This window comes from Crocodylus porosus, unplaced genomic scaffold (assembly GCF_001723895.1).
Source record: "Crocodylus porosus isolate Cpor-Errol unplaced genomic scaffold, CroPor_comp1, whole genome shotgun sequence".
Taxonomy (NCBI): Eukaryota; Metazoa; Chordata; order Crocodylia; family Crocodylidae; genus Crocodylus; species Crocodylus porosus.
Genome location: NW_017728949.1, coordinates 72,782,838 through 72,848,517, shown reverse-complemented (window position 1 = coordinate 72,848,517; position 65,680 = coordinate 72,782,838). Strand labels below are relative to the sequence as shown.

Sequence of the window (65,680 nt, the reverse complement as noted above, 5' to 3'; positions counted from 1 at the left end):
CCAGCTGACTTCCTGCCCTTTGGGCAGGGGGCTGGACTCGATGATCTCCCGAGGTCCCTTCCAGCCCTAATGTCTATGAAATCTATATCTTTAAGCTGCCTAAAGAGTGCTTAAAGCTACTTTATGCTAGTTGTTGTAATGTGGGGACAATCCAGAGCTTAAGAGCATCCTGAGCCAACTAAAATTAAGCGTGTAACAAGGCCCTACTTCTTTTTAGTTAGTTACAAAACAATGATCCAAGTAAACATATATAACAAAAAAGGAAAAGCTTCGATTTACAACTTACTTCAATATTAGCATATGACTAATATTCTATTGGCAGTACATAGTATTTTGATTACTTGATCCAGCATATATGTCTTTAATTGTTGTTTCCTTCCTGTTGCCAAATTATTTCCCCTGCATAAAGAACATGGTTACCTTAAATAAACCCTCAAAAATGCGCAGATCAGGGAAGCAGTAGGGTGTTTTCTCTTTTCAAATAGCACTTATACTCTGACTGAAATTCAGAGCGACCACACAAAGCCTTTTGCACCTGGCTAAGATTAACTACTGATGACTGGGCCACTAGGATTACAATACATCATGGGAAAAAATAAGTATAGTTTAATATAGTCAGTTCCCCAGAAATTTAGGCAATAATTTTCTATTATAGTTGTGTTAATATGAAACTACACTTCATTCTATTCAAAGACCAAACCTAAAAAAGAAACTAGGCAAGCAGCATCCTCTCAATTCCAGCAGTCTTTCCCTTATATGGCTGTGCCACCAAGTTTGTCATCCTGTACTGGAGAATGTACAGTCTATTAGAGCCTTTTTCAGTACTATAACATCACAGATTACTGATTCCACAGATCTTCCACAGATTGATTCCACTTCATTTACTTTCAGCCTCAGGGCAGAAGCTTCCTTGATGCATATTCTGTACTCATTCCTCTCTCAGAACTTCCATTGACATCAATGGAAGCTCTGCATACAACACATGTGACAGAGATCCTTACTGCGCATCAGAGAGCCACAGTGAGGATCAGAGAAAAGATCTTTGCCCTTACCTTGAATACCAGCTGAGAGAATGGGTACCACACTTAACAAAGAAGTGCCCTAAAGGCATCACTGTTAACAGATTGAACATAAAAGTAAGTACTGCAAAGTAAGAGACACTTCCCAATACATTTTTATGGTATTGCTACATGCGGGGTGAATCTACACGAGATGCTAACTGTGTAGTAGCCTAATAACACTGGGCAGTAGCATGCTGGGTAAAACCCGTGCTAATGAGCTACTGTGCAACAGCATTAGGCTATTGCACAGTTAGGGTCTGTCGAAACCTGTGTGCCAGAGCTACTACGCAGTACACCTGTTACTGTGAATTGATTTAGTACTTGGTTGTCCAAGTACTAAATTTAATGCACAGTAACTATGGTATATTCATGAACATGTAGATGCACCCACTGAGTCAAGGAAGTTTTATTTATCCATTAAAATAAATCTAATAATGACCTCAAGCAGACATAGTAAGTAAAGATGTTTCTTTAAAACTGACTTAAGATTAATGTCCTTTCATTGTGGCTTTCTAATAACAGATGGCAGGTCCCATTAACCTGTACACATAAATATTTATAATGGTGTACTGAATGAAATGGGCTGAAAGGAAGAAATTATAGGATTTCTTTGGCCTATTTTAGTAAACTCATTCCATAAGCATCTTGAATTTTAACGTTTTCCAAGTGGAATTTAGTCATATTCCACTTGGAGGCACTCTTATACTATCTTAGCCTGAAATTTATGTTATAAACTTTTCCTGCAATGAAACAGTCATTTTCATTTCTTTTTTGCTCCTAATAATCACTTGGGGATGGGTAATTAACACTGGTTTGGGTAGTTAAACTTTGACATTATTCATATTTATTACCTTGTAATTTTGTCTGGGGTAAACAGTCCCCTATACTTTCAATAAACCTGACTTAATTCCTTTGTGGAAGGGATAAAACATTGTCTAGAATACAACGCTTCTTTCAAGGAAGTGGGTTAGAATGGACTGCAAGCTACAGAACAATACCGCATTTTTCACATTAGAAATGTATGGTGTTTCATCACCATCACTTGAGATTTTAAATTATTCATCTTATAATTATATTTTCTCTCTCTCTCACACACACATACATATACACACACACACATACACACACGTGTGTGTGCATGTGTGTTAAATTGAAGATAATTATCTTCAGGAAGCAGAGGCAAGTATTTATATTTTATCTGAATACATCATTTCTGAATCTTGATTATATGGTTAGATATAAAACTTTTGCAATATGCCTCATTGTATTTGGAGTAGTGAATTTCTCACATATATGAGAAACTCCTACAATTATTCTCAGCCTAAGAGAAAGATAACGTTCTGAAGACGTTTTGTGTACTAGAAAGAACTTTTGAGTATGTGCTGCATTTCTTAGTACTACAAACTGTTAATAGTTCAGAAAAAAAAATGTAGTTAGAGAAAATAAAAACATTTGACACTGCATGAAAGAAAATATAAAGACCTGGACTATGGAGCTACCTCAAGTAAAGGGCAAAAAGTAATTTGAGTTGTGCTAGAAGCAGAAAAGGAACTGAACTATGACACAGAGGGCGAATCCACATGTGCACTTAAGACGCATGAATAAACTCTGGAGCTTATTACCCCGGAGTTCATTGCTCCCGGCCATGCTGTTTGAATATGTGCCCAGGAGTGATAGATTCTGGAGTTTAATCATGAGCAGTACATTGAGCTGGGTTGGAGCAGGCAGGGGGCCAGGGAGGCCAGCCTACCAGCCTGGGGTGCTCCCCATAGCTCAGTGTGCTGCAGAGGGGTTGGCTGGAGGGCAATAATGGATCAGTGTGGGGCTAATTGGCCGTCAGCCCCCAAAGTGAAGCACCTTTGTGCCTCAGCCAGCAGGACAGTACTTGTGCTTACAAGGATAGTACTTTACAAGTGTTTACAAGTACTGTCTTGCTGCAGAGTAAATTACTTTACTCCAGCTTAATAGAGGCACATATGTAGGCGCACAATATTTACTGCACAGCTAATTACTGAGCTGCACAGTAAACGTCTTGTGTAGACATACCCAGAGATTCACAATTTGATCTACACTTCCATTTTATTCCACGGATGAAATCAGCTGTACTAACTATATTCTTTATGCTGGGTCTATTGTGGTGCTGAGTACGTGTGAGGGCAGAACCAAGTCCTACCTGTGCCTACTCCATGATGGTCCAGTGCAACACAAACAGGTCTGTGTTTTGTTACCAAGTGAAATGCTTAAATTCAACTGTGCCTGGACCAGGAAGCAGAAGAGTTGGAAGGCATCATTGGAACCAGTCCTTATGGCTAGGGACAGACATTACACATAAACTGGGGTAAGTGATCAGAAACTGGTTTAAACCTGCAAAAGAACAGATGTTCAATGCACATAAGCCAGTTTGAAAATGTCTGAAACTGGTTTGAGGTGAACCTGGTTGAATGTAGTATCAGACTTACCTGATTTGGGCCAAACCTGTTTATGCAATGTCTGCCCCAGACCTATGATTCAGTTTCTGTGGATTTGTCAAGTCACCATCTTGGTCTGGCCCAGGAGACAACTGTCAAAGCTGACTACACTCCTGTTGACTGCTAAGGACAGGATAGAAAAGATGCATACAGTCTTGGAGAAGTCCAAGTCCAGTCTTCCAAAGAGGACGCTGAGGGCAGCAAAAAGCAACTGCAGCCAGGAGCAATCAAAGAAGGCATGGAAGAGTGTCCTCTACCTCCTCCTTACACAGAGGGACAGAAGACCCCACAATGGCAATTTCTCCATTTTTATGGAGACCATTGTAGATCACTTGACTCCCCTTTATTCATGTTTGCAGATCCAATACATGCATGACTGATACAAAGAAATCAACGTGTACAACTAACTGGGGACCACAGGGGACCATGGCTGAGCTCAAAATAAATAAGAAAGAGAAGAAAGAAATTGCTAGAAAGGAGTATTTGGTTCTTTTATGCTGTTTCTTAATGTATATACCCATGTATCTTTTAGCAGAAGGAGATCTTAAAGATTTTAATCAGAGCTATGTTGCTAGTTCCTGCTATGTTTCCTCTGCATTAGTGGCCTGAAGAAAACCCTATGTGCTTTTCAACAGAGGACTCTTCACAGAGTGTAGGAAACGTAGATAGAGATCTTGTGCACCGCTGCGTACTAAATGATGGGAGAGAAGCCTCCCTCCCACATGAAGTCAAAGGTTATTATGGAAGCTAGTGGGGATGAGTGACATCCTGAAGTGGAAGACAACTGAAAGTCATGTCAGTGAGAGGAAAAGAGAAAAAAGGGCAGGGAAAAGAAAGAAAAAAGGGAACAAAAGTCCAGAAGATCTTGTTGGATAAAGGGAGAGGTATAAACCAATATTTACACAAGTCCTTAATTTAGTTTTTGCACACTCCCTCATAATGGAATACACAAAAACCAAGCACTTATGTCTCTCTTCTTTCATTCTTTCTCCCTGTTTTCCTGACTCTCTTCCCACATACCTCTTTTCTTCTTTTCTCTCCCTTTTACCTTATATCACTTATCTTCCCTTCTCCCTCACATTTATCTGTTGCCTCTACTTATCCCTCTCTCTCTTCCTCTCACTTCTCTGTTTTTCTTCTTCCTACCTCCTCTCATCCACACTCCCCTTCAAACATGCATGACTGATACAAGGAAATCAATTTGTACAACTAACTGGGGACCACAGGACGTCCTATTTCCAAGGGGCAGGATTTCATATTGCTCATGTTCAGTACAGAGGAGTCTTCTGTTACTACCACTTATGCCCATTCAAACCAAGCAGGGCTAATTAGTGAATGGCAGCATGACCCAGAGGGTTTTTATGTGAACAAAGGTGGCTAGTTTCCCAGATCTCTCGATTTTTCTTGCCTATTAACAGCATTTTACACACAAAGGATAAGAAGAATGTCAGCTAAGATGAGCATGCATAGCACACTTAAGTGACAGTGACTGAGCTAAATGAATGGAAGCAGAGACTACAAATGTTGCTTTAAATGTGGTGTTTGCTCTATATTAGCCTTAATGAACTATGTATACATGAATTTAAAACATTATTCCTCCACTCGTGTCAGTTCAATTAGATCTGGCCCTGTGACAATGTTTAACTTAGGAATGTTCCAAAGTCAAAATCCCAACAGTAATTGGAAAATGGGGCCATTAAGCACTGGCACTAAGTGCATATGCATATGCTTTGTAAGCCCTACCACTATTTCATTTTACATTAATAATTCGTGCGACTTCAGCAAGAGTTGGCATATAGATAGCACACAAGAAGTTAATTCTGATTGGCCAACCTCTCTGTTTGATCATATAAACAATGCATATTAAAGCTAAATGTTGCTTTTTAAATATTACTTCACCCACTCACAGGTCACCAAGTGAATTATGCTTGTGGTTTTACACACAAACTGGTGTGTGATGTTAATTTGACAAGCCAACTGGTAGAATCCTTAAAACACTTTCCTGTTAAAGTGACTAAACAGAGTTGAAACTGCATTAGGGCATCAATCAAGCAAGCCATCTGTTCTAACAGGGTTTTTTGTGCTTTCCAAATCTGAGGATATTAAGCCTTTCTGAATGAGATGCTGACTATTTTTATAAAATACTGACAAGAATCAGTATACAAGAAGCTATCTACTGAAGGGTTCTTAGAGATGATAATTGGCAGTAGTCAATCAACAAGTCTTTACTGTTCTGAATGATTATCATTTAGTATGATGGGTGTCTTTATTAATTCGGCACTGAATAAACTTTTCTAATATTTACAGTTTGGGACACACTTTAAATCTGGTAGAGCTAAGTGCAAGGTGTTATTTGACAGAACAAGTCACAACTATTCTCTAAGTAAATAAACAATCTATATGGATTTATTGTCTTTTTCCATCGTGACATCCCAAAGACATTGTTCCCTTTGATCTTGAATGACTCACCCTATTACCACCACAATTATCAGTTTTGTCAATAGATACCTAATGCTTCCATACAAGTCAGGATGATTCATAATCCTGTTTCAGTGCCTGGAAAGCTACCCAGAAGTATGCTGATGATCATCCATTCTGGTCCTTCCTGCTTCCTACAATACCCAACAACACTGAAAGGAAAGGAAATATGGCTAACACTCACCACTTAATTTTCCAAGCAAAAATATGGGTGATGCAGGTTTCCATACAGAGAGATACAAATACATGATCAATTCAATGTTTAAGTGTTGAAACAACTTCCACATGTTGTTTTAGTCAGTAGTCATGATGCATTTCCTGTTGCCAATGCCAGACAGGAAAGGTGGATTGTTTCCTGCTAGAGGGATAAGACGTGTAAGTGTATTGCAAGCCGAAATATGGTCTAGAATGTAAAAACATAGTATAACAACAGACTTGTATTTGTTTAGAAATGAAAGCTTGAAAGCTAGAAATGATATTTTTCAAGTATCATTGATTTCACTGTCCTCCAAGTGGACCCAAGAAAGTCATTCAACTTTCACCCCCAAAAACAAAATACATCTCACGTTCACATTTAAACTCAACTACCTAAGGTACAGGGAGATCTCCTGGCTCTTTTTAAATGTAGGTCTATTGAGTAATGGCATTACATGCTTGTGTCAACCTGTGACTTGCCCCCTGACATTTCAGACGCTTATCTTCTGTATTTAAATGCTTTCAATTTTATTTGAAGCTTGACACATTAAATTATGTTTCACCATGGTAATCATACCAAAGTACTTTAAAAGCAATGCACACACAAAACAGGTCTTACTGTTAAAATGCAGCCACCTTTCAGGTAGAGGACTACAGGCAAAATGGCCAACTTCTTCGCAACACACACTGTGAAAAGAGAACATCTGGACCAAAGTTAAGCGGAGGAAAAAGTGCCTTAGACTATTCAATGTCTCTACATAAGCAGGAAGGACCTTAATATGTATTTTTTTATATAAAATCCTAGAGGTAGAAATGCAGAACTAGACATTACATCATTTTTGTATAACAATTAAAATACAGTCAATTTTGTACAACACAGTTATCATTCATAAAAGCAATCTTTTTGAAGCTGAGGCTGCTCTAGGAGTTCTCAGAAGGGCTGTTCAACAGTCTGTGGTGATAGAACAGACCTTCATTCAGTGAAAACCTGCTGACAGCTAGGAGCTGAATGCTGCATTTTCTTGTACCCTTAAGATAACACAATTGCTGGGATGCAGTAACGTCTTATGCAGTTTATAAGCTAGTGATCAATCACTGATTGACAATTCTAATTAGCAGCTCTGCTATGTACAACATTATAGCATTTTATAGCAACTGTTGTGCCTATTAAATCTCCACTGCCATCCTATACAAAATAAAGAGTATTTTATAGATCATTGACACCCAACGTTGTCAATTATATTTGTTTATACTGAAGGTCTTTACTGGTATGGATGAACCATTTTTGATATCTGCATTAATTGCTCAGATGTCTACGTGTTATTATCTCCCAAGACCTAGGCATTTCTGCTCTAAAAAGCTGGTGGTATTTGAGATATAATTCTAACAATAAGAAAACAATAGTCCAACACTTGTTTTCCAGAATAGTGTGTTTTAGGTGTATGGGTTTGGATGATTCAAGTTGAGATCCCCCCTCCCCAACAGATTCATAATGGAATACAGTAGTCATAAGAAAAGTGATGTGTGTTTCAAAATACCGTTCTCTGTTACAAAATTACGGTGACATGTCATGTTTTCCTTGAATAAAAACACGCTAAAAATTGAAGTTCATTTGCAATTTATAGGACATATCCAGAACAGGTTTTTCTTAGTTTTAATTGCTTCCCAAAACCCCAGCCACATACTATATAATTATCACACAGTAATAATCCCTTAGCATCTACACTGAATATTTTAATGTTGAATTGAGGCACGTCAGAAAACACAATATAAAAATACAAGGAATAACAAGATTTCTTTTTCAGTTCCTGGGTTCCTCAGATGTATTGAGTTGGTTTTTCTTTTCTTTTTCTATTCATTTTTTTTCTGATGTTTCTCTTAGAAAAACTAGGCTTTCCATCATACAGAAGGTGATAAATTACTGAGAAAAAACAGTATCTTTGCTTGTCATGTATGTGGGTTGTACCAGAGATCTGGCTTCCCTGGTGCTCTCAAAGCAAAAGACAGCAAATGAAACAGAATTATACATTTTTGCAGAAATCCCAGAACAGCAGTTTATGTTTAAATGTTGCTTTAAACATACTGTAAATTAACCAGTATACACTCTCAAAACTAAATTTAAAAATGAATGATCAGCAAAATATGTTGTAATAGCACAAAAATATAAACCTTGTAGAGTACAGAGAAGGTTGATGGTCTCTTCACTTGAAATATTAGAGATCAGTAGAGAGAATGCAAAGCACAGCAGGGCAGTTACAACTCAGTGCGATTCATCTTTTAAATGATACTTTTTTTAATTTTAAGAAGTATTTGTCATATCAAGTGCTCCATAGGTCCATGAAGACTCTTTGATTTCTCTCCCTCAGGATTTTTTAGCTGAAGCATAGAGTCCCCATAGCAAAGGGCTTTCTGTTGTAATTATAAATACAATGTTCAAGATCTAAGATTAAGTTAGGTTGGCAACTGACACCCTTAAACTTGAAATCCCCACTTATATTAACTTTACTAGATCAAACAATACTAGCAGCTTTATAAGGAGGAAGTTCTTTATTTTATTTAGAAGAGAAGAAACCTGAAGATGTGCTGGGCTTTGACTTGGGAAATTAGTCAGGATGCAATTTTTTTTTTCCAGCCCAATGAGAAGTGCTTTCATCCTGTAACATCAATAAAAGCAAACATGACAAATCAGATGGAGCCTCTGCATGACAATCCTCTTCTGGATCACAGGAATCTTCTAGGAGTTAAATCCTTTGAGATATTCTTTAGCTGTAGTTGTCTTCTCCTCGGGGTCATTCTCTCTCTGCTTCCATGACATCTCCCACTTTTCTGCCTGGGACTCTGTTGCATTCAGCTGCCAGGCCTGTGCTTTCTGTGCTGCTAGATGCTCTGCATATCTTCTGCTAACTAGACAGGTCTCTCCTTCTCGCCTGCAAACTCTTTTCTTGTTTGTTACTTTGACAGATTTCCTTTCCTGTCTCTCATTTATCAGCTATTCTGCCCTTCACCTTCCACTCCTATTCCTTGTTGCCAGAGCCTACTTTCATTCAGCAACAATTCCCCTTACTATTCACTCACACCCAGGTGACACACTACTTTCATCTGAGGTATCTACATAATATCAGCTACCACCTTCCCAGTCACTAAAGGCAAGCAGTGGGGTGCACTATCAAGTCAAGTCTTAAAGCTTTCTAATTTCAAACAAGTCTTGGCATGACAGGGAAACACCTCATGTAGTGCTGACCACATTCAGATAACCGTATTAATGAATGAGAGCATCTTTTTCAACCTTACAACTAATACTCTTTTCTGAAGAAGTAAAAAAAAAAACCCACCAGCCTACATCAATAGGTCCATTATAGTCACTCTAATTTTAGTAGTAAAAAAGAGTTTGAAGTATGTTTAACTAGCACAATTCTATAAACACTTTGAATTTGGCTCTGTGTTTTAATCAGAAAAAAGAGAGACCAGTGATTGCCAGATACCAGTGTTGCCCAAATCAAGGTTAAATGCCCTGTCTAATCAGAGTTGTGTATTTAAATACAATGTGGCTCTGTATTAAATAGTCTCTACTTGTTTGCCTCTCAGTTAATATCAGTGAGGGATCCATGCACAGGTTATAAAATTGAGATCTGGAGTACAGATTGGAGAACCAATATTTGTCCCAGCTTCACAATGGTCAATTTTCCATGGGTTTCACGACCTGGAAAAGGAGAGCTCCATAATGTATTTTAGAAAAGTGTCATTGCCCTGGGACAGTAATATTGGATTATGATTATTTCTCAGAGTAAAGCCTAATCAGAAGGCAAATTAATTCCACTTCTAGCAAATTATTATAATTCTGAGAGGAACTTTGCAATTTGGATAGGTTTTTTACACCAAAAGGTTCTCTGATACTCTACAAGTCAGTCGTGTAAATACTGAGGCCTCATTTTGAGCCCAAAATAATACGACTTAAATGAATATAGAACATAGGGATGTTTTCCTAGTGACATCCTTTTTCCCCCTTATTTAATGTCTTGAAACTTGAGTCTAAATAAAGAAGCTAAAACAGTTGATCCTATAAAATATGAAGCCAAGCAATAATCATGCACTGTGTCTCATGCTGTCACAAATTTCTGATTTTGTACTTTGTTGCTTTATCCCATGTTTTTCATACTGCTGTCATTTATTTTCTTAATATAAATCAAAGGTCACTTATCTAGGAATCCTGCTACTTAAGTTAATTGTCAAATAGAGTAGTAATTCAGTACATAATGAGGTTACATTTATTTTGATCTGAAATATACTATTCAATGCCATTTCTGTTTTTCACAACTTAGACTTACTGTTAACTAATAATCCTAAAGTAGCTCTTATTGTAATTCCTCTGAAAAGACCATATTCTCAAAGAGATAAGGAGTTTATACTATTCAGCCACCAGGTGCCCACACAAAAGACCAACTTTCAAAATGATATCTACTCCAGTGTGATATAATGGTAAACCCTTAGTTAACATGTTTCATTTGTCCAGGTCATTACACTTTACAGAGGAATGGAAGGACCATATTCCCAGGTAGGATACAGAGACACAGAAACAAAGTGATATGCCTGACAACACTTAGGAAGTCAGTGAAGAGGCAGCAACATAGATCTGACTCCTAATCTAGATCCCTCTTGGCCCACTTTCTGGCCTTTTAGTCCCCATTAAAATTTGTGATTGAGAGAGACTGCTTGTAGGTGTGAGGCTTGCTTTGACTAGGAGTCAGGAGGGAGAGCTGTAGATCCAGTGAATTCTCAGCTCCAATGAGGTTATGACCTGGGACCCTGGTTTTCTCTGAAAAAAAAAAAATCCCCAGTTTTCAGGTTAAAAAAAGTAATCCCAAATCCACATTCTTCTGTTATTAAAATGAAACACCAGTAATACATAGATATCTCTGTATATCTCTATCTCTATATGTAGTTGGGTTTCATTTTGATCAGGCAAAATGGGTAGGGGTATTCTGGGTTACCTTTTTAACCTGAAAATTGGGGATTTTTTTTTCCTTTTAATCAGAGAAAATCAGATTCCCTGATCATAACCTACTTTCATTGGTGCAAATTGTAACTACAGTAAGCTGCTCTCCTTCTGAGGTCATTTGATAGCTGATTGGTTATAAGGATGACAGATGTATGATTGGAACTGCTCCTGGCCAATTGATTGGACACTCAAGTGATTAGCAGTTGTGGTAGGACAAGAGGTAAAAGGAGCTGGCATCCATGGGCCTGGTTTTTGTATGTGTTAGGTTCACCTGATGTGTGTTTGTGGGATATAATTGCAGGGACAGGTGTCTGAGGTATGGTGGGAGATTGCCTGCCAGCGCGATGTGATTGAAAGTTGGGGTACAAGTCTGCTGGGTTGTTTGTTGGATCAATAAAGACTTTGAGGATGGAGCCTTTGGAACAGCAAGTGCCTGCCACCTGGAGGAGCGCAGGTCGGAGCCATTCTGCTCTCCGGGTATTTGTGTTACTCAGACCGCTTGTATTGCAGAGTCTGTAGACTCCATGTATACATGGTAATAACTTGTTAACCTGTCAAATTCATGTGTTCATTTTTGCCATGTATATTACAATATATACTTGTTATCTAACTTTACTTAAGTCTCCATCTGGGGGGTGTGTGTGTGTGTGGGGGGGGGTGCGTGCACACGCGCAATTTCAAAATGCTTAGCAGAGTCACGCAGTAGACTAATACAAGGAATTATGGCTCCATATGTCCACCTTTCTCTGGCTGGGATTCTTAGATTGGTTTATTAAATTAAGAAAATCTTGGCCCTCTTCAATTCTTATCTACCAGGACATCCTCTCTCACTGTAATGTTTTAAAAAAGTAATTACCATAACAATAAATAGCACATATGTCAGACTGAAATCCTGCCTAATTCTTCTACTAGCTTGAAACACAAACAAGAGTTGACCTGCATCACCTACTCTGAACTAAGACCAGCTAGCAGAATGCATCTCCCTCATAGAACATGATAGCTCAAGTCAATGCCCATAGATAAAAGCTTTTCCCATAAACTCTTAATTAAGTAAATCAAAGGCAGATTTTAAATTGATGAAGGCTATAAAGTAGGTTGTTTTTTAATCTTGGCATAATTGCCTTCTATTACCCTATGTTATTGGTAATAAGCAGTCACAATAAAAGCTTCATGAATACCATCTTCCTCCTCAATATTCTGTGCTGGCTAGGGGATACAGAACGTATTAACTATGGGGCTGATCCAGCCTACCTCACGGATAATGCCTGTTTCGATGGTGCTACTGGGGAGTAAAATCCTTAAACTGTACCTGGCATGTACAAAGAAAGCGCCCTAGCACCCTCTGTTCCAGGCACCCAGATAGTTCTCCTAGTTACTACATAGACTGGAGTCATGGACTCAACTCCTGTCATCTGCTTTTGGACATTTCTTGCACTACAGCAGGCACTAGAAAGGTTACTTACTCCCATTGGAGAGTACTAACCCCATAGTCTTAACTGGCCCCTGTACAGGGGTGCAAGAAATCAGGCTTCCTTTCATTCACCTACATATTCTATGACCCAATGTAGACTTCAATATGGGGAGAACCATGAGCCCAGCTATTATCTAGGCTGGATGCTTTGTAGCTCTACAGGACACACAGAAATCCTTCTCCTGCCTGCAAGGACTGAAATGCACCAAGCTACTTTGCAAGTCTACACTCATTTCATAGCAGAACTGAAACGGCTGCATTCTCAGAGCAGCTGCTGGAGCTAGAGGGCCAGCATTTGTCCTTGAATGTATTTTTGCTCTACCTGTTTCTGTAGTTTTATAAGGAAAAAAGGTAAGCAGGTAAACAGATTAGGATTTATCCTGTATTAAGGATAACAGGACAACATGGGACCCATTTGTTTCTTATTAGTTTACACATAATATGGACTGGCTTATCTCATTGTTGTTAATTTGGGAGTTTATTATGAACAGAGCTGACTCATCTATTGCTGAACTGCTGGAAAAGTCTGTTCTATCATTTTCCTGATATTTTGAGGAATAATATTATTTTAAATGATTTATTCCATAGCAATAAGAACATTTGCTTGGTCAATTTCAATAGAAATAAAGTAGTTAGTAACTGAAGCTTCTGGTACCATCAAATAGCGGGGGGGAGGAAGGGAGGGGGAAAAGAGAAAAAGCCAGATCAAATATTTTTTTGAGAATACAAGCTTCAATTTTTCAGTCTACTTTGTTACAAATTGCCAAAAAAAATTCATTTTAAAATGACCTAGAAACCAAACTAGGTGCAGAATTTAGGTGCAATCTGTGCTTTTGGATCTAAACAGGGTCCCTCCATGTACTTGGTAAAATTTAAAAAGTGTTGGTTTTGATCTATTAAACCTTAAATGGTCTGGGACCTAATTATCTAAGACACAGGCTCCCACTATGGTAAACTGCTCCAGCTGAAGTATTTGATCTGGCATATCTTGCACATAAGAAACTGGGCTGCTAGAAAGCATTCTCCATGAAGGTTCTTTAGCTTTGGAATGTCCTACTTATCACAGAATCATAAAAATTAAGGGATGGAAGGGACCTCAAGTTGAGGAGCTAAGTTAAGGAGAATTGTCAGGGAGGCACTGAGGTCCCAGAGGGGAGGAGAGCCAGGTGTCCAAGAAGAGTGGTTGCTCCTTAAGGAGACGATCCTCCAAGCCCAAAGGGAGATAATCTCAACAAGGGGAGCAGGAGGGTGCAAAAGCCCCCATGGCTCACCAGAAGCATCCAGGAATGTCTTCTAGCTAAAAGGGAGGCGTACGCCCAATGGAAGGGAGGGGCCATCAACCAGGGAGGACTATACTGCGGTTGCTTGTGGGTGCAGGGGGGCAGTCAGGAAGGCCAAGGCAGAGCTGGAACTGGGACTAGCTACCCAGATCAAGGACAACAAGAAGTCCTTTTTAAATACATAGAGGGCAAAAAGAAGGTAATGTGGGGCCCCTGCAAGACACGCTAGGAAATCTGGTCGTCAAACCAGATGACAAAGCTAACCTATTTAACAACTCCTTTGCTTCCATTTTCCTGAGCAGCGACTGGATCAGCCCCCTCCCCCCGGGCACCCATCAGGGGAGGCGCACCTAGGCCAAGGGTCAGGGAGGATCTAGTCAGGGAACTTCTGGAGGGACTGGATGTATTTAAATCAGCTGGTCCTAATGATCTCCTGTTACAACCTAGTCAGAAGGGACCAGCAGGCATTGGGGGAGTCCCTGTTCCCCCAAGCATCACCAGGAGTGACTACAAATAATGGTCACAAGTTGGCAGAGGGTAAATTCAGATTAGACATCAGGAGGCACTACTTCACTGTCAGGGCGGCTGGGTTCTGGAACCAACTTCCAAGTGAAGTGGTGCTGGCTCCTACCCTGGGGGGGTTTTAAGACAAGGCTAGACAAACACCTTGCTGGGGTTGTTTAACCCCAGTACTCTTTCCTGCCATGGCAGGGGGTTGGACTTGATGATCTGCTCAGGTCCCTTCCAACCCTACCAACAATGAAACTATGGAAACATCAAGTCCAACCCCCCTCGTTCTGGGCAGGAATACTGCTGACATCAAACAATCCCAGCAAGGTGTCTGTCTAATCTCCTCTTGAAGACTTCCAAAGTTGGGGACTAAGCCACCCCCTTGGGAAGTCTATTCCAGATTCTGATCACCCTTGCCATAAATAATTTCTTCCTTATATCCAACCTGAAACCAACCTCTAACAGTTTAAGGCCAACACTCCTTATCCTCCCCTGGGATGCCCTAGTAAAGTTTTTTCTCCCAGCTCCTGAAATTCACTAGGCCTGTGCGAAGTAGCTAGTATTCCCTTCAGATTTGGATTTCACCAATTCAGGGGACAGTGATTTGATTCAGTGATTCAAATCAGTGTCCTGAATCGATTCGGCCAAATCTGATTCGGAGATTCAGCCACCCCAAATCAGCCAGATCTCCTAGTCGAACAGACCCCATCCCCCACCCACTCTCCCAGCCCCTTCGATGGCTGCCCCACCCAGCCCCAGCATCCTGGCACTTAAACAACAACAAAAAAGCCCCGCCCTCATTGGCTCCTGCCAGGCAAGGGTGGGAGGGGCGATCCCTGCTCTGCCATGAGCCCCCAGAGGCCCTGATGGCTGCCACAGCAGCCGGTGAGCGTGGGCCTTTTTTAAGTGCCAGGACACTGGGGCCAGGAGGGGTAGCCATTGACAGGGCTGGGAGACTGGGCAGGGGTAGGAGGAGCAGGCAGAGGATGGGGCCTGGTGGGAGTCCCCCCATGGTCCCCTCTGCCCTCCTCCAGCCCCCTCACCCTCTACTCACCGGCACAGAGCCTGGTTCCAGCTCCCTGTGTCAGCAAGGAGGGACTGCTTGAATCTCTGTATTGATTTGAAGGCTTCGAATCAATTTGGACCTTTTTATTGGTCTTCCAATTCAATTCAGATTTGGAGATTCAACCACTGAACTGGGCTGAATCTCCTCTGAATTGCATCAGCAACCAAAGCTTTGCACAGCCCTAATATTCACCCCTGACATACTTATAGATGGCCATTAAGTCTCCCCCTCAGTCTTCTCTTCCCCAGGCTGAACAGTCCCAGATTCCTTAGTCTTTCCTCATAAAGTTTGTCCTCCAGGCCCTTAATCATTCTTGTGGCCCTTCTCTCGACACTTCAAGATTCTCCACATCTTTTTTGAAGTTCAGTGCCCAAAACTGGACACAGTAATCCAGCTGGAGTCTCACCAACTCTGAGTAGAAAGGAAGCATCACTTCCTTAGCCCTGCTCACAATGCATCAGCTAATGTATTCTAATATGCTATTAGCTCTGTTGACTACAGTGTCACACTGGTGGCTCATATTCATCCTGTGATCAACCATAAATTTGAGGTCTTTTTCAGCCATTGTGCTAGCCAGGATATCTCCTATATTCATGTCGCACATTACTTCTCCCCAGATGAAGTACTCTGCATTTATCCTTAATCAACTGCATTCAGTTTCACTCTGCCCACCTTTCCAGCTTGTCTAGGTCCACTTGGATCTGCATCCTATCCCCTAGCATGACGGCTTTTCTCCATAACTTAGTATCACCTGCAAACTTGGCAGCATGTTTTCTACATCTCCATCTAAATCATTGAGAAATATCTTGAACAGCACAGGACCCAAGAAGCAGGGACACCATTGCTACCTCCTGCCAAGACAATACAGACCGGTCCACTAATACTGTCTGGGCTCAACCCTTTCGCCAGATCCCAACCCACCCAACTGTGAACTCTGTCAGCCCACAATATGCTATTGTAATGAATTAAGGAAAGTAAAGGGGCCTACTTCAAGTGAAAATGGGTATAAGAGGGCTCTTTTTACTTAGCTTCTCTTTTGACCTGCAGTTACACATGAGGATTTGTAAGTTAGACTAATAGACTTCATAGAAAACCTTTTCCTGCATTCTAAGTCAAACCAAATTTTAGTAATTTTAACATTGAGTAAATTCCTATAGAATGTCTCACTCCTTTGGACAGAGGAGTACCCAAAAGGTTTTGGGTTTTTTTTCAGTGTTTAGGTCAAATGATCACTTTTTATATTAATCATTTCTGCTCTTAGCTGAAACACTGAAGGAAGAACAGGGAAATTTTACTTCTACAGCTGCATTGCATTGCAGACATTTTCTATGCACCACAATAAACCTGTGAAAGATGGAGTTTAGTGGAAATACCAGAGAGGAAAAAATTCCGTCATAAAAATTCAGATCCGGTATTGAAACCCCAAGGGTTCAGATAAAAATGCAAAATTTTGAAGGGTTCTTTGGAAGTTTGTTACGCATCTACATAGTTGCTATTTGACAAGGATCTAAAAAACACTATATTTCTTCAAATAAATCTCACAACACCTCTTTGAGATGCTCCTACATTCAGTTTACAAATCAGGACATTGAGGCACAAAGAAAGGATTAGGGCTATTAAATTCCTTCTCTTGACATTTACAATGGGATTTTAGGTATCTGAATTATAGTAACTGTCCAAACACAGAAATGGGAACCTTAAACTAGTCAGCCATGTTTGGAAACAAAACATTTCACTTGCATATCTGGGAAACATCCTAAATTGTAGAAAACTGGTATAGCCCCATGGGCTGCATTAGCACTTGACTGATTTATGTCAAATGATGATCTGGACCACTAAAGAAATCCATCCGTCACTGACACACCACCCTGATCTTTCTCTCTGTATTGTTCTTCAACATGGTGTTATTGATAACTCCAAAAGCTATAAAAAAAAGATTTGTTTTAAGCTGGAAAGCATCAAGAGAAGGGAAGCATCAAGGGAAGGGCCTGGGATCCTAGACGTCACATTCATTTCCTACAGGATGGGGTGCACATACAATTACATTTTACCTTGAGATTTGCTGGTTTCAGTGTTTCTTGTCTGTTGCTACAAGACAAAAAATATATTTCTATAATTTGTTGTTAAAATACAGTAAGCTGGCAAACAAGTATTACATGTAAAAACTGTGCTGGTGTTAAAAGGGAGGGGAAAAAAGGTGTGCTGCCAAGGTATAAGTATTTTTGTAATTTTCCACATCAGGAGATTCTCCAAGCAAAACTTTCCATCTGATGTGACTGTTTCTATATAATGACAGCCCATTTTGCATTTTGTATCTCTTTAAAGTTTGGTTGTGCTACCTCCACCTCATTGCTTGCCACCCAGGCTGCTTCTCTCCCTAATGTGTGCTGAAGATGTTCCACACATACCGTACAACTCCAGCACTTGCTCTGCTGCATGCACAGTGAATCTGTTACCGTTTGCACTGCTTCTATCCCCTGCAATAAATTTTAATCAGATACTTTGTACCCAGTTGTACTCTTGACTGAAACCATCCAAAGTACTGTTGTTGCTAAGGAAACCACTTCCTTGTTATCTTCGTTCAGCACGTCTGCCTCATTTTCTTGCTGCCTCTCTCTCTCCATCCCCCCCCACCTCTTCTTCTCTCTGCCTCTGAGGGGCATCTTTATATCATTGCATTATAGAAGCAACGAACCATTTCCCCCCTCTTAAAGTGCAAACGGTCATTTGAAATGTGTAAGTAGTAGCTACAACTACAACTCTGGGCATTTATGCTCAACATATCCTTTCATGGGGATACTGAGTGCACACGTCCATATGCAACAAGAGTCAGAGCCCGGTGGGGTCTGATTGCTGAAGGGGTGCTTTAAACTCCCCCGTCAAAAAGGGGGAAATTGACTCCAGGCTCCCTTTGAACTCGACTTAAGAAGAATGGATGTGGGAGAAGAACAGACACAGAAGAGGGATTGTGTGTTTGAATACTATTTTTCTAAATATAAAAGCTCCAAGCTGCTTTGCTCTTCCCCTCAAAACACCACACACCAGCCATGTCAGCCCCACTGCAGGATTACTTGTTTACCTCTTTCAGAAAGAAAGGCAGTCCCCTGAGCCATTTGACCACAAAATTGATTTCTGAACCTCTGCTTCCTACTGTCTCCTAATGTTTAAAGTTATGCAGTCGACAAGCAGACCGCAAGCGAAGCCTGCATTTAGAGTTACGCTTCCAAGGCTGCGATTAGTATATGCACAGATTTGAATCCCCCTTCCATGTGCATTTAATAATTAACAGTGATGTGTGTTGGATTTGACATGCACCCCTGGCTGCCATTGTGAAGACAAAGGATGTAAACATGAGTTGGAGTTAATTGTCTGGGAGGGAGTCAGTGAGAAAAAGGGCACAAGGGTATAGGGGTCCTTATATTTTTTAATGACTATAGCAGCCACCAAAACAGTAAATGATGAAAAGAAGCTGCAATCAGTCTTACTCTCTTAGTTCTGATAAATGTTCTTTGGTTGATCTTAGGGTGAAAAAAAATGCATGCAATACATCTAGCTGCTGGGTGACATTGTCCCTTTAAACTTTTGTTACTCTCTGTAATTTTGAATTCTTAGCTCTCTCTCAATTCACTACCCTTTCCCTCACCTCTTTTTCATGTAGACTCATTTCATATGCACATTTTATGAGATAGTTCTAGAATGAAGAAAAAAAATCACCAGTGAAAAGAAGGTAACCTGTAATGTTAGAGTCTCCACAATGCTTACGTTTTGCCAAACTGGGCATCATCGCCATTAGTATTGAGTGTAAGGATCCTGCTGGTTCTGTTGCAGTTGTCCTATTGACTTTCTCTGGATGAATAAGTCACTGTCAAGAGTGCCACTAAATATCCACTTTAGAAAAGCACTTTTACCCATAAAGAGCATATTTTCCCTTCCTTGTCAGTCACAGCCAAGCACTGAAAAGCAAAATAAAAAAGGCAATCTGTGGAGACATATATAATTATAAGTAAATACTTTGTAGGTGTTAATTACTAATGTTCTTTTACCTGTGCTTGGTATAGTGATTCAAAAACACTTCTAAATAAAATTATGTGGGTAGTGTTATACCAACTTACTATTACTTTTCAAGAGTAGCTGCAAAAAATAAGCCAAATACTTTTCTTACATTATATTTCACATATGTAAATACCAGTAAAATGAGCTCTAAATGCTGGTAAAGATTTCCTTGTTACTAAGAAGCTAAGATGTTAACCCAGAAACAAAATCATTTCAACCTGTTTGTACTTACTCTCGGTCAGGGTGGGAAAGGTCCCTGCATGCAAAGTATCTGTAAAAATTCAGATTGAGTATTCAAAACTTTAATTAATTACCTGAAAATGATTGTCTGTAGATGAACTGCCTCATCAGTATTCAATATCCATGCCAGAAGATGAAGGTGAAGGGGAAAAAAATCCTGCAAACACAAGACAGCAGAGGAGTTAGAAAAAAAGTAAAGGTTGTCTTTTTAGTGGACCTGTGTAAGCATCTGAGCATATGCTCATCGGAGTCTTAAGCCTTAATTCTGTAGTTGCCAGATAACAAACAACCACCAGATTCCTTAAACTGTTAGTATTCAAAGCTACTTAGCTTCCTCAATCTGGGGGTACATTTTCAACTGAAATTAATGGAAATTGTCTATCCAAAGCAGATATGGAATAAAATAGCCTTAAACAAGACTGCATTTGTACTAATAACTCCTTACTTACAGGAAATTCCTTCTGAAAATTTGAGCATTTTTGTTTGGACACACAAATCATAATATAACATTTTTTTCCCCCTGTGCAGCTGAGCATGACTTCAGAATCAAGTTTCCAATGCTAATGCTGATTAACACAATTAGCACAGGATTGCTCTATAAATATTCTGCAATTATTGCTTAAAATGTTCCATTTTAGTGAACATTCTTATCAATAAGCTTGTTTGCCACAAAACGTACAGAAAAAAAAAGGTGAAGCGAAAGGAGGGCAGAACACAAACCATTCATATGAAATAAGCAAAAGAAATGTTACAGTAATAATATGACAATATTAATTCATCTCTTGAAATGGTATTAAACAATGCATTTCTTTGGCACTTTATGACCCATCCACTAGAAATGCTGGTAGAGGACATATAATTAGAAAATTATAAACATACAATTTCTGCTTCTGTTGACCTGATAACTAGGGTCATGATGCTCTCAAGCGACTGGTTCAAGTGATTATAAAACTTTATAAGTCACTTTCTTTCACATCAAGAAACAGAAGTCTATAGTTTTCCGTGCTCCCAGCCAAGAGATGTGGGTTTTTGAATAAATAAGGAACCATGATTCAAGCCTGGCCTGATATCATATTTTGGGAAGAGGAATTTTTTTTGGAAACCAGTACAGGAATTCCTTTTACATTCTGAAACAGGTTGTAATTATAGTGCAAATAAAGGCTTTTTACAGAACATACGAATATGTGTTTAGATGCTTATACAGAGAAACCACAAGTGTGCAGATATTCAGGTGTCTTCTCCCCAAAGTAAAAATGGCTGCTCCAGGCAGGGGAAAGTTCCAACAACAAACCATAACCTAGGAACAATCAGGGTTAAGTCACTCCCAAGGAGTTTCTTGTGGGAGAGTGAATGTGTATACATGCTGTGGCTTCCCTCCAAAGAGTACAGTCTTCCAGCATCCCTCCCCACACATCCAGTCCCAGGGAGACAGTTTGTTGCTCGCCAAACTCTGCACCCCTTTACAATCCACACATTGTGCTGCAGGGCAACAGGATGATGGGCAGTCTGGGTTAGCCAATCAGGGTTGCCCTACGTATTACCATAATTTATCACCACACAGACTAAAGGAGACCTTCCCCCTCCCCTCCTTCTCCTGCAGCTGCACAGTGTCAGCACAGCAAACACTCTGCTCTTCAGGGCCTCAGCACTTGAATGTCCATACATGCAGCTCTGGGTAAGTTTCTCTACCAGGAGAACTCTCCCAGAATATACGAGTAGACTGGAGACTGACTGGATAAGCAGCACTGCAGAAAAGGATCTGTGGGTTATGGTGGCCAATAAGCTGACTATGAGCCAACAGTGTGCCCTTGTTGTTGTTACTGAAGAAGCCTATGGCAAACTAGGGACCAGTAGTAGTAGCATTGCCTAGCAGATGGAGGGAAGTGATTCTTCCCCTCTACTCAGCACTGGTGAGACCACATCTGGAGTTCTGTGTCCAGTTTTAGGCCCCCCACTACAGGAAAAGATGTGGACAAATTAGAGTGAGTCCAGCAGAGGGCAACAAAATGGTTAGGGGGCTGGGGCACGTGACTCCTAAAAATGAGGCTGTGGGAACTGGGTTTATTTAGTCTGGAAAAGAGAAGACAGAGGAAATTTACTAGCAGCCTTCAACTACCTGAAGGGGAGTTCCAAAGAGGATGAAGCTAGACTGTTTTCAGTGGTGGCAGGTGACTGAACAAGGAGCAGTGGTCTCAAGTTGCAGCAAGGGAAGTTTAGGTTACATATTAGGAAAAACTCTATTACTGGGAGGGTAATAAAATGCTAGGACAAGCTACCCAGAGAGGCTGTGGAACCTCTATCTTTGGTGGTTTTAGACAAAGCCTTGGCTGGGATGATCTAGTTGGGGATGGTCCTGCTTTGAGCAGGGGAATGGACTAGGTGACTTTGAGGTCCCTTCCAACTCTAATTTTCTATGAATATATGAATGTGTATTTGCATTTTAAAATAATAATAGTTATACGATTATTCAGTTATTCAGCCAATTTATGATGCCATAAAGTGGCAAAATAGTCCCAAATATACCCCACAAAATATGTGGAACATCTTTGTGGCTCTTTTGTATGCCGCCATAAATGGCATCTGTAGCACCCCCATGCCTGTGCGGACAATTAGCATTTGATTGCCAGCATGGAAACGGGGACAGGGGTTGGCATCAGGACTGAAACAGCCCTGTTCCTGATGCCAAAAATGTGCTGCCAGAAAAGCAGGTTTCAAGTCTCCCTGGTAGGGAGTGACAAGGGGCTCCAGCCACTGGGAACCTGGCAGCTCCTGAGCCTGGAAACCTTTGCAGCCTTGACCTGAAGTTCCCTGCAGGGTCTGCAAGGCACAGCACTTCAGAATACTGAGTTGCAGAGAGATGAGATACACCTTCAGTTTTTAGATATCCCAGAGGACAAGGACCCCAGAACAAGAGAAGCTTCCTGACCCGAGGATCCCAGTGCTCTCTAACTTCTAAAGACTACACATGCATCTGGACTATCCTTGGGTTGGGCTAACAGTTAGCTGATTGTTAGCTGAGTCTTGAACCAGACCATACACAGATCCAGAAGGGGTAGAGTGGTGTGGGGCACCCTCTCCTTTTGGACTGTGCTGTAGAAGTCACAACAGAGACTTTTTTTTTAAAGTCCCCAAATCAGGTATGAAACCAGTCACGCTCCCCTTCCTGCTCATAGCACCCCTTCACTTCCTCTCCATCATGAGCAGCACACCCCCTCTCCTCCCATTTGCCTCCTACCCAATTTTCCTTTGCTACTGACCCTGGGACAAGGCCTCCAAAGTCACTCATGCCTGCTCCAGTTATGAACAGTGGCAGCAGCAGTGACAGTGGGTAGTGTGGGTGGCTTCCCTGCAGTATTCCCTGCCTGCCTGGGAGCAAGCACAGAATGGACAAATTCACCCACTGTCACTGTCCTCTGCTGAGTCTGCCTGCAGTGGCTCTGGAGCCCTTCCCCAACCCTCCCAAATCATTTTACAGGCTCAGAAGGGTTGAGGGGAAAGGGGTTTCAAAGGCCCTGAATCCACACCTGCAGCATTGGTTCTACATCCATACACATTTATTCATAATACCATGAGACTGTTGGAGCTGTCTGGAGAACCCAGAAAGTGGGACACAGCTGCCCTCTCTCCAAGTTTCACGATTAGGCTGCAGATAGCTCAGCAGTGGCATGACCAGGATTGGAGAAATTTCATGCCCCATTGCCAAGACCATGCCTCCTGCCATGCAATGTATGACAATGCAATGTTTGGGGTGGGGCATAACATTTCTCTGATCCCAGCTGCATCATTGTTTTAACATGGGCCTTAGTCATAACAGAGTTCCCTTTCCTTCCTGTGAAGGAAGGAGACATATTTGTTCCTCCACCAGCTGCTTGGAGGAACAAACTGATGAACAAAACGTTCTCAATTTTTGACCCATTTTGACACTACCCAACATAACCTGGCTTAATTACAGCCTCCAAGAAATCAGCTCGTAGAGAATTCACATGTTTTAAACAGTTTCTGGATTCTCAAATACATTGATCTATGCTGGCAATCCGAAGGAACCCCAGAATCCTAAAGATGACAATGGTTTATGCTCTGGCATAATATATCTTTCAACACAAGTCAAATAACAAAATTAGGCCAGTTTTCCATTTTTCTAAAGAAGAGAGAGAAAGGAAAAAGGAAGCCAAGAGCTTTTTTCCCTTTATCTAGACTCACCACATTCTCACTATGATCAGACAATGTGAACATACGACTTTTTGGAAGAAAACAACCTGATTGTCACTAAAGAAGTTCCAGTTCTTTAAACTGTAACTAATCCTTCTTTTCCATTAATTAATTATTAGCAACACATTTTTAAATAAAAGGGGTCTTTAAGCCTACAACATTCTTGTGGAAAGTATGTTGGTAGAAACAACATAGGACTTTTTTAGAGGACTCAGTAAATTGTTGGAAGATTCTTGTTTTAAAGATGTTGGAGGTCATTCTGTTCCATTTTGTCAGAAGGGGAGCAAAGCATAAATAATTCTGTCAATGACCTATAACTTCAAGGTCAAAGATTTTACAGATGTATTATGAATTTCTTGACTATAATTCGCTTGAATTTTAGTTTTAAAAAGGAAAAAAAAATAAGTTTTATACATTTGTACATTTAAAATCTCTCTCTTTTCCCAACATTTCTCAGCTTGTGGTATACAAATCGTCTTTGTGGTATATAGGGATGTTTGGAGGCTATTAAATGGAATAAAGACTGTTAACATTAATTGGGTTGCATTGGAAAGTCTTTTTTATGGATGTGAATCCAATGGAAATAATAAAAGCCTATCCTTTTGAGTTATTCTAAATGGAAAGAAATACATTAAATATATATGATTCCTGGAATCTGTAAACTGTCTGCAATAATTAATATTTCAGAAGCCCATGAAAATAAATTGGAGGTAAGGAGCTACAAATGTAGCTTGGAATTCCAAATGTCTGATCCAAAACTATACAAGGTCAGGGATGGAATTAACTTCTTCTCTTTAAGAGTCTCAGTGGTTGTTAAAAAGTTATATAACCATAACAAAAATTGGACTGGCGTCTGAAAGGAAAACTCAAGGAGAATTACTTACCTAGATGGTCAATACCACTCTAAAGGTTCGAGAACTTTTGCAACTTCTTCCTGAAGGTCAGTTCATGCGGTATCGGGCACTGTGTTCCAAGTTCCTGAGATTTAGTAACAAGGAACACAACTATACACTTTCCTGATTATGAATGCTGTTACATGACTGGACATGCAGGAGTAAGTAAACTTTCAAAACCCTTGTTCCAGTACATACTGGGGTCATGTCAAAACTAGAGGAAGAATCCTTAGGGACAGTTGTTTAGTTGCTTCCAAGTCCAAAACATTACACAGAGCAGTTTCTGTTCAGCAAGAAGGGTTTTGTTTGCATTTTGTTTATTTTGAAAAAAATATATAGTTCTCTACTGGTTGTGCACACCGAGATAACAACATTGATTGAAAGTCCATACCATGCTACTAAAATGGGCACTGGGAAAAGAACATGTTAAATCATTAAAAAATAAAAACAACAAAAAAAGACATTGTATCTCCTTAGTCACTAAAGGCATTGGTCCACAATTTTAAAGGGGAAAAAAAAAGAGTTAAAGGAGTTATAAGTTATAAATCCTAAATATTACACAATGTGCGTTTATTAGTCATTCATTTTCTACCCCAACCTCTCCCCAAAAAAGGGCAGAGGGTGGCTTACAATAAACAATAATACAATAAACAATAATAAAAAAAAAACCCCTGAAATATTTCAAAAACTATTATGTGGTATGCTAAAGGCCTGTACAAAAAGAAAGGTTTTATAAAAGCCATCCAGGCTTGGACTCTGGAGGACCTCTCAAGGGGGAGGATATTCCCTGAGGATAGTCACTGAGCAGTGACAGTGAAGTAACTTCATATTGCAAACTTGGCATACAGAGGGTATACAGAGGGTACATGCAGGTAGTTGTTCTTAGCTGACCTTAGGATCACAGTGGAGCATAAGAGAGGAGGCTATTCCTCAAGTATGTAGGCCCCAGGACATTTAGGGCTTTAGCGCCAACTTGGTATGTGATTGTCTTAAGGCAGTGAAGATTTGCATCTTCTAGGTTAAATTATATAGATATAATAATATATAATTTAACCTAGAAGATGCAAATCTTCACTGCCTTAAGCTACTGAAAGCCTTTACAGACTCTAAAACACTGGAGTAATGTACTCCCCATGATCCACTTCAAACAGAAGGCAGGACTACCATGTTCTGCAGTAACTGCAGCTTACGTTCCTCCAGGACAGCCACAGAGCACACTGCAGTAGTCTAGCCTGAGTTTATAAAACATGGATGACGCTAGCTAGACCCAAATCCGAGGAAAAAAGGTTGAAGCTCTCACCAACTGGAATTGGTGAAAAAGTTGCGTCAAGCCTGCCAACTGAAAATCCATGTGCAGCAAATGATCCAGGAGCACCCCAAGAATACTGACTTGAGTGAAAAGGAGCCTGAACCCCAACAATAATAGGTGCCCAAGTCTTGAGGTCTGCCAACCAACCTGTCTTATCTGGATTCAGTTTTAGCTGGTTCACCTGCATCTGCACCCAGAAGTGGATCCAGGATTTACAAAATGGGTATGTAGGAGCAGCAACAGGTTATCCTGGGGTAGTTGCACCCGCCGCCCCACCTCCATCCCAGACTCCTGCCTCCAGCAGGGTGGATAGATCACACCAAGAGAGCAGCAGCTGGAGACTCTAAGCCCCCTAAGTAGATAAGGAGTCACCCCCTCCCCTGTTTATAGGCACATCCCCTCCCTACTGACTACTGCCTCTGTCCCAAGGGTGAGAGGAGCTCTGGAGCTGCTCCAGCCATGCAGCATGCAGGCTGAGCTCAGCTCAAGACAGGGGAAGCACCAGCAGATGGATGGGTTCCCTCTCTCCATGCTGGCTCTTAGGGTGGCAGGGAACAGTCATGGGGACCAGGCAGGGAGCAGGACCTCATTCACTGCTGCTGTCCCAGATTGAACCCAGTCCCTGTGCAGCTTAGCTGGAGCAGGAGAGGAGCTCCCCTTGACCTCAGGACAGCAGGGAAAAGTGGCAGCCGCAGGCAGGGAAGGGGAGAATAGGAGGGGACATGTGTCTGAGCATGGAGGGGTAGAGAGGGGGTAATTTTGCTTTCTTCTGGGACTTAAAGTTCTAGGCTCCTTCTCTCGATGTCATCAGAAGCAGGGATGCAGCCACAGTACTGCTCCTCTTCTGCATCCTTATCTGCTTACATCTAATCCCCAACTTCAGCCAGGCACTGGGTAAGGACCAAGAATGGAGGCAAAGACAAAGACAGAGTTGGGCATCATCAGCAAACTGATGGCAACTCGCTCCAAATCTCCAATGGCTTCAGATATACATTCATGAGGAGGGGCAACAAAATAGATCCCAGAGTGACTCCACAGGAAAGGTGCTGAAGAGATGAACGTTCACCCATCACTCCATGGGACCTCCATGCAGAATGAATTAAAAGCAGTCCTACAAATAGCCATGTCATGCACACACCTAATGATGCTACAGACTCTAAATTAAAGGCCACTGAAAAATCTAATAGGATCAACAGGGTACAATTTTCCTTGTTGATATCTAAGTGAATATCATCAAGGCATGAGCACTGTCTCTGTATAATACACAAGATGAAAACCAGATTGACAGGGTCCAGGAATCCGACAGCATCCAGATGCATCTGGAGTTGTGGGATGACCACCCATACAAAGGCCTTCCTCAAAAAGGAAAGTATGGAGATAGGGTGATAGTTGGCTTGGAAGTCAGCATCTCAATATGTGGTTTTGAGGAGGGGCCAGATAATTGCAGACTTAACATCAAGTGCCCTGCTTTAACCAAAAGTGGCCTTATTCCCCCCTGCCTAGCTTTTGCAGGTCTAGTTCACAATTGGACACTCACATCCCTCCAAGCACATCCTCTGCTGTGGTTGGTGACAACAACTGGAAATGGTCCATGTAGACTGGACAAGACTCAGACTCTTCAGTCCTAAAATCAGACTCTGCATCTTCCCCAGGCTGTGATGAATGTAAGCAATTTTGTCTGCAAAGCAGGTGGCAAGCTCATCACAGTGGTCTGTGGATGATTCAGTTTCTAGGCAGAGACAACCCAGATTAACTAGGCTGTTCACTACCCAGAATTGTTCTGCATTTTCCAGATGCATGGCACTGGAGAAAAAAGTGCTTCTCTACTGCCACAACATAGTACTTTAAAAAAGATCTGTGTTGTAATCAGGTTGTCAGGAATGGATCTGCAGTTGGGCTGAAAACATTTACCTAGTAACCATGAATAGTAGGGGGGAAAAAAAGCAATGTTTTGTTCAATTTACAAATGAGATAAAATGGTAAACTCTTCAGAAGACCAGACATGGACAAGAGCAGAAACAGCCAAGGCAGCGACGAGTGCCCTGGACAGGGAGAGCTGGAGCCAGCCTTCTCCCAGGGATCCTCTAGACCCAAACTTTGTAGGCAAGTCACTGAAAATGCTCTGAGGCTACAGGAACCCTCTCCTATGCCACCTGACTTTGGAAAAAATCTGCAGAGAGGAGTCAACCAGAAACTAAAATTGCTGTTGCAGTTCTTTTTAGACATTTTGAGAACATTTTACAGGTTTGGCTGGATTCTGTTTCAGAGCTCACTTCCCGTTTGTTCCATCCTGCCCCGTCTTTCCTTCCTCTCCCTTGGTCTCTTTACCTTCATTACCATCTCCTATCCTCTCCTGTTTTGTTGCCTCACACCTCTCCCTGTCTTTCTTTCTCCGTTTTACTTTCCCTGTCTGAAGTAGCTTCCCCAAAACCTTAGAACTGACATGCTGTTGTTTGCCAACACTTGTCCACTCTGCCTGTAAGTTCATCCTGTCCATTTAGATGCTTGGGTCCTCAAGGCAAGAATCAACTATTCCTTTTTATGCTGCACCTGCCAGGATGATGCCTCATACTCAGTTGACCATTAGGTACTACTGTTATAACCATGATTTATAGCAATAAAGAACTATTGCCATGGCAGCAAAAGACAGAAGCAACTTTGTCTGAGTACTTAATGGAAAACCTAGAAATGTTGAAGCTTAGGTTGAAATGTTCCTGTATGTTATTAAGCTTGCTGTCACACATTACAGTGAATTTCTTCACTGTGTTGAAGAAACTGCTGGAAAAGGCATTGTTTCTTGAATCAGTATAAAATACTTTCTAAAAAAAGGTACACACCCACACACAACATCCCAAATTCCATTTGCAGATACCTAACTTGTAGGTCTGTTTCTCAAATACTCCCGGACTATTATCTTGACATAGGTAGTCTGATTTCTGCAGCAAAGCAATCATAAAATGTTGGGAGAAGGCTGAATGGATTTGGTTTGACACAATATGGCAAGGACAAATAGTCTATTCCTCAAGGACAAATATAACTACTACTTAACAACACAGTTTTGCTTTCATACCCATTTACAACTACACAGAGCAAAAAAAAAAAAAAAAAAATCACCAAACCCCAATAAGTGAGAAAAATTAGATGGAAGAAGGGACATATTCACAATATAAATTCTGTGACTGCAGCAGAATAAGAGCCGTGAGAATTTGGAGAGAGAGAGAGAAAGAGACACATGCATCTTCCTACTGGATTCCAACCCAGAAAAATTACAGAATATTATATGTTGTTGTTTACACCACCATAGGAATAACTTTATTCAGGTGAGTCCCTACTGGGATTATTTACCTGATCTAAAAGTTGCTACTGTATCTAAAGGGCTCAATCCTCCAATCATTTAACAGCAGTTGCAAAAATTGAAATATATATTATTATGAGGTTCATAGCTTCAACAAAAAAGCTAAAGATGAAAGTACTTCTCCTGTCTCTGCTTGCATTTAGCACAGACGTAGGTTTCAACAGCTCTTTACTCAAAGCCCACTTGGCTTGTCATACTCATTTTGTTTATTAAAAAACTAACAAGGAACATTAAACAGCTTCCTCTTTCATTTTTTTTTCTATGAGAAAATTATAGTTAGAAGCAGCCTACTAGTGAATGAGTATTGAAATATATGGCTATGCTCCATGCAGGTGCTACAGAAAAAGATGCTTTTAGCATCAAATGATAAAAGCTGTGTAGTTTTATGTTTCATTAGCTTCTACCAATGAGCTAGCCAGCAGGGCCTGAGGACAATGGAGGGAGGGTAGTGCCTGAGGGCAATGGGAGGTTCCTTTGTACATTAGAAAAGAAAATATACGGTAAACCTTTCATAGTTTGATATCTGAGAGGAATGGACTCTTGCCCTCCCCCTCCTTCTTCCCCCTAACCTTTAGAGAAGTGATGAAAAATCAGGACTGCTACCAGTACCCTGCCAAATTATTCAGGGTTGAAACCATTTCCATTTGCAATTTAAAAGCCAGTTCTACTCCCTTTGTTCACTGCTCCAACTCTCCGCTGCTGGCAAGGCCATAAGTAAAAGCAAGTGAAAAAAACATAAGCCATATTTATCCAATATTAAAAGCATCAAATACATTGTATTTGCACCTACCTGTATTTCATCAGAACTGGTTAGAAGGGCACTGGAACCATCATGCTTCATAGAAATTTGGTAGCAGCTTAATAGCCCTTGTACCAGATCATTTCCCATCCGATCCACATAGGCAAGTGCCTTATGCACACACCTCTCCCCCTTTCCCATATAAAAGTGAGTGGGGACAATAGCATTTGCTGCAGCCCCATTCCCCATTATGCGAGATCCAAACAGCATTTCATTAGGCTAGGGTCTTTGGAAGGGAAAAATACTAAGCTGGACACTGAGCTTGGCCAAGTATAAACGTCACCCTCCTAAGAAACAGTTTCTCAAGCAAAGACAGCCTATAGCATATTGGCTCTGGTGCAATGGCTCTTCTCTTCTTACAGATCCCAAATATCTTTAGTATGTACTCACACTTATCTGTGGGGGTTACATGGGTAGAAGTTCCCAGTAGCACAGATTCAATTGAGGAGCACTGTAAAGTAGAAGAACTACTGGTCCCAGAGCCACTGTGGATGCACGTGCTTTTGCACATACTCCATGGTCACGCCAGCGAGGGCCACATGGGCCACACCAAGGCAAGCCACATGACTCCAGGCCATGTGCCATGCAGGTGTCCTTGCTTCTGCCACGCATCAGCACAGGTACCTCTGTCTGCCTGCCTCCACCCACCCACCCCACTCTGTACCATGCACCCAGACTTACCCCTTCTGCTCCCTGCACCCCACCCCACACTACCCTGCCCCCTGAAAGAGGGAGGGGCAGCCTGGAGCCACTAACTGCTGTTGTAGCCTGAGTGATAAAGAACGTGACCGCTAAGTAGAAAGTCAGGGACCACAGTTGAATCTTGCAGGCCACATGCAACCCATGGACTGCCAGTTGGACAACCCAAAGTATTTATACAGATCCCTGAGGATCTTCTACATTTGCAGATGGACTTCTTGATATGCTCTGTGGACCAAGGGGGGTAAGCTTTCTTATTCCAGGAGATCTTTGTGGATATTTCCTCCTTCAGAGCCTCCACCCCAGGAGTTTTAGCATGAGGCAGATGTATTATTATTATTTTAATAGAACAACAAAATAAAAAGTGAACATGGAAAAGCAAGCCCCTTAGGTCAAAGAGCTTTACTCACTCATTTCAAGCAAAATGCAATGGCATGTGGAGCAGCAACAAATCAATAAGAAGTAGGAGAGGAAAGTGGGGTGAGACATCAATAAGACAACGGTACTCAATAAGGCTAGGACACAGAGAGATGAAAGGATGCATTCCCCCCCCTAAAATGAGATAAGTGGATTTAATAAATGAAGAGAAGACTAACTGGCAGATTTGTTGTAGGTGTTACAGAAGTGGTGAGGGATTTTAAAGAGGAGAACAGGTAGCTAAGCCTAGAGTAAAGAGTTGATACCTATTGCTGTGCAGAAAGACAAAAACAAACGAACCCCCCCCCCCCCAAAATGCAGATGCAGAGAATAGAAGTGCTTTAAATTTGAGCTGATGCATTGGCTCTGGATTTTCAGCACTGCTTCATTTGTTGCCCCCAATGGATTGCCATTCTAAATTTACTTTAGATTATGCTGTGCTGGGAGATCCTTCTCTTGGGATCATTAGGCAGCTCTCAATTTAGTTTTCCAATAAAAATCTGAAAGTTACAATTTAGTGGCACAGCTGCAGTTATTGAAATAATTTTGCCTCTGTTGGTTAAGGGCTGTAAGGGTGGGTGGAAGGTGAAGGGGGGAGGGAGAAGGAGCGGAGAAAAGGTCAGAGATGCAGGTAAGGAGAAGGACAAAAGGAAGGACTACGAGGTTCACATCACCAGAAGACGCCAAGGCAAGGAGAGGTAGAGGATATTAGCAAGGACTACAAAAGGTTTTACTCTTATTTCACTGAATTCATATTTCACACTTTGTAACAAGGTAGAAAATGTGGTTCCTTTCAGAGAGAGAGAGAGAGAGGATGCTATTCATCTTCTATTCCATACACTGTATTGCACCACTTGCACTTCCCTTCTAACCTGCCACAGAAAAAATGAAATATACAGCTAATATAAATGTGTGTAAGATGCAGATGCAGCAATGGACACTGGTATGTAGAAGAGACAGGTAACTGAAAAATCCTTTCTTGCCGTGTTGATTTTTTAGAGAATGTAGACAGAGCCTGAGCTATACTAAGCATTACAGTTTGCAATGCTTGCTGAGCTAAGTAGACAGACAATTTATCTTACCTGTAAATACCTATTGTCACCGAATAACAGTGTAAATGGCATTTCTCCTATGGCTATGATCAGTCTCTAAATTGATGGCTCTTTGCTTACATCATACACTAATAGGCATATGCAGCCAATGAAACTAGATGGAGTCTAATGTCCCATGAGCATCTGGCTGTCTCACTAGTAGATTGTAGTTCCCATCTTCCTTGGCTTTACTTCTTCAGTTTAGTTGGAAGCAGTGTAAATAAGGACTTTAACACTGCATTTCCGATACAGTTAGGATCTGAAGACAGAAGGTAACTGGAGTAAAAATGATCACAAAATGACTGAGTTCCTGGGATAAAATGGTTGAATTGACTGAGTTCAACATAGCGAATTGTTGAGTAGGGTTCCTAGGATCAAATTCTAAAGGAAAAGCTGTGGGAGAGCAAGTAGTTACTCAAAGACAGTATATTAGACTGACAAAATATCCTGGGGCAAAAGAATAGCAGTAGTATACAAAGAACCCAATATGGAACACTTTGATGAAGTGAAAAAAAAATCAAATAAGCATTGTACAAAAAAGTGGAAACGAAACACACAGATGAGTATAAAGAGAATAGCACAAAGAAGTAGGCAGGAAAAGAAAGGTAGAAAAGCTATGATCTGGAATTAATTACTGCTAGCAAGGGACATACAAAGCAACAAGAAAAAGTTCTGTACAGATAGTAGTAGGAAGATAAAGGAAATTATAAGAAGAAAACAGGAAATGGATGACAGAGAAGACTAAGTTCATCAATGCCTCCCTTGCTTCAATCATCATACACAGGCGAAGGTGACTAGTGACAAGACACTTAATTTTAAGCAATTAACGTTAGGGAGAGACATTTGCACAGAAGAACAGGGTAAGAACAGGTTAAAGAATATTTAGTTGCATTAGAGGTATTCAAGTTGGCAGAGTTTGATGAAATTCATCCTATAGTACTTAAGGAATTAGCTGAAGCAATCTCTGAACCATTAGCAATTATCTTTGAGAACTCACAGAGGACACAGGTGGTCCCAGTGGAATGGAGAAGGGCAAATATTGTACCCATCTTTAAGAAGCAGAAGACAAGGACCTGGAAAATTAAAACTCAGTTAGACTAACTTTGATATACAGAAAGATACTGGTACAAATTATTAAATAATACTTATACAAATACCTATAGAACAAATAGGTGATTAAAAGGCCAATACGGATTTGTCAAGAAAAATGTTGTGTCAAAACAATCCAATTTCCTTATGTGAGAGGGTAAATAGCCTATCAAATGAGGCAGAATAGGAAGACTTGATATATATTTACTGCTGGTGTTGCAGAAGCGGTGAGGGATTTTTGACTTTCACATGATGCCTTTAAAAGCATATGGGCTACGTGAAACCACCATAAGGTGATTTCACAACTGGGTGAAAAATTCTTATGTATACAGTTTCAAATCTGATAGTAAATTGGGACGTTTATGGTGTGGTGCTGCAGGGGTCTCTTCTACCACCCAAGTTGTTGATAAAAATACTGAATAGAACTGGATGCCAAACAGACAGGACACTTCAAAAACTGCAGATGACACCGCACTGGGTAGGCATTACCAGGACATTGAAAGACAGGATGAGGATCAGAATTTAAAGGGATCCTGGAGAAAACAAACAAAAGAAGTACTATATCTGCAAGATTAAAGTCAAAGAAATGTATGATGTAGGAATGCCCAAAGGGGAAAGAACTGCTTAAACATTACTATGTAGAAAAGGACTTGTATGTTCTAGTGTACCGCAGACTCTACGTGGGTCAGTAATATGGTTCTGTTCCAATGGGAGGGGGAAGGAGGGGAAGATCCAACAATAAAGGCAAATCTCATTCTGGGTTTTACAAATGGGAATGTCATAGCTGAGGATACAGGAAGTAATTATTCCTCTCTAGTGGACATTGCTGAGATTTAATTGAGGTTTTGGCTTCACACGTTAAGAAAGACAAATGTCAAGAAATTGGAGAGAGCACAGAGGAGAGCAAAAAGAATTATGAGAGTTTTGGAAAACATGAACTGGAGGAAGGATTGAAAAACTTGCCTCTATCATGTGTATAAAAGAGGAGGGACATGATAAACTGTCTTCTAACACGTATCAAGTAGTTGTATATAACACGTATCAAGTAGTTAGAGGGCAGTCATCAATTGTTCCCCAGACTAACTGGAAGCGTGAAGGGTTAGGAATCCCTTTCAGTGGAAAGTAAGAATAAACCTGATATTTATCTGTGAAAGCTTATCCTGCAGGATGCTTCTCCTGTCTCAGAGAACGAGACAAAAAAAAGTAGATTACTTCTTAAAGCCCTTTTCTCCCTTACATTTCTAAGGAGTTTTCTTGTAAATCACTGTCTAGGTGTCATGATTTGAAGACAGCACCTGTTCTATCCAACTCTGTCACTATAGTTATTGGTACAAATACTGTGTCTGCTTCCAAATTTCGGTTTGTGAAAAAATTTCAGATTTGTTTCCATACTATTGTAATTGAACACTCTTCTCCATCTGTCTCACTGATAATACATTTTATGTACAATGGATAGGAAGTGGACATCATCCAAAATATTAATATTTCAGGAATATTTTAAATTAGGGAGTTTCCTGTAGGAAACACTTTACTTGGAAAAAAAAAGAAGAAAAAAATGGGGGGGGGGAGGGGGTTGCATGTCATGGCCCTAATTCCTGAAGCTAATATTCCTTATTTACTTGAATTTAAGATGACCTCCCAATAATTTTTATCTATGGAAAATTTATAATTTGTGTAGGTTTTTCATGGATAAAATCCAATTATTGGAGGCTCTGCAACACTCACAGAGCCTGCCAGCATATAGCAAAGTTAAGTGGGGGAGGGAGAGGGGCAGGTGGGAGAACCTGCCTGAGGCTGAGTAGGGAGGAGAGATGGGTGAGGAAGAGGCTGCAGGGGAGAGATGGCGAAGGGAGGCAGGCAGCAGCTACAGCGATGGCTGGGCCAGGACTGGAGCCCAAGCCACAGCAGTCCACCACCCTTGTACTCAACTCTAAGACAAGGCAGAAAAGGTTCTTTGGGTAGATGTACTATCTTTTATTAGATCAACTGAGTACCTGGAAAAAAGTTCTTAGCAAGATATCACATCTACCCAAAGATACCACATCTTGCCTGCCTCTGTCCTTAGACCAACACGGCTACAACCAAAAACCCTGCTTCTAGCACAAGGTGATTTTTTTAAACCTATTCTCAGGCCAAGGCTAGTATGGAAGCACATGTCTAGGTAGTATCATGAGATGCTTAAACATTGGTACAACCATGCCACAAGCTAAATCAGAAGGGATATTATTATTTCATTTTAAAGGATTTGGACATTAAAAGCTATAGGTAACATTACAGGAGCAATGCTTGGAATAGAAAAACCTAAATACATCATTAACAAGGGAATTTCTGTACTAGAGAAGAGCAATATAGTCCACTTCATTCAGACTTCAGATTGGTGGCTGCTTGAGAACAAAATATATTCCACCATACTTCATTTAGTTATGCCACACTACCAGAAAGGGAGCATTTTTTGACCACAATCAGTGAAAAATTATGTGTCTTAGCAAGAATAATTAGTACCTGGTACTAACTTGGGTGTAGTGCTATGCTAGCACAACTATATTGCTTTCTGTACTTGACCTACATCTTCTAGAGCTGACCAAGATGCTTCTCCATGGCACTAACTTTACCACACAGATAAACCCCAAGTCTGTACTATTTTCACAGGCAGATGAAGGAATGCTGGGTTTTTTTGTAGTTTCTACACTAAATAACAACAACATGCTATACCCCTCAGGAAACAAAAACTTCTAGTTAAAATATAAAATTATCAGTCTGGAAGAAAAATCACAGCAAATAAAAAAGTGCTACCTTGGAGAGCTACCTGTAATATAATAATTAAAGCGAAAAGTAAAAATAAAAATCTGAAAGCTCTACAAGTGTCCTTCCTCAGAGAAAAAGCCTAGAAGCCTCATATCTTTAGTAATACAGAATACAAACCAAGCTGAGACATGCATAATATGTGAATCTCAGTGTGAGGTGATATAATTTATGGAAAACTTTCTCTTTACTTCAGTAGAACTATTAGGAACAGAAGTGGCCACCTGTTCCTCATTTCAAAGAGATGCGAGTTGTTTCAAGCATAATGTGGCTTGACCCAGAAAAAGAATAATTCAAGGAATAATTCTCCTCTACTGCTGGGCACATGAAATTAAGATAAACTGAAGAAATAGATTTTAACTGAAGCAACAGAGTTTGAGTCATTTTTACAGGATTAATCATATAGACTGTTGCTGCAGACTGGTACATTAAGGGCTGTCTCATAGCTAACTTCTTAGATGTGTAGGTAGATGGGAGGGTGCAAAAGGATGTTGTCCCTTTTGTGCTATTTCATGGGCCATGAACAATTCATATGCTTGCACTTCTTGATCACGAGAAGTAAAAGTGACACAGCAGTACAAGGAACCCAAAAAAGGAGGATAAGGTACAGAAGGGACCATAAGCTTTATTGCATCCATGCTCCTTAACAAGCCACCAAATGGTTGGAGATGGGAGAAGATTGTGTATCATGCTTCATCCCGCCACTGAAAAGCAAAATTTCTTAAAATTGGATTTGTTCCTCTGTTTCCGTATAAACACTTTAAAGAGTTTCTTTCTCTTCTCCATGCTACCTTCTCCCTCCTCAGTTTATTCTTTTCCTTTCTCTCCTTATTAGGTTGACTCTCCAGGTGTAGCTGGAGGGTTTGTTATATGGTTATTAAGATGTGAGCACTCAAAAGTTCATGTGGAGGGAATGAAAGAGGTATCCATTTAATCCACCAAGACATATTTTTTTCTAAACTACTCATCAGGCATCTGAGTTAAACAGATGTCAACAAGAACAAAGTTTAAATGATTGCCCTAAAAGACTTTTTCATTTTCATGTGCTCCACTTCCTTTTGTGAGTCTGTCATTACACAAATGTTCTAGTCCTGCAGCACTTACTAAGACCGGAACTTTAACCTTACAAGAAAGTCAGAATTCTTCCTCCGTTTTTTACCATAAACCTTCATCATAGGAGAAACAAGGAGGGGTCATTAGGTCCCTCCATACTACACACATCCCTGCTATGTGCTGGGGTATAAAAGCCGTAAGAAAGAAGAGTTTGTTTTTTCTTCAGGAGTTCGTATATAAATTCTCATGAACACTTATGGGAGCTGGGAAAGTCTATTAAGTAGGAAGTAAATATAGTAGGCCCTTGAGTACAGTCTTAAATTACAAACCAATAAGGATTGTAAAAGGTCTGACACCTAAAAGATAATCTTGAAAAGTCTGTATTTGTAAGAGAGGTACAGCTTTATCTATAGCTATAGCAGTGCTACTGAAAAGTGAGCTACACTTAACTCTACTGTTATCATCACATAAATTCACTTTCTCTATGGTAAATGAGCTGAGAAGTGCTAACAACATTTAAAATCCAATTCCCAACTCAGACCTTACCAATTCTCCCTCCTCACCCTTAACTGTTAACTCTGTAGTTGTTTATTGTCTGTGGCACTCAGATATACTTTGATGAAAAAGACACATAAAGGCGCATCCAGATGAGCATGGCCATGCAGTATGTGGTACCACAAACACATCGCAGCACCACACACTGCAGTCAGGTGTTCTCCACGCTGCAAGGGCATGTTGCCCGTGCATGCAATACTTTTTTTTTTGGCCCCTTGGATATCCAAAACAACAAACAACAACAAAAAAACCCACAGAAAAAAACAACAAAATGGTGCACACATGGGCAGCACTGGCTACTGAGTAGAGCCGGGCTGCCCGGAGCTGCACTACAGCTGCCAGCCAGGGTCTGCCAAGCAGGATCACCACTGCTGCAGCCCCAGAAGGATGATTCAGGTAGGGCAGCAAGGGTTAATTGATTTTTAAGAGTATGGGTCACACATACACAGTTGCACACAGCCTTGGAAGCAGACAGGCTGTGTAACACAACAAGGCCAATGGATACAAACAGCCTGGGAAAGAGGGAGGCACATGCTACACTGTTGCATAACCTAAGATAGGAACAAGGAATTGAACAGGGAACAAGGATAGGAACAAGGAATCAAATCAGAGGACACCTTAATCTCCCTGAAGCAAGTCGGAACTCTCCAAATCGATTCCAAAAGATTTGGATATTCAGACATAGACATAGCTTTAAATGTTTTTTCTACATACCACTAGGTAGCAGGGGCTCACGAGCGCTGTAGTGCTGGGGTGCATGGAGTGTCCCACAGAGGCACAGGGGGCTCCTCAGCATGCTCGGCAGCAGACCTGGAAGTAGACCAGAAGCACTTCCAGTCCACTTCTGGGTCTGCCAGGGAGTGCGTGGGGAGACCCCCAGCACCCTCCCTCGGCTCGGTGACTGGTGCCTCCTGGGTCTGGAGGAGGCACCTGGGGTCCCCCTGTGGCTGACTGCCAAGCTGGGGAGGTGTGGAGGAGGGCCCCCAGCAGACCTGGAAGTGGAGCAGAAGTACTTCCAGTCCATTTCCAGGTTCACCACTGAGCACATGGAGGTTCCCCCCAGATTCCTGTGGGATGCTCCATGTGCCCCAGCATTGCAGTGTTCACAAGCTGCGCCTGCTACCTCAAGGTATGTAGAAAAAAATACTTTTAAAGCTGTGTCTATGTCCAAATCACTGATTTTCCAAATCAGCATCAAATCTTCAGATTCGGATTTGGCCAAATTGAATCAAGGACAGTGATCCAAATTGCTGTCCCCGATTCAGTCCGAATCCAAATCTGAATCGAATAGGGCCCACTTTGCACACCCCTAGTGAAGTCTGATGGAACCAAATATGGGGAATAATCTGGGTGGAGAACTTGTTCATAGCAATGTTTGATTCAACTGTTATTTAAGCCTAGGATTATGAGGTGATTTATTGTTCGGTAGATACAGAACACTCAACTAATACTCAACTATTTTTTTTCTGCAGCACTTGTCTTTGTACTTGACAGAAGCCATTAGCTTTTTATTAGTATAGTACCCTATCTGACAGTCTTGCTGTTGAGTCATGATCATCCTTTCATTGTCCAAAAAATGCTGGCCAGGATCTTATTGACCACTGCCATTTCCTGAATTTCTCAAGAGGTGTAGATTATCTGCCCATCCTGCTGTATGTTCTGTTTGGTCTCAGGACCAAAGTGGTATAGCCATGTTACAATCATATTCTTAAAAAATATTCTGACTTTGCTTGAAACTGCCCTAAAAGTTCCCTGGAAATATTAAGTTGTGGTCTCTTCTGTTTGAGGTTTAACATTCTAGGCCCCCATCTTGATGGAACTGCCTCGTACTCAAATCTTCATTGAGGATGACATATACTGACCCACTGCATCTCAGGCAAAAGCAGTATACTTGACTGCTGATCTTATGCCATTCACCACTGTTTCTGTGAAATACGTCAGTTTGGTTTGTAGTGATGACCCCTCTAATCTTGGGTTATTCTCACATTCTTGGTCAATTCTCCCCTGCTTGAATTCGGCTACCCAGTCTTTATTCTGCAGTGTTACCATTTCATCATTGTGTATGTCCTCACAATGATTTTCTTTGGGGGAAATTAAGCCTTTTCTATGAAGGTACTTAATCACCATGCTAATTACATACCTTATTTTTCCAATTTTCAGTGACTTATACAAGTTCTGTTCAGATAAGAAGTAACTGCTAAGAAAGAAGCATATCAACACATCAGTGCTTTGAACTGTAAAACCTGTTGGGTTCTAGTATATCATTAAAGGTCAGGGTAAATACTTTCTGAATGCCCCTTAAATAGATAGCTTTAATAACCAGCCCTGGCAAGGAATAAATTGAAAGTAATTTTAACTGAACAAAAGTAGAAGTCTATGGTTAAATAGCAATTAACATATTTGTGAGAAATTGATGCATTACACCAAAAACAGTTTTCCAGATTCATCTAGCTGAAGAGCGAACTAATTCTTGCAGCCAACTCCCTCTCAGGATTTTCAGAAAATACAGTATTTTTGAACAGACAATACACAAATTCAGTGGGGCCTAGTGGGGAAGGCAGTATGTCTCATTAGATAGCACATTGGACTTGCCCTCAGTAGACATGGGTCTTAGTTCTGGCTCTCTTACTGTTCTGCTGAGTAGCCTTGGCAAATCCCTGTAACTCTTTGTGCCCCAGATTTCCATTTAGCAAAATATAAATAATGATATTTACTGCCTTTGAGATCTACTGATGAAAAGCATAGGGAAGATGGTCTAAAACATAAAAAACAATGTAAGCATCTACCTCTTATTAGCTCACAATGGGTGTTGAGCACTTAAGTTTCCTTTTGCTCCTTGAAGGACCATCCCCACCAAAGCAGTTTTTTTGCTTTACTTTTGCACTGTTACTCAGAAATCTTTCCATATAAATAACCCTACTACACAGAGCATGTTTTCCCAGCAAGCAATAAATAATGCACCATCCCAGACCAACTGAATAGCTTGAGCATTTGCCAAGGGTACTTCACTCTGGCTGGAATACAATGGTCAGACAGGTGACAGAAAATTGATATCAGACATCCACCTGTTACCAGCACATTTGAGTGCCATAAATTAGCAATGGTCTCCTGGCTGACCTGCACTGGTGAAGGCTACATCACACAACATGAGTGGAGAGCAAGTGTGAGAGGGTAACACAAGGCCTGCCAGGTTTTGCTGCTAAATATGGCTGTGTTACTGTCTCTAACAAGGTAGCAAAGCTCAGTTCTATCATTTCTGTACGTAAGCAGTGCTTACAGCTTACCACCAATACAGGCAGAGATATTCTTGCCAGTAGGTTTAATCTATACAGCTTCTAACAGTAGGGTAAGCGATAACTGCAACATTAATTCACATTAGGGCTAGATCTAAAACTACATTAGCAAACTGTGCTCTTTTTGAATGGCAAAGTACTACAGCAGGTAACCAGACACAGTGACCTGAAAAGTGACAGGTTTTCTATACTACTGAAACAAATTGCCCAAAAATGCTATGCCTGAGGTTGCAAGCTTGCTCTCATCAGAATTCAGTACCATTACCAATAGCTCAAGGTGGAACAAACGCCACACAGAAAAGTGAGGGGAGGCAATGAAGAGGAACAGTGAGTGGAGGAAAAGGTGTTTTAACTGCTTTGTGCTTAATACACTAGAGAAAGAGAGACAGTGAATTTGCCCTTCTACCATTCTCCCGTCCTCAGCCAAAACATGCTACTTGTCCTATAGCTTCCTGGAGATGTACATGCAATTCATATGTACAATTGTACCTATCCAGGGCACAGATGTTGAATGTTGTATTTCCTAGCTAGCTAGCAGCATTACAGCAACTGGATTTGTTTGTGTTTTTTTTTGGAGGGGTGGTGGGAAAGGGATTGAGGGTGAGCAAGCCTGAGGGAATCATTCACAATTATTGCACAGCAGGAAAGAATAGTCTACTGAAACAAATCTGGGTGGCAGCAAGAGAGACAGTGATAGCTTGTTCTGTAACTCAGCTTTGGTTGATGAACCAGAAAACTCTGTATATCCTATGAGAAGAGAGCAAGACACACTGGAATGTTTGTAGCCAGCTTTCTCTTTTCGGATTTAAGAGTTTAACTTTTTGATTATTTCTGACATTTTTGGGGATGAACTTTGTTACAGGCTGTTAGCCCGTGGCATTGAGCTGATCAGATAAACTTTCACAGGGAAATGGATGACACAAAAAGAAATTTGGTGTACAACTGAAATGTTATGGCTGTTAGTTGCTGTGTTTGAAGCAATGAAAATAAATGGAGTGTTCTGAAGGTTGGTATTAAAAAGGTTTTGTAGGTGAGCAATTATTAGGCAAATATTTTAAATGGTTCATCTTATTATTCCTCCTTAATATACATTAAAATTTGATATTTCCCAGAGCAGGGGGTGGCCAACCTGCAGCACAGGTGCTATAAATGCCATGGGTAGCTCGTGTGCATGGCACCTGGAAAACTGGAGAGGGGACAGGTGGCACCATGGCAGCTAGGGCAGAAAACAGAAAGCAGAGCAACAGATTGGGCAGGGGAAGGGGATTGGAGTGGTATTCAGAGAGGATGTTGGGATAATTTTTGACATTCGTGCCAAAAAGGTTTCCCCTCTCCACCACCATCCTCAAGGGTACCAGATATTTATTATTATTATTAATAATAAAGTAAGAAATAATAGAAATTTCGTTATTAGGGCAACAACCAAAAAAATGATCTATACTTTGTAACTGGAAAACACTTTTTTTGGAGAATATTTAAATAGCTTTACTTACTCTTTGTTAGGCATCCCTCACTGCTAAGCAGAAAAAAATAGCATGAGCTCAGAGTGAAAAGTGCTGAAGATGCCTGGCTAGACTCAAGCTTATAATATTTCACACAAAGCATAAGGAAGCCTAATCTGCCAATAATACTGCTTATTATTTGCATTACCATGCATGTTTGGATCCTATTCATGGGCAAGTACCCATTTTACAGGGTTCTGCAGGAAACAAAAGAAAATGATACAATTAACAATGGACTTGAAAGACAACAGAGACAGTGAGATAAAGGCAAACAGGTAAAGAAATAAAAGGAAAGAAATGAGGCAATATTGGTTCCCCAGGTTTTTCTCTTGTCTTTCATAGTCAGGGGAAACCTCAACAAGGCTGATAGTCTCTCCTGGAGCTCCTGCAATTGTACTGCTACTCCTTTCACTAAAGCAATTTTCCAATATTCAGGTACCATTACAATGAGAAATGGATCATATGAATCAGGCACATTGTTTGGTATAATTTTGTTTACCGGTATTTACTAGAATCGTATACAAAGTCCTGGTTCTCTGCAAATAATAAAAACAAACTTCCTATGGCCCAGAATTTACCAAATGGATCCAGACCATGCCATAACAAGAAATGTAAAACCTGCCAACATATCTCCACCACCCCCACAATTGCTACACCCCACAACAGAACCATCACCATTCCCGGATCTTACACCTGCACCTCCAGAAATGTAATCTCTCATTCAGTGCAGTAAATGCCTTAATGGAAAACATGTATGAGAAACCACACAATGACTGCATACCAGGATGAACACACAGTGCAAATCTATGAAAGACAAAAATACCCAAATACCTGTGGGTGCACACTTTTCACAAGACAGCCAGTCTCTCTCCAATCTCTTAGTTCTAATCCTTAGAAGGAATTTACAAAATGCCTTTTGCAGGCAAGCCTACGAACTACACTTCATCTGGAGACAAAAAAACATGGACTAAATATATATATTGGTTATAACCTGCCTACCATCTGATACCTCAGGTAACCTCTCTACAATTTACCAGGCACCAGGTCACCATTTCCTTCCTCCCCACCCCACCATCCCTCAACCTGTCTCTCACCCCCTCTGACCCTCACTGCCATGCATTTGTATTTTCACTGACCTGCATTCTTGCATACTGCTTCTATCCCATCCAGGAGAGCATAAAACAACTGCAGATGCTCCTTCTGCCTGAAGATGGGTGTTTGTACCCGAAAGCTTGCAAAGAAAAAATTTTTCAACTATTTTAGTTGGTGTAATAAAAAATATCAGATTTACCCAAAAAACCTTGTCTGCTTGTTTCAAGCTTAAAGATCACACACAAATGTTTGGCTTTTTAAAAATAAACAATTACCATAAAATAAAGAAAACAGCTTCCCCGCCCCCCACCCTTTATTAAGAAAGTGGAGGGGAGGAGGAAGCATGTGTACGCAAGATTTGTGCTAGTGACTTTGTGGTCACCAAGTCACCAATTCTTGCCAAAAAGTTGTGCCTCAAAAAACAAGTTTTAGACCTGGTGCTTTTAATGCTTTTCCAGGCTTGCTTTCTGAGGATGTTGGGAGGGAGCAGTGAGAGGGCAGAGTCAAATAGTAAAAACAAACCGCACTGTGTCCTAAAGTCCACACTGTTCTATGGGAAATTTCTCTTTAAAAGATCTGCAGGCAACTTGTTCTTCTCGTTAAACCTGTAATTGCAACCGTAAGTGTCTTTTGATTAAGGATCCACATGAGGCAGCCACTAGTATGTTTCCAGTGACTATTAAGGACTGGTGTTCTACCTCTTGATCAGAAACACAAGACATTTTAGGTTGCACCAGATATCAAAACCTTTTGACTTAATAGCTGAAGTAAGAGATCTTGATTTTCTTCTTTCAGCGCACGTGGTCATTCGCAGTGCTTGCAAAACATTGCCAGATCAAAAACACTACTTATTTGCGTCCAATTTGCTCTCGCTTTGTCCAGATGTAGGGAACTAAAGAGTACAGACTAGTTTGTGGAGGCTCTTTGACAGATACAGAGCAAAGGTAAAGTAACATTCTGAAGAACAGAGAGAGAGAGGGAGGGAAACAGAGAAAAGAAGAAGATAATGGCTTCCAATTATCCCATTGAATGACATTTGGGCTTCATTCCATGTTGCACTGTGAACTGCTCAAATGTTGATCAGTGTTAGCACTAGCTTGTGTTTAGAGCAGTTGCACGTTCAGGCCGGCAGAGACTTTTAGATAAGAATCCCACCCCTCCCATTGCAGGCTCCACACTTTTCCCTTTGGGGCTTCCCCTATTCCCACCCCCTGCCCGTGGTGCTCCCCACCTTGTCCCCGACCTTACTTTTGGCTGCTGGTGCTGTCCCGGGGGAGCAGACAGGGAAGGGAAACCCACCTGGCCTGGCCACCACTGCCACTGCTGGGCTGCCACTCTTCTTCGGGCTGAGCTCATCCCAGTGGGGGCCAGGCACAGAGGGTTCCTCTTTCCTGCTGGCTATCCTGGGACAGTGTTGGCAGCCAAAAGTAAACTTGGTGGGGCAGGAGCGAAGCAATGGGCCAATCCGAGCTAGCAGGGGATGGGAGTGGGGTGAGGGGAGGGAAGTGGGCAGGCTGGTGGAGGACAGCTGCCCAATGAGGGTGGGGAGGGACAATATGCACAATCCAGGTCTGTGAGGTAGAGAGTGTAGGTGTGGTGTTTATACTAACATGTAGCTTAGAGTGGTCACACACTGGTGCAATACAAATTGGGTAACACCAATCAGAGTGGCAAAGCTTTAAGCTGCCTGTAAGGGTGATTAAAAGCCACCAGAAGTTCTACCAGTGGAGCCAGATGAGCATAAGACCTTTGTTTTAAGACTGTTTGTATGCGAGAGTGTTGTTATATACTACCTTTCGGCTATACTAAGAGCTCTTTACTGGATTGTCCATGTATTAAAACATGAAAACTAATGCTGAATGCTCTCTAGACATCTTTTGTTATACCATGTCAGGTGAGGTTTATCTTTGAGCTGTGGTACCCAGCTCGAGTTCCAGTAATGCATGCCTGTTCTGCAGAGATAAAACTACTAAAATTCCAGTCCTTCACCATCCCAGGATGCACTGTCCCCTCTCTCCACCTCCTGCTCTGTGTGGACAGTCTTTCAACCGCTCAAATTCTGCCCAGGGGAATACTAGCAGTATGAAGTCAACTCCCCTTTCATGCCCCAGGTGATGTGTCCCTTCCTGTCCCCAGGGCTGTGGCCCCATGCAATCAGTGCAAGCATCCAGAAGCGCAAGCCAGTTATTAGCTACCTACCTTTGTCAGCCAGAGGCAGAGAATGAGTGAAAGGATGCCCCCTGAAGGCCCTATCAGGCAGGCAAAGTGGGATTGTGTTGAAGCACTGGACCTCATCTCAATCTATGGCAACAAGAAGACTGTTACCACCACTGCCAAGGGCAACCAGTAGAACCAGGCAATCTAAGAGTGGATTGCAGCTCAGATGGTGGCTTGGAGGCAGCATCAAGGCTGGCTGCAGATTCAGATCAAAGTCAAGTCCCTGAAGTCACAGTACATAACAGTGTTGAATGCAGCAAGGATCATTGTCTCTTAGTGCAAGAGGCTGACCCAGATGGTCAAGAAGGACCACGGTGACAACAGTGAAGATGACTTCACAGTGATGAAGTAGTTTCCCAGCAGCCACCTACTTCCATATAGGAGCAGGAGGACATAGTTCTAGTCACCCCCCTGCTTGCCAGCCCTCTGGTGACAAGTCACAGTTTGGCAGGTTAGAGATGGCATTACACCTTAACGTGCAACTGTTCTAAGCTTGTTCTAACATTAGCACCTCTCAACACACCACAGCAGTTAGCATAGCCTAGGAGTAATGTGTAACAACACCCCAGAATGAATCGTGGCAAGAATAAACCCTACAAGGAGGAGGGATTAGGATTGGATAGGGGGAGGATGATACTTAAAGAGAAGAATGGGAACTCTAATTCTTTTGGTTAATTTAAGTAACAGCCACCCTACCATGAGAGCCATAAGGCAGAGAGGGCTCTGGAACATCCCCCCCCTGCTTCTGTTGAGCAGAACTAGATTTAAGAGGCTCATGTTTGTAAGGGAGAAAGAAGGCAGTTCAAAGCAGTTCTCTGTCAAGGCCTTATCTCAGAATATCTCCTGAACACCGCGTGACACAAGAACAGCAAAGCAAAAAAAAAAAAAAAAATGTTGCATCTGCAAGTAGTGTGCACCAGTAAAGGATGACTCTAGCCTTATGATTGGAAGTGGCTTGCTCAGAAGCATTGGATGCATTTAGTTTTTAGTGAATTTAGGCAAAAGATGCTAACTGTGAAGTTATGTACAGAAATGTGAGGAGTACTGCACTCCAGGTTAAAATAAGTTGCCCCTCATAACTTGACTGAAAACATACAAAGAAGGAAGTGAAGCTACAGATGAATTTGTGATTGATCTGAGACTGAAGAGCTGACATTGCTATTTTTGAGGGCCAGCTCAGCCCCGTATAGAGGATCAGACTACAATCTGGATCTTGGGATACAGAGAAAGTGATCACTTGACAACTGATACAGAAAATTGCCCTTACAAAGTAGCAAGAATTTGTCAGTCACTATAACCAGAAAGAAATTAATGGGAAATGGACAGTGCTCTGATATTAGAAGCATGACTGACAAATCTGAGGCACAAAGATATCTGCAGTTCAAAATCAGAAGAAAAAAACCCATATGTTGTGACAAAGAAAAGCTTCAGCTATGCCTGACATGGGGGAAAATGTAAGAAATGCAATGGAGTACATTTTGTGCACACTGGCATTTGCCAAGTGTGGCAACATGGCCAAAAAAAGGACTGATAACACCACTAAGCTCAGATGTATTGCTCATAATTCCTCAAAGGGAGTAATAGACAATGTTGCAGCACAAGATGATTGAACTATCAACCTAAACACAAAATTAGACATGTATTAGTTCTAAGGTGGACTTTTGTACAAAAGCAAGTATATTGATAGACAACAAATCTAAAAGAAATAATAAAAAGATAAAAAAAGAGAAGATAGATGGGTAAAACTCAAGGCTTCCAGGGAGGAGAGGGATTGGATTGGACAGCCCAGCCCCGGAGGCTCCTCTCATTACAAGAAATTTAGTGGTGTTTGTTGTCATTAACAGGAATACGTGAATAAGATTCTGTAACATGGCTGGTGTTACAGGGACAGCTATCACGCCCCTAGTGGTGAGTCAGCTCCCGTGCCACTCGACTTTTAAGTTACCCTCCTTTTGTTGTCACCTGCCATACCTTGATCTTCCTAACAAAAAAACTTGGAAAGGGAGGCTGCTCAAGGGTATTAGAGTGAACTATAACCTCTCCTCTTTACTGCAGATGAATCTTGGATCCCGCTGTTTCCAATACGTTCTTCCCACTAGGTGGACTCACTTGGCCCACACATGCCCCCATAGGTACCTGTTGCCTTATGTGCTAATTACATCCCCTGTAGCTGTGCCCATACCTTGTCTCAACCCCCACCTCCCACCCCTCTGGCTGCAGGCCCTTGTACAGCAGCCCAGAGGACAGCCGAGACAACTGCTTGCCCTGCACTCAGCAGGCTCCAGCCTCACGGGGCTGCCTGGAACCACTGGGACCTTCTGACCTCTTCTACAGTCCTAAGCCTGGCCCACTGGTTAAAACACAAACCAAAACATTAGTGCACTGGCTATAACTTAATTCTTCAAGCACAGAGGCTATCTGAAATACATGTCTACACTGTGTTTCATCCCCTGCCAGCCCTCAGCTCTTTGCTGGTCTCTCTCACGGAAAACAGGATGTCTACTGAGCTCTCACCAGGCAGCATCTTACTGCAGAATTTATTTCCCTTCAGCCTCCAGGGCCAGACTGACTGCTCAGGCTCTGGCCCTGGCTTATCTGCCATCAAAGCCTTGCCCTCTTCCAGTCAGGTGACTCCTTGGGCCATCTGCAGGAACCCTCTAACATCCTATGGCCTTCAGGGATTTCAAAGAGGATATTAGAAGGAAGGAAAAAGGGCACTAACAGAATTGTGCATGTTTTTCTGGGGAAAGAGACACTTTGAATACAGTACAGAATATAGCTGAAAGTCAGTAACCACCATACAATTCATGTCTCTAAGTAAGGTGCCCTATCTTAAGGCAAAGGCTTAAAAAAAAGAAAAAGAGGAGAGAGAGAGAGAGAGAGAGAGAGAGAACTGAGTAACTTATTTGTATAGTGAATCAAAGGACAAATAGAAAAACCAAGAATGGAGGATGCACGCTCATTAAGCATTGGAAGGAGGGACAAAGAGAGATATTGAATGTTTACTTGTATGAGGAACCAAAATAATTAAATATTGGCAGTGTACGGTTGATGCTGTGTGCATTGGATGCAAGTGGAGGATTCTGGCATTACCCATAGGAAGACAGTACACATGCATATTTGAACTCTTCTTTTGGGAGATCCCATTTACACAGAATGCCATTTGTACTCAGCATCAAGATATTCCACCAGATGCTAGAACACATTTTTGATGTTATAGCAACTGTGCCAGGACTTCAAGACAGCCAAGGCTGTGAGGATAAAAAATGCCCCAGTGAGGCAAGCAATCCAATCAAAAGACAGATAAATGTAGGGTTTAAAATAAAATAAAATAAAATAAAATAACTTCAGTAATTAGGGCAAACACTACAACAAACTAGGGAAGACAGAACAAAAATAAAGGCTTAAACCAAATTCAGTTCCTACAGGTTTTGCTTTCACACTCGTGCTTTCTTCTCAGTCTGTGGCTGGTTCCAGTAGCAGGCAGGAATTATCAATGTCTCTGCAGCAAAGTAACTCCTCCTTGTTCCCAGAGGTCTCAGCAGGTTGCCTTTGCCCCAGCACTCCAACCTTTTCAGCTGCAGTCTCCATGCGGTAGACTTCTGCCATCTCCAGTCTCTGGGGCAGGGGTGAGCAAAATACAGCCCTCGGGTCAAATCTGGCCATTCTATCCGGCCCATGAGGCCCCTCCAAAGCACAACTGTTACCAGCCCATGGCCGCCTCTCTGAAAGCCAGCGGGAGGCTTGGGCTTTCAGAGGTCACACACCATCTGACCAGGCATGCTCTTGCCTCCACCTCCATGGGGCTCCCGACACTCAAGCTGGGAGCCTCATGTGGAGGCACCGAGCACTATGGTGAGTGACTGGACATATGGTGCGTGGGGAGGGGAGCTCCTGCCTGCAGCGTTGGAAGCCCCACATGGTGGCAGGGGGCCCTTCTGCCTGATAGCACATGTGTGTGTGGCTAGGTGTGGGGTTTCTGGGCAGGGGAGTGTGGGAGGGTGTTTGTGGCTGGGTGTGGGCAGCAGTGGTGGGGATTTGTGTAGGAGTGTGCACCCCTTGCTCCCCCCATGATTCTCAGCCCCCACCGCCAGCAGCAGACTCTCAGGGCACTCATAGTCCATGGCAGGCAGAGCCCCCAGTGATATGCCACTTTGGCTGAGTTCCCGGGGCTGCAGATAGCAACACAGAGCCAGCCTGGCCTGCTGGCATGTGCCTTCACACCAGAATGGGCTCATTCTGTGCCACAAGTGGGGCTCCTGGCACTGCAGACAGGAGTTATGCATCATTGGACTGGTCCCAGCCAGCTCTGTGCCTCCCCATGAGGTTCCCAGGACTCCAACAGGGAGCCACACATGGAGGCACAAAGCCAGCCCAGCCTGTCCCAGTGGTGCATGCTGCTAGCTGCAATCCTAAAAGCCACATGTGGCAGCACAGAACCCATCTGGCCCAATGGCATGTGAACCCAGAAGCTAAAGGAAGGCACACAACATCAGGCCAAGCAGGCTGTGCTGCCATGTGCAGTTTCCTGCTAGAGTGCTGGAAGCCCCATGGGGAGAAACAGCACCCACCCAGCCAGTCCACTAGGGCATGACTCCCACTTGCAATGCCAAGAGTCCCATGTGCTGGCACAGCCAGCCTGGTCTGGTTGGAAGGTTCATGCCAGTGGGCCAGACTGGCTCTGTGCTGCCATGGGCACCCCTGGGACTCAGCTGGAGCCATGCACCACCAGGGGGCTATGCCTGCTGTAGGCCATAAGTGCTCCAAGGACCCACTGCCTGCTACTGCTGCTGGTGGTGGGGCAGTGCGCCATGGAAGGGAGGAGGGGCATGAGGCAGGGGACCCCACTGCCCCCACACACTACCACACTCCAAGACCAGTGTTACCAAGTCTGCTTATAATAGGTAAAATTGGGCTTGTTTTTTAAAAGAGTTAGTTTGATTTTAGAGTCACAGGTTGCAGTTTTTTGGGCTTTGTTTTTTTTTATTTGTAGGTTGCTTATTTAGGGTTTTTTTGTAATACAGTGGTTCCCAGACTGTGGGTCATGGTTGCAGAAACAAGATGAGGTCACAGAAGGACCTGGCCAGCATGCAGCTTCTGGGTGGGGCTGCTGCTGCTGCCACCCCAGGAACCTCCATACCTTCACCAACATCTGGCTTACTCCAGACAACAGGTAGAGAGTGGGTGGGTGCTGGGGGGGTGGCTAGGAGGTCTACAGCTGAGCGGGACGGTGAAGCCCATGCCCAGAGGGGTGATGGGAGCATGGAGCTTGGGTTGGCAGGCTGTGGGTGCAAAGGAGGGTGGCAGAGAAGGGAAGCCCCCCCCCACACACATGCACACACACACTCCCCTCCATAGATTACAGCGCCCACCACCAGCAGCGGCAGCCCTCGGGGCACTCATGGCCCATGCAGACCTGGGTGTAGATGACTCCAGACAGTGCTGCATGCTAGGAGTGAGGAGCGCAACTCCATTGACTGCTTCTCTCATGTTAGGCTCTGTGCAACCCGTGTGCAGCTCTCCACTACTGTGGAAAGCCCGAAGCTGGCTGCCTTCCCTACTCCCTGTTGTGCAGGTCCTGGGAAGCAGAGGGCAGGGAAGCCAGTTGGCTCTAGCCCACACTGCAACCCCCTGCCCCAGTTACTCAGAGAAGCACATGGGCATGCAAAGGCTGGTGCAAGAGAGGTGGCCAGTGGAGCTGTACTCTTTGCCACCACCATGCAGCACTGGCCAGAGCTGTGCGGTGTGGGGTGCTGGCACCTGCACAAGCCAAGGGCTGCCATCACTGGCAGTGGCAGAGGCTGTGTGTCATGAGGGTAGGGGGGAGTGTGTAAGAATAAGACTTTATTTTGAGCTATTATGCAATCACCTCTAAATACACTATGTAAAACACACATCAAATCAGGACAAAAATATTTTTGAAATAAAATGTGTTACAATAGATGCTTGATCTTTTTAATACAATTTTTTTTGGGGGGGGGTTCCAGGATGGCAACCCCCCCCTCCCAAAAGGAGTACTGCCAGGGGCAAGGGGTGGGACTTCCAGTGGCAAAACATCAGGAGTTATGAGTGGGACTTAGGGTGATGGTGATTGGGTAGGGCACCTGTCAAGGTGCGAGGCTACCTTTGGAGCCCTGGACAGCTCACCAAAAGTTCTTAAACAGCCCTCCAGCCAAAATAACTGGCCACCCCTGATCTAGGGCTTCAAACCAGCAGCTTGCTATGCTGTAGTAGGCTACGGGCTGGCAAGCACTCACAGACACATGCACTCTCTGGCTCCCCTGCTTCTCTCTCCTCCCCATTTCTAGAATGGGGTGGGCAAAATGGCAAAGCCTCCTGGCAGCCAGACTCCATTTCCCAGCAGCACCTGCCTGCATCACTGTGACTGGTTTCCACTGGGACCTCAGGAGGGGCAGGGCCACGTGATGCCAGGGTTTCCTTGGAGACAGGCCCAAACAGCACTGGCAGGGCTGAAGCCAGGATTTTGCCCAGTGACAGTGTAATCTGGAGCCAGGGAAGAGCCACGATCTGCTACCTGCCATGTCCCGCAGGGGCACAGCTGCAGGGCGGACTGCTATTGGCCAGGCTGCACCCAGCCCCTCTGCAATCCAGCCGTTAAGTTTTTCCTCCATCAGAACAAAACCCATTGAAACACATTTCAAGATATAATATCAAATGATACAACCATATAATTACAACAGTAACTAATAAGATTTACCTTCACCTTCTGACCAAGCTAGATAAATCGCAGCAGAATTGAAAGTATCACCCATTACATCCACTTTTTAGGACAATAAAGAACCCCAAAGATTCTTTGTGAGAATGAACCATCTAGGGAAATGTGCATTTTACCAATCCAGGAACCCCGATGTGCAAAGTATCTAGTAGTCATGAGATTCCAACATTAATAAAGGGTTTAAGAGCTTGAAAGAGTTTATTAGAGAGGCTCCCGTCTCCTCATACTCTGACAATAATTTCCAAAAGCTAAGTTATTTGCAGATGCTCCTATTGAGGATGTTAATACAGTCCTTTTCTTGCAGACTGGTGAAAACTTATTACAATACATTGAATTGTGAGAGATAACAAAACTTATGCACCCTTACACTAATAGAGATATATAATTATTATATAAAAAGAGCTGTAGAAAAAAAAGTTTACATTTAAAAAGAGAAAAAATATTTAATACCTTTCTTTATGGGAAGTCTGTCATATGCAAGTGACCATAAAACACTTATTGCCAGGGACATAAAGGGCCATATAAACATCTCGCCTCTGTCCCCCACCCCAATGATATTTTATTTTATTTATGAATTGAAGAAAAACATGGGGGAAAAAAAAATCATTGGTCACAAGGATGCGCACTCTCTAGAGAATTTGACTTGAATCCATATATAAAAGTTCCACAGATAACTACTGCATATCATAATCTGGATGAAACAACCTGCCTGGTCTCAGGTGACACACAAGGCCTGCTAGAACAGCTCAGAACAAGAAACCTTGCAGAACTCAGGGAAGCAGAGTGCATTGGCATGTATTCAGTACTGCACTGGCTTCCCATTGAGAAGTTAGCATACAGACAGCAAGCACTTGTCTGTCTCAACACAGCATTGCCTTATGTTGTACAGATATACCCCGAGTCTGCCATTTTACTGGAGAAAGTCTCAGAAATGCAAAAAAAAATCACAACAAGCAAGGCAAAAGAGCCTAAGAAAACAGGGATGTCAGAACAAATAGACTTACCCCTCCCGATAAGAGTAATGCTAACAGTTCAAGGAGGGTGCACAAATCCAAACAATAATGCAGGACACCTCAGGTACCAAACATTGTTACTGTAACAGAGTCCTAGGCCAGTAGTCAAGACCAAGAACAATAATGGACAACAAAGTAAAAGGCAGGAGTCCCAATCAGGCACTAAGAGCAAATACTAAACAGAAAAGAAACTTAGCACAACCTACAAAGACTTAAGCGGTGACCAGCCAGTTCCCAATTGTAAGAGGTAGGCTCGCACACGACTCTACTGCTCTTTCAGCTAATTAGAGGAAACCCAGGCCCAGCCAGCCACACACACTCCAGCTGCTCAATCAGACTGATTGGGACAGGCTGTTACCTTTCTTTGCCATTAAGGAATTAATCGATGGGCTGATAATCAATGTTTGAAATTCTGTAGGGGATGTGAAAGGAGGCTGAGGGGTCTGTCCCTTTAAAGAAGCTCACATTTCATAACTCAAGGGCTTATGTTCTGTATCACCACGAAAAAAAAGCAAATCTCTGTCAAGCAGCTTTCTTGAAGAACTTTCTGAGTTCTCCTGCATAAGAAGCTACATAAACCTGCAGCTTTTTTGCCTTTGGAGTGTAGATTAGAAACACTGAAATCAACACTGAACCTTTCGAAGACCCTTGTTACATCTTCCACTGCAAGCCACACACTTCTGGACTGACATTGCTGATAGCTTGGAGCAGTCACACCCTTAGTTTAGAAACCTTCTTTGACTGCCCCCATGTGCACAGCTGCGACTCGCTGCTAGAGGCCTGGCGAGCAGGGGCAGGGCTAGGAGCTGGAGTTGCCAGCAGAGGGTTTGCTAGCCAGGACAGGCTTCAATCCCTGCTCTATGGGTGCGGGGTGTGGGGGGTGAGAGATCCTGGGATGCTAGAGGACTTCAATTTGGGCAGCACATGTGTGGGGAGTGGCCCTACCTCAGTGGAACTGGAACTGGGTAGTGTGGATCAATAGATAATCCTACCCTGGAGTGGCCTAACTCTGAGTGGTATAATGAGTGCTGAAAACCACTTTAATGTGATAACATGAAGACAATCCAGGGGTTAAGAGCTCTAGGAGCCACCCAAAATTAGTGCGTAACAAGGCCCTAAGAAAGATGGAGACACAGTTATAGCAATGTACTGGCTGAAGAGTCAGGGTGTCTTTTTGTTGTTGTTTAAGATATAGGGGCTTACACTAATGTTACTGCTCTGTGTAGCCCAGGGAGAACTTGTGCCTTCTTTCTGGCACCACGTGTGAAAGTCGTTCCGGAGGTCACTTTTGCTGAAGTGCCCCTCCTCCCAACTTCGGCATCCCAGCACACAACTGCATTAAAGATCCTTGAATACAGGCTCTGGGGAACTCATCCAAAGTGAATGTCTAACCTTTTCACTTTAGCTCATTGTTAATACTTTATGTACCTAATGACTTCATGTCATCACTGCAGTAATTTTTAAACCATGTACAAAATGGAAATTTTTGCTCAATGCACTTAGTGAATGTATTTTAGGCACTGCTGCATGCTCAGCGCAGTTATACCATTAGCTGTCTGTGCTAGTCTGTTTTTGAGGAGATCACTCAAGAAAAAAAAAAAGGCACTCATTCCTGAGGTCTTCAACAGGTACCTGCTAAAACAACAAATTTCAAGAGAATAAATATAGCGTGCTGTGAACTGTCTAGACAGTCATAGTCATCATTCAACATTCAAGAGCAATTAGAAAAATATATCCACCTTTTACCAGAAAATAGGAGGGCATTTGTTTTGTAAAGAAATTGTTTTAAAAATGACTCCCTAGAGCTGGCCCAAGGATTTCCTCCTCAGCATCTACACAAATCCCAAGAGAAACAACTCCCCAGTACAAAGAAAGGTAAGGGGGAAAAAATAGTGAGATTGTACGAGTGAGTTTCAATTTTTCTCTCACACCTGGGTTCTCCAGAAAAATGTTATCTACATATTAATCAACAGTGGCACATGCACAGCTGTTTATATCTGGCCATATTTCATAGTCAGAGCACTCCAAGACATACTGGCAAGGAGGCTCATTTATGTATCTTAGCAGAAAATGAGTTTTCAGTATAGCTGCTGATTGTGATCACAGAGAAAACCTGGAGTGTTATAAGGGTGTACTTGGTAGCCCTGTTGGTCTGAGACAAAAAGACATACAAAAAACTAGAACCCTTGTTTCCAAAATTATACCTTTTATTAGACCAACTGGAAAATGGCCTTTTCTGCAAGCTTTCAGGATCAAAGTCCCTCCGTCAGGCTCTGGGAAAAGTGTAGATGGTACGATATGGTGAAAAGTCCCCATAGGTAGGAAATAAACTTCATTCTTGCACAGAGGGAGCTGAAGATGGAAGGCTGTCCCTCTGGGTCCATGAGAGTGTCTTTGTGAGCTGTGTTGAGTAGCTCTGGAGTGTTATAATACACTAATCAGACTTCTCCAATAAGCTCCCTATGCCTTGTATAAGCATCTCAGGAGAAAGGAGGTCCATAGTAGAACAAGAATGAGGACCTGTGATTGAAGGACTCTCCTGTCCATATGATCTTTCAGGAGCAATTTTTCTACTTTTAGAGAGCTTCTTATGCAGGGTACAGAGAAGACAATTGTCCACTGTTCTACTAATTCAAACCTATTATATGCTTTAATCATTTGGAGAGAGAAGCTTGAACATGCAACTATAGCTTTTTGTTGTTTTTTTAAAATGTATCAGTGTATAACAGAAAGTCTCCAGCAACGGAATTGGCTGGCACAGCTTTTTTAGTACAAGCACTGATTAAGAGATCTCCTTTTACACATAATTATACACAAAATTTAAATAATCTTTGATAAATGTATGGTCAGATTACAAAGTTCTGAAATACAGCTCTTAAAACCGAGGCATCAAATGAATATATTTAAAAAATAGTCAAAAGTTATGCTAGAGATTAAAACACACATGAAGCTTTGTTATTTTGTATAAAAATGGTGTGAAGGAACCACTGACTATGTCCGGACGAGTGTGGCCACGCGGTATGTGGCACTGCAGACAAGTCTATGGTGCCACATACTACAAGTTCAGTTGTTCTCCATGCTGGGGGGGAGGGAGGTGTTTGACCCCTGGATATCCAGGGGTCAAAAAAACCTCATGGAATAAAGAAGCAGAGTGGCAGAACAGCACACATGCACCACTCAAAACCAGAGACTGGCTGGCCAGAGCCACACTCCAGCTGCCGGCCAGGCTCTGCGCAGTAGGATCACCACTGCCGCAGCCCCAGGAGGCCCCCAGGTAAGGTGGCTTGGGCCAGCCCAGTGCTGGCCCCAGCATTGTCTTACCCCGCCCTGGGTAACCTGCCATGCACCACAGGGCATGTGGCACCAGCGATCCCTAGGGACAACTAGCAGCAGCACAAGGTGCGTTGCTGCTAGTTATCCCTGGGGAACCAAACATCAACGTACATGTGGACGCAGCCATTAAGTCTTGTTTTGCAATGGTGTGACATTAACATACTTATGGATGTGAAATAACTTTATTATTCTTGCATACTGTTTTACACGTATCTAGGGTTTGTAATATTGTGTTATAGCTTGTGCATTCTATCATTCTAAGGTTACAAGATACAAATACTCCCTGTGGCTAAGTGCTTGTAATTAAACACAGTGCTGGAGAAGAAGCTAATTAAAAAAATGTTTTGATGATAGCAGCATAATACTTAATAACCTTTGTAGTGATGCAGCTGTGCAGAAAATATAAAATTTGCTAACGTTTCGTGTGAATGTGTGCATGACTACATGTGCATGTGTTTGCAAGCACTTAGAAACAAGGATGACATAGTAATTAGCAAAATGGCTCTTGAAGTCTCAAAAGACTAAGAAAGTGAAAGATTTGGGGTTTTGATGCAAGAAGTGGATTCACTGCAGAGGTCAAAATAAAAAGGAAGATCTGATCACATGCACTAATATACTTGATTTTCATATTCTCTTCTGCATCCATTCATTACATCCTGCTACTCTGATTGATCCATGGGGCTCTCAAAAGTCATTATTGTCCTAGCACAAAGGCAATTCTGTGTGCTTCCAAAGAAGATCACAGTTTTCACAGACCTCAAAGGTCAGCCCTATGACTCAAAGGTTAGACAAGCCACAGTAGTCAATGCAATAAACCTCTAATTAGAAATTTTAAAATTAATGAAGCTTGGTGGCAGGAATATAAGTTTTATAAAAATAAAAACAGAGGTCCCTCCCTGTAAAAGGTCTTAAAATAAACCTATAATTTTGGTGATCAGTTTACAATGATTTGTATCTTCAAAGTTGAAGTACAAGGCTTTAAAAAACAAATCCCCTTGTATTTCTGAGTCGCTCAAGTAAGTTATGCGATTCTTAAAAATCAGCTTGTAAAGTGATCAGTGGTTCTTATGCTGGGATATATTTACTCTTGAATTGGGGTCAGCCTCCAAGGCTGTAGTAGCCAGAAAGATGAGATGTTTCAAAAGACCAGGACTCAGAGGGTGTGTCCAGACAAGCACAGCTGTGGGTGTTGCAGGTGCTTTTGCAGCACCACACACCTACATTCAGGTGTTTCCCATGCTGCTACCTTGCAGTGCAGGGGAGGGTTTTACCCCTGGAGATGCAGGGGTCAAAAAAACTCATGCAAAAAAAACAAAACAGGGTGGGTGTACATAGAGGCAGAGCCTGATGCCGAGAACTGGAGCCTGATGCCAACTGCTAGCCAGGCTCAAAGCTTCAGGAGTGATGTGGCTGTAGCTTTCCTGGCCTGCAGCACCCCAGGTAAGGCTCCTTGGCTCTGCTGACCCCAGCTTCCCCTACCTCACCTGGGATAACCTGCTGCATACCAGAGGGCGTGTGGGCATGAGTGTTCCCTAGGGACAACTAGATGTCCCGCGGCTGGTTGTCCCCAGGGAACTAAGTGTCTGCGCTTGTCTGGAAGCAACCAGAGAGGATCATTTGAGTTAGAGTTAGACCAGAGGTGGCCAATCTGTGGCACAAGTGCTATTAGTGAAATGACGGTGTCTGTGTGTAGCACACGGCAGATAAAGGCAGGGTCAGGCAGTATAACAGATGATAGGGCAGGAAGCATGTAGCAGAACAGCAGATTGGGTCGGGCCAGGGGATTGGTACTGGGAAGAGCATAGGACTTAATTTGTGGCATGCCTGCCCAAAGGTTAGCGCCTACTGAATTGGACAATGCCCTCTAAGACTGATAACCATATTTGGGATCAGGAAGAAATTTTACCCTGTGGTCAGATTGGTATGAGCTGTTTTTGCCTTCCTATGTAGCAGGGCTGTGGCTTTCTTCCTGGGATCTCTTGACCATATATTAACAATCTTTATAGCAGCAGGACGCTGGCTGCTGTGGTCCCTCTATTTTACCTGCGGCAGGTTAGGGTATTGTCTGTGTTGTGTAAGGGTTGACTGAAGTTTTTCTACAAGGTTAGACAATGGATTTTCATAGGATGGTTTGGATAGACATGGTCCTGCCTCAGGGAGAGGATTGGACTTGGCAACCTATAGAGGTCCCGTGAGTTCTCTGTGACTCCAGGTTGAAGATAACCCTAAAATTACAGCAGGGGCTTTCAAAATGGTTTATTTATTTTCTTATCACAGTATCCCTAAAAAATAAATAAAATACATGCTGTGCAAAGATTAACATTTTAAAAGTGGTATTTCCATTTTCAGCACCAACTTCGAAAAGTATTTGTTCTTTCTGCTATCCTCAGATCTAATCATTGTCACTGTGGGATTAATTTCATCCAACATTACCAGTCTTTTTTTTCTTTTCTCTGATTGCTAACCTGGGCAATGGGGGTTGATTTTACATTTTTTTTCTATGTAGCAATCATCTAATTTTTAAAGCACTTCTCCATGGCATATGATTTATGTAAGAGAACATTTCAATTTGATATGGTTTTGCCTCTCACAGTGGAACATATGAAATGGAAAGGTATTGAATTTTCAAACAAAATCTTAGTTACAGGTAGCAGGAATTGTTTCCAGGCCAGAGCAGAGCATCTCCTTCCATTTCTTATCTCCAGACGTGGTCTGTAACCGAGAAAAATGAAAACTATCCTTATTATTTCAGGCTAATTGGGAAATGGGTTAAAGAGGTTGTGATGTGGAGAAAATTGCTTGCTGACTAGCGAGTGATCATTTTATGCTGAAAAGCATGAGCCTCAACAGCCTGTATAATTTCTAGCCCAGATACAACAACTGCAGGTGCTAAACTTATTCATATGTGTCTAATCCTTTTTTAAATCCTGCCAAGCTACTTGCCTTAATAATATATCACCAGTGCAATTTCCTCCGGCTAATTATATATTACAGAATCAAGTCAAAAACCAAAAGAAGCATCTACACAAACTTTCTTAAACAGTACAAGGGAAAACAATGATTTGCTAACAAAACGGTCAAAGATGACTATGGCTGTGTATCATTGTGTTTGTAAGGATGTGGATTTGTGTGGCTGCAGGAAAAAAAAAATCATATCCTAAAAAACGTGCTTTAGGATGACAAAAGTTTCTTGCACCTTAGAAGATTGAAACCATTTTTCATGGTGCTAATTTATCTGGTAGAATGGTTTCCTGATTGACACTAATTGATTGTCCCTCCTGGGGGTTAATTGACATAAGTTTGTCTGTATAAACCTGCACTGTTAATCAGTTCTTTACCCACTTGAAAAATGTTTGCAGCTGAAATGTCAGTGGGGTTTATAGCTTGACAATGTTTTTGGTAAGTAAGAATACTTCTGAGTAGTTTAGTACAGTTGTTGGGTTTTATATTATATTAATATTTTTCAGACCTCTGTTCTAAAGAGATTGTGTGAGGCTCATTTGCTGCTCTTTCAGGTATTTTAATTAGACTTTACATAAAAAGTTATTTCCTGTCACTCATTACAATCAATGGGACGATGTGAGGAAACGTCCCATGCGCCTGCATGAAAATATATAGACTCTTGTGGTATATTAAAGCTGCCTCTTCCTTCTCAAGTGGAAAATTCTCCTGTGTGATTGGAGTAGTTGTTATTTACACTAATTTTGTGGGCACTGAATGGCATATCGGTCAAAGGGTAAAATATTGTGTGTTGCACACCAGTACTAGAACAAGTAAGCACACTTGCTAATATCCATTTTAGAACAAAAAGTGAGATTTGGTTTTGGGTGCTGCCCCCTCTGCTGCACTGCATGCAGGGTACCCCAGCTTCACCATGGGCTCTACAGCTGTGGACTCCCCCATTGCACAAGTGTCTTGGGCTGTACGTTGTGCCACCCCACACTGCTCCACCCTCTGGAAAGAGGGCAGGAAGTAGAGGCTGGAGGAGAGCCTGTAGCAGTAGCCAGTGGCTCCAGTCAGAGCAATGTTGGGGAGCAGTGGCCAAGTAGGAGATAAGAGCCCCTTGCACACCACATGCAGCACACTGGTTGCTAGTTGGATGGCCCTGGCAGGTTAAAAATTATATGGGGGACTTACTGGCCCAAATACATGCCAATAGTTGTAAAATTCTTGTTCTGATTTATGGGACTTTCTAGTAAGTGTTTGTACTGAGGGGGAAATGCAGTTACTTTAACCTAGTACCAGTTGTTGCCTCTTTCCTTTGTTGTAGCTATTGTGTAATTAGGGATTCTGGATAGCAGTTTCTATTTAATTTCTAGTATTTATTTTTGACTACTTTAGTGATTTGTAGCTTCTTGTAAAATCCTTATAGAGCATGCAACCAGTCCCAAAAGAGCTAGTTATCATATTGTTGCTATATACAGCCAGGAAGATAAATAATAGACATTCTCTCTTCATCTGCTAAAGCTGAAAGTAGAATTCCTGTATATAATGCATGAGAAAGGTGACCTTATAACTGTACTTGACTGACAAAAGATCTGTAAAATGTCTGGGTAACATCGTGTATTTGATTTATTTTGCTGATTATAGTCTTTGTATTTTACATTGGCTGTATCAGAAAACTGGTTAAAAACATTTTAAAGAATAAAGAAAAAGGGTGATTTATGAAGCATGACCAATTATTCTACTGTGTATAAAATGAGGAGGAGGATGCTTACCAAGAGCAAAACTGCTGAGCAATGGCAATGCGAATGAACTATAAAAAGATGGAGAGCCTATTTCACAAACTAGAAAGACTATTTATTTCTTAGAGTTTAATTTTAATAAGATTTTGTGACGATAATCCTAATTTCGTGTAAATGACCCTGTCTAAGATGCTTTTAGCATCACAGATCTGAGAGATATTGGCCCAAATAGTTTTTTTTCTAAGCTTTTCTTCAGCAATCTCACTCAGTCGAGGATGATAGTCTTCCATGATTGTCTTATCTGTGGGTCCAAAAATGGCTGATCAGGCTTATCCAGGATTGACACGTTGCGTTGCAAATCCAGCACATGTTTCCACAAAGGGTGGGTGGGTCTGAATTCTTTGTTTGATTCGTGACATACTGTTTCTGCCACTCCTGCTTTTCTGTCTCCTGTTCTCATTGTACTGTTTCAAAGTACAGAGATCCTTGCAACAGACTCTTTCTCCTTTTGGAGTGGTTCTGGGCAATAGTCTCCCAAGAGTTGATGCTGATGTTGCATCTTTTCAAGTTGGCTGTAAGGCACTTCCTCTGCTCTTCTCTTCAGCATACGTTTGACTGAGCTGGGAGAATAAAATTTCCTTTGGGAGTCTGGAGTTGGATATCTGGATGGCGTGGCTGACCCAATGAAGTTGATTTTTGATGATTATTGCTTTGATGGTTATGGTATTTTCTTGTGAGAGAATGCTAATTTTGGTGCATCGATATTCCTACTGGATTTGAAGGATTCTCTGCAGGCAGTGTTGATGGACTACATACATGAGACACCAGGTCATTGGAGAAGTACCGTGTCTCCACTTCATACAGTAATGTGTTGATCACAATTGCTTGATTAAACCATGAGCTTGGTTTTAGATCTCATGTCACAGTCCTGGAATGCCCATTTCTTCAGGCATCCGAAGTCTGCACTTGCATGTTTGAAGTGATGTTGGATTCCTTTGTTGATGTCAGCCCTCTGCAAGAGATGATTTTGAAGTACAGGAAATACTCAGTGTTCTCCAGAGTTTCACCAAGAATCTGAATTACTGAAGCTACAGACTATTCATTAAGAGCTTGTTGATGGTGGTCCATCATCTTCTGAATATTAAGCATCAATCCCACTTTCTTGTATGCCTCAGTAAAGACATTGATAATTGCCTGAAGGTTTGCTTCCAAGTAAACATATTACACTGGAGCTCAACAATTGATGCTGGGGTGGTCTTGGTTTTGGCTTGGAGTCCCCTGAGATTAAGTATTTTACCATCCATCCATTTAATAGTTTAGCTCCACTCTGACTTGTTGGTCATGAGATGTAGCATCATGGTAAGGAATATTGAGAAGAGAGTTAGAATGATGCAACCTTCCAGTTAACACCCATCTTAACCTTAGAGGGATCTGTGATAGATTTATTACTGAGAACTGCCGCTCACCATGGAACAGGAAAGAATGGTGATGAGCTTCGGCGGGCATCTGTACTTTAGAAGAATCCTCCACAGTGCTTCTCGGTTGACAGAGTTGAAGGCTTTTGTGAGGTCAAAAAAGCCATGTAGTGAGGCTTGTGCTGTTTCTGGCATTTTTTCTGAAGCTGGAGAGCTTTGAAGATCATATCAGTTGTGCCTTGTGATGCCCTAAACCTACACTGAAGAGCTTCTCCAAGAATCTCAGTAAGTGCAAGGAGATGGTTTGATTCAGGAGGATTTTTGCATGATCTTTCCATATGCTGGACAGCAAGTTGATGCCTTTGTAATTTCCAGAATCAGAATTGTCTCCTTTCATGAGATTTGCACAATCACGGTGTCCCTGAGGTCACCTGGGATTTCCTTATCATTCCAAATTCTTAAGATGAGGTCATGGAGATGTGATGTGAGCTCTTCTCCCCGCCTGCTTGGAGATTCCAGTGGGGATCCCATCAGCTCCAGATAACTTGTCATTCTTCATCTGTTTTGATGGTGTGGGGAAAATCAATACAGTTGGAGGGATTCTAAGATTGTTTGTAACTGGGTCTTGTGGAATGGAGTTGAGAACACCCTCATTAGCAACAGTTTCTTGATTGAGAAGGTCTTCAAAATGCTCCTTCCAGTGGCATTGATGGCTCCCTTTTCCTTGATCTTAAGGGTGTTGGTCCCTAAGTGCTTGGATTGTAGATGGCTTTGGTAGCATCAAGTAAACTGTATATATCCTGGACATCAGTGAGATATTGTATCTCCTTTAATTTGTCTTTCCACCCTCTGTTTTTCATATCGCAGGTCTTTGGATCTCTGCCATGGCTTGTTGGAGATTCACTTTCTTTTGCTTGAAGTTGATAACATTCTGCTGAGCACAAAAGGCCATGTGCTTGCAGTCAATCAACTCTTGGATCTCTTGGTTATTCTTATCAAGTTAGTCTTGATGTTTCCTGATAGAGAATCCACATGTCTCTTCTATGGTACTGATGGTGGACTTGAACACACTCCAAGTGCTGCTGACATTCTCCCATTTGTTATTGATTGGAATTTGCCAGTTCATCGTTGAGGCACTTGTGGAAGAGGTCTGATTCAATTAGCTTTTCAAGTCCTTTGAAGCTGATTGTCTATCAGCATTGCTTTTGCTTCAGCCATCATTTGGGAGCTGGTTTGAGTGACATAACTGAGCAGATGAGTCAGTGAGTGGTCTAGCTCAGTCAGTGTGGATATCTTTGTGATCCCCGGCATAAACAATGATATAATCACTCAGGTGCCAATGTTTCAATTGTGTGTGTTGCCATGATGCCTTTTTTCTGTTTTTTGGTTGTTTTTTTTTTCCTGGTAGAACAGGGTGTTGGTGATGAGAAGGCCATGTTCCATGTATTTGGTCAAGAGGAAGATGCTGTTGGAGTTAGTTGACCTTTTCCTACTCCTTCCTTACTGATGGTTCCATTCCAGAGGTTCAAGTCCCTTCCAACTCTGGCATTGAATTGGCTGAGAAGAGTGTTTCCCTTTGGAATGTCAGAAAGGACTTTGGTTAAGGTTGTCATAAAATTTTCTTTTTGGTTTCTTCATTGACATTGACAGTGGTGCATTGGCTACCTGCCAGTTTAAATTGAAGAGTCATGAGGGACTCATTAATTCTGGTAGTGAACTCATTGGGTTTGGTTTATGAGTTCATTCTTGATGGCAAAACCAACATTGTGAAGCCGGTGTTCTCCTTTTTGTTTACCCTTACAGAAAAAAAACTAGTTGCCTCCATGTTCTTTGAGCTGCCCATCTCCCACTCACTGGGTCTCACTCAGTGCAGCAACATTGATGTTGCGTCACCTGAGTTCTCAAGCCATGATTGTGATGCAGTGCTTGGGCATTCACTATTAGGATTTCCCATGAGAGTTATGATGTTTCGGGTCCCAAAATTGATTGCGTGTCTGTATTGATTTTGACCACAGTAAAGTTGATCTAATTGGATGTAGTTATCCAGGAAGAAAAAAGGTAGATAGTCTAGCCGCTTCCCTGTGTGGGGCGAGCAGAGCAGATCCTGAAGAGTACTGTTTATTCACAGTTACACTCTTGCCATATCCAAGTGCTAAATGACCTTCTAATAACTGCTGCTTTCATGCAACTTCATGACTAAGAGCTTCCAAACCTCATAATCCTGCTCCCATCATCACTAGCTGGTTGCCAAAGGGCTTGAAAAAGGTGTTTGTTTTCATGGAAGATGCTTCTGCGTGATTTCTTT

General features: G+C 42.0%; 2 long non-coding RNA genes across 2 annotated transcripts; one reads left to right on the top strand and one right to left on the bottom strand.

Moving 5' to 3' along the window:
* Nucleotides 1–17,053: 17,053 nt before the first annotated feature.
* Nucleotides 17,054–20,164, bottom strand: LOC109322918. The gene is made up of 3 exons (XR_002104507.1): nucleotides 19,893–20,164; nucleotides 17,577–17,613; nucleotides 17,054–17,448 (listed from the first exon to the last, which is right to left on the bottom strand). It is a non-coding gene; the product is annotated as an uncharacterized LOC109322918 (long non-coding RNA).
* Nucleotides 20,165–21,982: 1,818 nt separating this feature from the next.
* LOC109322919 lies at nucleotides 21,983–44,414 on the top strand. Its single transcript, XR_002104508.1, has 3 exons — nucleotides 21,983–22,123; nucleotides 36,969–36,974; nucleotides 44,403–44,414. It is a non-coding gene; the product is annotated as an uncharacterized LOC109322919 (long non-coding RNA).
* The last annotated feature ends 21,266 nt before the right edge of the window (nucleotides 44,415–65,680 follow it).